At 44.0% G+C, this 72089-nt stretch overlaps 2 protein-coding genes across 4 annotated transcripts in view; both read left to right on the top strand.

The window, feature by feature from the left end:
• The first annotated feature begins 14294 nt into the window (after nt 1-14294).
• EI24 (EI24 autophagy associated transmembrane protein) lies at nt 14295-46025 on the top strand. 3 transcript variants are annotated; one of them, XM_073603561.1, is made up of 11 exons: nt 14295-14435; nt 19648-19804; nt 27246-27391; nt 30341-30401; nt 35280-35346; nt 36744-36868; nt 36980-37099; nt 38606-38717; nt 38814-38925; nt 43486-43560; nt 44746-46025. In XM_073603561.1, the coding sequence occupies exons 2-11, from the start codon at nt 19763-19765 to the stop codon at nt 44888-44890; spliced, it is 1005 nt and encodes a 334-aa protein (XP_073459662.1). In that variant the 5' UTR covers nt 14295-14435; nt 19648-19762; the 3' UTR covers nt 44891-46025. The 3 variants fall into 3 exon arrangements, with proteins under 3 accessions (XP_073459662.1, XP_073459663.1, XP_073459664.1); XM_073603562.1 differs by having other exon boundaries at nt 14421-14528; XM_073603563.1 differs by lacking the exon at nt 14295-14435 and adding an exon at nt 14514-14651.
• Nucleotides 46026-59932: 13907 nt separating this feature from the next.
• The window catches only part of STT3A (STT3 oligosaccharyltransferase complex catalytic subunit A), a 44239-nt gene continuing 32082 nt past the window's right edge, over nt 59933-72089 (top strand). The window contains exon 1 of the mRNA XM_073603560.1: nt 59933-60087. The gene's annotated coding sequence lies outside the window, so the exon portion shown is untranslated. The remainder of the gene's footprint in view (nt 60088-72089) is intronic.

Here is a 72089-nt window from a genome sequence, read left to right as displayed (position 1 = left end):
GTCTTTGGCATGCTTCGCAGACTTGGTGGTTTCTTTGAGTGACAACACTCTTTTCTTTACTTGCCACTCTTGACAATTCATTGACATAAATTCTTGTCCACGTGCTAAAATTTAAGTACATGAAGACAACAAAAGATGAATACAGATGCCACATCTCAAATCTGCCACACGTGATTTGCATAGTGCCACTGAACATAGTCCTAATGTAATCTTTAGGAAAAACTAAACCCGGTCAGCGAAAGCTAAAGTATGAAAAAAAATTAAAAAAGTATTCTTCTTAAAGAGGAACTAAAGGCAGAAATACTTACCTCTGCTCCGTCAGTGTGACGCCTGTGAGGTCCCTCACTGGCAACTTCTATATGTGTACAGTATATATACTGGCGGTGTCAGTAGGGCAGAGATTGGTGTGAGTAGTTTTTATTTTTATTTTAGTTTTTATTATTTTTTTACAATTTTTTTTCTTTTATTTTTTTCTTACTATTTTTTAATGTTTCCCATATTTTTATTGAAAATATTGAATACAAAAAGAAGAAACGTTAACAGCAAATCAAGGTTTTAGGTTATCACCAGCATAACATAGGAAATAATTTTTTTTTTTTTTTAGGAGATCCATTAGGGGGCTTTGGTGAAATATCAGGGGTCTAAACGGGGAATCTGCGCCACACAGGGTGATTAGGGTGTGCCCAGGCATACCTGGCACACCCTGTGCGCACGCCTATGGATTTACCAAAACAATGTAATAGAACACATCTGAACAATCCATTCAATTTATTTCAAATCAGGCAGGATCTTGCAGTCCATAGTTGATGGTAGATTTAAAAGAGTTTGTACTTTCTCAAGTCACCATGCTGCTTATGCTTTGATGGTGTACTGCTGTAGACATGCTGTAAACTTGACATCTAAGGCCGGGTTCACACCAGCTGCAGCTGCGGTTCGCAGCAGGGGGTCCGGTGCGTCCCTGTTCTCCTTTTCAGGCAAATTTTTGGCCTGAATTCGGACCTGAAGCTGAGCCAAAGACGCACAGGACCCTTTTCGGGTGCGGACCGCGTGTGAACCGGCTCCATTGAGTCACACTCTCCTGTCATGCGATTTGGATGCGGAAGAAATCACCATCCAATTCAAACTGTGAACTCAGCCTAAATGTTTGCAGTTGGAACTCTCATTTAATATGATGTGACCTCATTTTACAAATATAAGGAATCACAAAAAAAAAAGAGATTGCGCAATTAAATTGTATAGTGTATGGCAACCTTACAGTGGAACTTCAGTCCTTTTTTCATCTTTCCATCTATTAAATTTTCTGCCCTTGTTGTTGTTTTTACTTTGGATAGTAAAACATTTTTTTTTCTGCCAGTAAATACCTTATACAGCCCACTTCCTGTTTCCTGTCTGGTCATTAGCCTAGGATTATGACATCATACACAGCTCTCTCGCTCGTGAGAGTTTGCCAGGAGGGATGAGTCATAAGAGGGTCAATGAGAGCTGCAGAGCTGGAGGTGTGCCTCTGTGTGTCTGTGTAAATCTAGGAAGTGAACAGGCAGCAGCTTCAGCTGCCCACAGTTAAAATGAATGCAGCCAGACTCAGTGGAGGGAGATTTCTGCAGCATATTTGGCAAGTACAGAATCACAGTAAAGGAAATGATATGCAAAATGGTTGGAGGGAAGCTTCAGAATGGCAAAGATGTTTTTATTACAAATTATATGAACAGACTGCAGTTCCTCTTTAAGGCCTTGTTATTACGTGCTGTGGTTCTAAACCACGTAGTGGATCGCTTTTCATAGGTGGTTTAGAGCCAGTTTACAGATACGCCCTCCTCCAGAATGTTTTTTTTTTTTTTTTTTCACTAAAGCCCCACACACACTATTAGATTTTCTGATGATTTTTGTCTTCAGATTTACCAAAACCATGTAGTACAGGGGCCTGCCTGATTGCATACAAATTGAAACTCTTAAGGTTTGACCTCATATTACATGGTTTTGGTAAATCTAAAGACAAAAATATGCAGAAAATTTAATAGTGTGTGTGGGGGGTCTAAACGTGTTGTTTATTATTGGCCTTGGAGTTATTGCTTTAACCCAAGTCCAGTCCAGGAACAGGAAGAGGAGGAGTTCTTGGACCAAAAATTGGTTGCTTTATTATTCGTGACCAAGTATGTCATATGCCTTTGCTGCGGGAGCTCCAGGAGAATAATCCGGATGATTTTCGGAGTTATCTCCGGATGACGGACCCCTGCTTTCACCAACTCTTGGCATTGTTGACCCCTCTATATTAAGAAACAGGACACATGCATGAGGCTTTGTGATGTCACCTGGCAGCGGGCTTCAGGCCGCTGTCTGCTGAGAACGAACTACACTCCTGTGATCCACAGGAGAAGTACAGCCAAACGAGCTTTGGCTGTACTTCTCCTTTAAATCACAAACAAAGGACAGTTATTGGTGGATCCTGATAGGATTGTATCTGAAAATCTGTCACGGACAGCTCTACTCGGGGAAGAAGAGATAGGGATTGATTTCCTACATTGAAACAGAACAATACAACACTGTTCCTGGAAAGCAGAGATGGGCGCTGGTCACCATAAGATCTATATAATTCTCTCTTTGTATAGTAATTCATCAGCGGAAAAGAAACCCACATACGGGACTTGTTGAGGTTTACTCTCTTCATCTCTATACATCTCTATATATCGGGGTATTATAACACATACAGTACACAGGATGAGATTTTGTATGATTCTAATGCTATTTGACACAAATAGTTATGCCGCGTACACACGATCGGATTTTCCGACGGGAAATGTTGGGTGTGAGCTTGTTGGCGGAAAGTCCGACCGTGTGTATGCTCCATCGGACGTTTGTTGTCGGACTTTCCGCCAACAAATGTCGGCTAGCAGGTTCTCAAATTTTCCGCCATTCCGATCGTGTGTACACAAGTCCGTCGCACAAAAGTTCACGCAGGCTCAGAATCAGGTACGAGCTGGAAGCGCTCGGTCTTGTAAAACTAGCGTTCATAATGGAGAGATATCGCGTGACTATTGAACTTCCTTTTTCTCGGCTCGCCGTAGGTCTTGTACGGCACTACGTTCGTAATTGTTGGCCAACATTTGTGTGACCGTGTGTGTGTGCAAGACAAGTTGGAGCCAACAACCTTCGAACAAAAATTCCACGGTTTTGTTGTCGGAAAGTCCGATCGTGTGTACGGGGCATAACAGTAGCAAAATGTTTTCCATGACAGACAACATTTTTGCAAGCAGTGGAAACGAGAGGTATCGATCAATATTATTTTCCCACAGGATCTAAAATTATTGTTTAAGATATTATCAATGTGGTCATGTGCTGATTGTATGGATACACATTGGGGTTGATTTACTAAAGGCAAATTGACTGTGCACTTTGCAAAGTGCAGTTGCCCTCTACAAGAGCAGCTGCTCCAGAGCTTAGAAAATGAGCAGAAGCTCCGCTGACTTCCATCAACCAATCACGTGCAAGCAAATATGCTTTTTTTTTTTTTTTTTTTTTTTTTTCCTTCGCATGTGATTGGGTGTACTTTGCAAAGTGAAGCTTTACATCATTTACTAAGCTCTGGAGCAATTGCACCTGCAGAGTGCAACTGCACTTTGCAAAGTGCTCAGTCTAGTTGCCTTTAGTAAATCCACCCCATTGAGTATCTATAACAAAAATATATATTAGCCCAGGTTCACACTGCTGCGGGATTGAAATTGTGTGAGCTCAGCTGAACTCGCACGATTTCCTACCCTTATGTCAGTCCGACTTCGGGGGCGAGGTTCCTGCACAGATGCCTATTGAAATCGCACCCCAAAGTCGCCAAAAGTAGTGCAGAAACTAGTTTCTGGAATCGGTGCGGCGCCGCAAAGTCGGCGTCGCACCAGTTCAGACGGTGCAATAGCTGCTGATTTGGCATGCGATTTGACATGTCAAATCGCATGCCAAATAGCATCAATGTGAACCTAGGCTTAAAGGGCAATGATGACTATAAACAGTCATGTGCAAAAGTAAGTGCACCCCATGGAAACTGTTGACTTTTCAACATATTTGTACAGGGAAACAGGCGATCTTCGTTCAAACAGTCCCTACGGATAACAAATACAGTAATACCTTGGATTACAAGCATAATTTGTTGCAGAAGAATGCTTGTTATCCAAGGCACTCGTATATCAAAGCGAGTTTCCCCATAGGAATCAATGGAAACTCAGATAATTCATTCCACAGCCACTGCTTGTCTATGTCCTTTACGTCTATCGGTACCTTTGTTCAATAAATGATGCAAAAGGCAAATTTTTCTTCTATTATTATTCCAGTATACGGGGGAACCTTGGATTGCGAATAATGCAGTTTACGAGCGCTTCGCAATACAAGCTATGTTTTTGTAGAAAATCCTGACTCGCTTAGCTAGACTTGTCTCGCAAGATGAGCAGGATTCAAGCTGCTGGGGTGTGCAGTACCGCATGTGGCCAGAGGTGCGGGGGGCGCCGGAGAAACTCTGGAACGAGTGACTTTGGATGTTTCCGAGCGTCTCCGAGCGTCTCTGAGTGTCACCGGCACTCCCGCACCACTGGCCAAATGCGGTACTGCATGCCCCAGGAAGAGGAAGTGGGGGGGGGGGCGGGTCTAAGTCCCACTGTGTAAGTCTATGGAGCGCGGCTTCATAGACACACAGGTTGGGAGCCAGCATGCATCGTGTCCCCATAGCAAACAGCTTGCTATGGGGACACACAAAGAAGAGGAGGAGTCAAGATCGCTGCCGGGAACCCGAAAAAAGGGTGATCTGGGCCACTCTGCGCATTACCACTGTACAGAGCAGGTGAGTATAACATGTTTGTGATTTTAATGTAAAAAAAATTCAGACTTTAGTAACACTTTAAAGTGGTTGTAAACCCTCACATATACTCAGTGAAGTGACTGGCCTCAGATTAAACAAATCCTCCTACATAAGTTGTATCTGTTTATCTGCAGTCCTCTCTTCTCTACATCTTTCAAAGTCCAGAATTTATAAAGCTTGTATAAACTGTCAGAAACAGGGGGCTGGAACTGAAATTTCACTCTGCAGAGCTCAGTAAGGAGAGCTGATTGGGGGGTAGGGAAGGGACACCCCCCCCCCCCCCCCCCTTCACTCACAAGCAAACAGGAGCAGAGCTAAGGCTCTCAGTCACAGGCTGTGTGCTGGAGACCCCTGCCCTGTCACCTTTTTTCTCTTGATCTAGGGAAAACTTTTCAGAAGTGAATCGTGTAGATAGCAGAGGAATGAAGCAGCAGACAGAAATGACACTTAGTGCTCTGGATTGAGATAAGTACACACTATAAAGGGATATGCTTTGTTCATATTTCATGTCTGAGGTTTACAGCCACTTTAAAGCTGATCTTCATGTTTTAGTGAAGTTTAAATAGATTTTTTGGACCAAGCAGAAATCAAAAATAAATTTAAGCTTTACTTTTTTTTTTTTTTTAATTAAAATAATAAATATGTTAAAAATCACCTGCTCTGTGTAATGGTTTTGCACAGAGCATCCCCGGACCTCCTCTTCTCCGGTCCCCTGCCACCGATCTTGGCTCCTCCTGTTCCTCGTGTGTCCCCAAAGCAAGCCGCTCGCTGTGGGGGGCACACAGTGCATACTCACTCCCAAGCTGTGTGTGTCTATGGAACTGCACTCCATAGACACACAGAGCGGGGCTTAGCTCCGCCCCCCCACTTCCTCCTCACTGCATTTGATTGACAGCAGCAGGAGCCAATGTGTGAAGAGGAATAGATGCAGCCGTGCACAGCGCTGGATCTCTTCTCTCCTCTCTTCCCCTTCACACAGGGAAGGGGGAGGACAGAAAGCTATAAAAAAAAATTTTGCATTAACGCAGGAAATGCATTAGGGTGAAAAACGTTTTGATTTTAATATGCTGAATACTTCAATTGCATACAGTACAAATACAATATTTTTTGCAACTGTTCTTTAACCCTTTCGCCGTCGCTGCAAATAAGAGTTTGCCTAGCTTTTCTCTGCAGTCTGTTGGCTTTCTTGTAGACAGGATTTAAAGCTGCCCAATTATTTTAAATTGCTGCTAATCTAAAACAGAAACCCAGAATAACAGTCAGAGGGAGGCATGCTGTGTCTGCGCCCGCCCTCTCCATCAACAGCCATTAAACTGAACTGAGATTATAGTATGTTGTCAGTTTAGATTTCAGCGATGCTTAGCAGAGTTTGTCTTGGGGAAAAGGCATGAAAAATGATATGCAAAATGAGACAAACACGATGTACGGAAATAAGTTACCTCTTCTCATTCACACCAATAGTGATTAGGATTGCACCAATACCTGAAACCGATACTTTCAGGTTCAGTTCTTTCAGCTGTCAGCGGGTTTCCCCCACTGAAAGCTGAAATATGAAAAAAAAAAAAAAAAAAAAGCCAATTATTGGTTGTTAACCACCTCCCGCTCGCCGTATACAGACATCCCAAGTCCCCCACGAGGTGCGGGAGTCTCCCGCATTTCTGCGGCGGCCCCCGCACACCCGCAAGTTCCTCCCGATATCCCAGTCATGATCAGTGCGACGGGAACAGCTGTGGACACCGATCTCCCCATATAGATTTTTAGCTGACAGCCGCTTCTCCTTCTCTCCCTTCAGCGGCTGTCAGCTAAAAATCTATACAGGGAGATCGGTGTTCACAGCTGTCCCTCCCGCCGCACCAATCATTCCCTGCTGTTCCCTATGTGCTGCTCCCCTGCTCCTCTGGTCCCCTGTCCTTCTCTGCTCCCCCCCGTTCTCCTCCACCCCCCCCTCCATGTCCTCCTCCGCCCCCCCTCGTCCCCCTCAGCCAATGTTCTATCGCAGTGGTCATCAACCCTGTCCTCAGGGCCCATAACAGGCCAGGTTTTATGTATTACCTTGGGGGAGATGCAGACTGGAATACTGAAATCACTGAGCAGAAAATGATATCACCTGTGATGTATTTCAGTTATCTTGCAAACCTGGCCTGTTGGTGGGTCCTGAGGACAGGGTTGATGACCACTGGTCTATCGGATAGTGCCCAGGACGAACGATGCCTGCGCAGCACAACAGCTGATTTTACGATGGGCTGTTGTGACGGCGAGGCGGCGCACATGTCAGAAACCATGAAATCACATCGAGACAGAAGTACAGTTAAATCACACTTGTTTAATAATAAAAGTAAATAGAACAAACATAGTCAAAACATAGCCAGAGTACAGGAACCGGAACGGATAGTCAGACAAGCCAAACGTCAGGGAGCCAGAGATGAGCGTAGCAAAACAGCAAGCAGGATCTGGAGCCAGAAGGGATGTCAGCCAAGCAAGTCTTTTAACAGGAATGCAGGAGATAGTCTCTGTGATGTTGACCAAGGCGAAGGCAGAGATCCTATGGACTGGACGGCTTAAGTAGGCAGGACTGACGAGCAGGATATCATCAACAGGTGAGTCACTGTGGAGAGATAGGAGCTGGCAATTAGCCGACAGCTGAGCAGCCAGCTCAGAGAAGGAAGGGCTGAGCCCAGCCCTGACAGCACAATAGCTGACGGAAGATATTTTTGTGTCAGATAGTGCCCCGCGCTGGCGAGGCGCGTTCTTGTCGGTGAGGGGCGGATTTGTACATGTTGGGGGCGGATTATTAAATGATGGGCGGTGCTGCAAAACACATATTTTTCTGCTATTCTTCCTGGACTCTTGCAGGGCGTGTTTAGCCAACTGAAGGGGCGGGTTTTTCTGAAGAGAAAAAAATGTGTTTAGCAGCACTGCCCATCATTTAATAATCCGCCCCCATCATGTACAAATCCGCCCCTCGCCGACATGAACACGCCTCGCCAGCGCGGGGCACAATCTGACACAAAAATTTCTTCCGCTGGCTGTTGTGCGCAGGCGCCGTCTCAACGGCTGATCGTGAAATCAGCTGTTGTGCTGCTCCCTACGGCGCATGCGCCGTTCGTCCCGGGCACTTCTCGATAGCGGGCACTATCCGATAGAACAACGGCTTCCTTCCTCTCCTCTCCCGCCAGCTGAGGGGGACCTGTCAGGATGGAGAGCGGAGGAAGGGGCTGAGTAAATAAGTTCTTAACCGACCCCTTTCTTTTCTGCATTGGACACAGTGAGTGAGATCGCTCCTGTGATTACTATGTTTACTTCAGTTTATGAATGGAGAGGAGCCTCTGTCTCCTCTCTATTCATCTTCAGTGCAGCTGAGGCTGCTGAGAAAGGGACTGAGGAATCTGTGTCCTCAGTTCTTTCTCTGTCTCAATGGGGAGATGTCAGGGGTCTGTTTAGACCCCTGAAATCTCACCAAAGCCCCCCAAAAAAATAAAAAAAAATAAAATTGTAAAAAAATTCTAAATAAATTAAAATGTAAAAAAATTTAAAAAAAATTAAAATGTAAAAAAAAAAAAAAAAATTTAAAAAACTACTGGCACCACTCCCCCCTGCCCTACCAACACTGTCCACAGCCTCAACACCTTCTCCCCAAAAATTGTGAAAAAAAAATGAAAAACAAATAAAATTGTACAAAAAAAATCAATACTTAAAAATAAAAAAAACTACTGACATCATCCACTGCCACATACCCCCCACGCTGCAACCCCGATCTTGGTAAAGAGACAATGACTCGGCTCTTTACCCATGTGATCAGCTGTGTCCAGTCACGTGGAAACAAGGAAATGCCGTTTATGGCCTCTCCTCGCCTCACACCGACAAAGTGTGAGAAGAGGAGAGCCAATCAGCAGCATCTCCTCACAGGGGAGTCCTGTACAGATCATCAGGGCTCTGATCATCAGTGCAGCCCCAACAGTGCCCAGCAATGATGCTAGTCAGTGTCCATCGCTGATGCTAATCTGTGCCCATCAGTGATGACAATCTGTGCCCATCAGTAATGCCAGTCAGTGCTGCCTTTCAGTGCCACCCATCAGTGCCACCCATCAGTGTCCTTTAGTGCTGCCTATCCGTGCTGTCTATCAGTGCCAGCTATCAGTGCCCATCAGTGCCACCTATCAGTAATCATCAGTGCTGCATATTACTGCCTCCTCATCAGTGCCCTTCAGTGCCCTCTCATCAGTGCCCATTAGTGCAGCCTATCAGTGCCCATCGGTGCAGCAGTTTATCACATAAGTGAAGGAGAAAAAAAATTATTTTTGCAAATCTTTCGGTCTTTTTTCGACTTTTTAGCAAAAAATAAAAAACCCAGTCAATAAAAACCCAAAAGAAATCTCTATGTGAAAAAATGATACAAATTTTCATATGGGTACAGTGTTGCATGACTGCGCAATTTTTTCTTTTTCTTTTTTCTTTTTTATTAAATGTTCCTCTTTTTAACCCCTTGTTAACCCTTACTCTAATCAGCTTTAATTAACTCCTTATTCTCCTCCATTTAATTAATATTTGCCTGCTGATTTTTTTTTTTTTTTTTTTGTTTACTTATATTTTATAAACTTTTAATAATTAAAATGTGTTTTTTCTTTGCTTTGTTTGTTAATATTTTTACACCTTTAACATATATTTACACGTTTCACATTGAAAAAAGCGCAAAATGTAAAAAAAAAAAAAAAAACTAATAAAAAATGGTTTAACCACTTCAGCCCCGGAAGGATTTACCCCCTTCCTGACCAGAGCACTTTTTGCGATTCGGCACTGCGTTGCTTTAACTGACAATTGCGCGGTCGTGCGACGTTGCACCGAAACAAAATTGACGTCCTTTTTTTCTCACAAATAGAGCTTTCTTTTGGTGGTATTTAATCACCTCTGCGATTTTTTTTTTTTGCGCTATAAACAAAAAAATAGCGACAATTTTGAAAAAAAAAGCAATATTTTTTACTTTTTGCTATAATAAATATCCCCAAAAAATATATGAAAACAACAATTTTTTTCCTCACTTTAGGCCGATATGTATTCTTCTACATATTTGTGCTAAAAAAAAAAAAAAAAGAATCGCAATAAGCGTATATTGATTGGTTTGCGCAAAAGTTATAGCGTCTACAAAATAGAGATAGATTTATGGCATTTTATTATTAATTTTTTTTTTATTAGTAATGGCGGCGATCTGCGATTTTTTTTTTTATCGTGACTGCGACATTATGGCGGACACATCGGACACTTTTGATACTATTTTGGAAACCATTGTCATTTATACAGCGATCAGTGCTATAAAAATGCACTGATTACTGTGTAAATGACACTGGCAGGGAAGGGGTTAAACACTAGGGGGGCGATCAAGGGGTTAAGTGTGTCCTAGGGAGTGATTCTATCTGTGAGGGGGATGGGCTACCTAGGACATCACAGCGATCACTGCTCCTGATCGCAGGTAGCAGTAGATCTCTGTCCTGTCATGTCATTAGGCAGAACGGGGAAATGCCTGGTTTACATAGGTTCCGTATCCGTATCCGTTCTTCCGCTCCGTGACACGATCACGGGACACCGGCGGACAATCGAGTCCACGGGTCCGGCGGGCATGGTAACGGAGCGCGCGGCGGGTGCGCACGCGCGTGCCCACAATGCCGCGTCTTAAAGGTGACGTACCTGTATGCCCTTTTGCCCGCTCGTGCCTTTCTGCCCACGTAGATCGCCGTGCGGCGGTCGGGAAGGGGTTGTTTCGTAAATAACTTTTCAGTGCTTTGTACCATTGCTGACAGCTGAAGTGTAAACAAAACAGTTGGGTTAGGTATTGGTAGTTGGTATCGGCGGGTATTGAAAAAAAAAAAAAAAGTATCAGTACTCGTTGTAAAAGAAATGGTATTAGTGCATCCCTAAGATTACTTTCAGACTGGGGCGGGTGGGCGTCGGCGGTAAAGCGGCGCTATTTTTAGTGCTGTTTTAACAGCGTTATTCGGCCGCTAGCGGGGTGGTTTCGGTAATTGGTATCGGAGGGTATTGAAAAAAAAAAAAAAAAGTATCAGTACTCGGTGCATCCCTAAGATTACTTTCAGACTGGGGCGGGTGGGCGTCGGCGGTAAAGCGGCGTTATTTTTAGTGCCGTTTTAGCGGCACTATTTTTAGTGCCGTTTTAACAGCGTTTTAACCCCCGCTAGCGGCCGAAAAAGGGTTAAAACCGCCGGGAAAGCGTGCTGACGGTTTGGCGGCGCTGCCCCATGGATTTCAATCTGCACGTGTTGCTCCTTTCAGACCTCAACAGTTATTATTTCTTTCTTTATGTGGATCTCAAATTTGGCTGCAATCTGGCGCCCCCTGTAGTCCAATGATCATAACAACCAAATTCTGTGTGTTAACATTGGAGGAGCAATCGCTCTCCAGTGGCAAATAAATTGTGTTTTACTCAAAGCAAGCACTGCTTTGTATCATTATATACCATTTTGCATAACAGACCTTCGTTTTTAGCCAGATCACATTATATCTATAGGAAAAAAAAGAAAAAATGAGCTCACACGCTGCACCATCTGGTAGATTTGTTCAATCCACATCCATGAAGACGCACTGGAAATGACATTAGTGACAATACTATTTCTACCTCCCTCTAATGCATGTTATTATTATGGGCTTTTCCCACAATGCACTCTGCTCTCCCATTCACAGACCTTGCGCTGGTTGCGCAGGTTCTTGCAGTTTCCATAGTGACACAGATCCAGCATTCCCCCCCGGGTGTGAAATGGTCTTGAGTGGAAGGAGAAATGTAAAAATGCTTTAAAATGATTTATAAATAGAACCATCAAAAGAAAAAAAAAAGAAAAATAACAGGAAAATAGACTCTTACATGTTGGAGGGAATATCAGGAGCAGGATGGCGGTAGCGGAGGGGTGGAGTAGCGGAGTAGCGGAGGGGAGGAATGAAGCGTTCTGTGCTTGTTAATTAATCATCAGCTCCTGATAATTAGGTGTTCTATTGGCTGACGTACGCTCACATATCATTGCATACACCACCTGTTTGTAATGCAATACAGTGCCTTGAAAAAGTATTCATACCCCGTGAAATTTTCCACATTTTGTCATGTTACAACCAAAAACGTAAATGTATTTTATTGGGATTTTATGTGATAGACCAACACAAAGTGGCACATAATTGTGAAGTGGAAGGAAAATTTAAAATGGTTTTCCAATTTTTTTTTTTACAAATAAATATGTGAAAAGTGTGGGGTGCATTTGTATTCAGCCCCCTTTACTCTGATACCCCCAACTAAAATCTAGTGGAACCAATTATCTTCAGAAGTCACCTAATTAGTAAATAGAGTCCACCTGTGTGTAATGTAATCTCAGTATAAATACAGCTGTTCTGTGAAGCCCTCAGGCGTTTGTTAGAGAACCTTAGTGAACAAACCGCATCATCAAGGCCAAGGAACTAAGACCCCTTTCACACTGGGGCGGGAGGTGCGTCGGCGGTAAAGGGCCGCTATTATTAGCGGCCCTTTACCGTCGTTTTAGCGGTGGCATTCGGCCGCTTTTCCTCACAGTTAACCCCTTGATCGCCCACTAGTGTTAACCTCTTCCCTGCCAGTGTCATCTATACAGTAATCGATGCATTTTTATAGCACTGATCAATGTAATAATGTCACTGGTCCCCAAAAAGTATCATTGCCAGGAGGGCGTCCATGGACGTCCTCCCGAGCAAGCACTGTCTGCGCGTTCCTGCTGGTCGGGCGCGGAGCGCTCTGTGATCACTGAGTCTATGAGACTCGACTGATCACAGATCGTAGTAAGGAGTCGATCCTGACCCCTCACCACATGATCAGCTGTCAGCCAATGACAGCGTGAGGGGATCACCGGCTTCTGTTAGAGGGACATCGGTCCCTCACACAAAAAGCTGCGGCTGCATTTTCTGTGCCCACCAGTGTAAGCTGCCAGTGCCCACTGTGCCACATATCAGAACCCACCAGTGCCACCCATTAATGCCCACCAGTACTGCCAATCAATGCCCATCATTGTCTAATAATCAGTGCCACAGATCAGTGCTGCCTATCAGTGTCACCTACCAGTGCCCATCAGTGCCACCCATCAGTGATCATCAGTGCCCATCAGTGCCATCTATCGGTGCCGCTTATCAGTGCCACCCATCAGTGATCATCAGTGCCCTTCAGTGCCACCTATCAATGCCACCCATCAGTACCACCTCTCAGTGCCGCCTCATCAGTGCTTATCAGTGCCCATTAGTGCTGCCTTATCAGTGCCTATCAGTGCCCATCAATGCCATCTATCAGTGCCGCTTATCAGTGCCACCCATCAGTGATCATCAGTGCCACCTATCAGTGCCCTTCAGTTCCACCTATCAATGCCACCCATCAGTAGCACCTCTCAGTGCCGCCTCATCAGTGCCGCTTATCAGTGCCACCTATCAGTGCCCTTCAGTGCCACCTATCAGTGCCAACCATCAGTACCACCTATCAGTGCCACCTTATCAGTGCCGCCTATCAGTGCCCATTAGTGCCGCCTTATCAGTGCCGCCTCATCAGTGTACATCAATGAAGGAGAAAAATTACCTGCTTGCAAAATTTTATAACAAACTTTGAAACAGTTTTGTTTTTTTTTCAAAATTTTCTGTCCTTCTTTGTTTTATTTAACAAAAAATAAACATCCCAGCAGCGATTAAATTCCACCAAAAGAAAGCTTTATCTGTGTGACGAAAATGATAAAAATGTCATATGTGTACAGTGTTGTATGACCGCGCAATCGTCATTCAAAGTGCGACAGCGCTGAAAGCTGATAATTGTCCTGGGCAGGAAGGGGGTGAAAGTGCCCGGTATTGAAGCGGTTAACTGGGAAAATCTTTGGGTCCTTAAGTGGTTGAAGTGTATTCTCTCCAAAGAAAATTGCGTTTGAAAAACCACTGCGCAATTACCGTGTGACATAAGAAATTGCAACGACCGCCATTTTATTCCCTGGGGTCTCTGCTAAAAATAATTATAATGTTTGGGGTTCTAAGTAATTTTCTAGCAAAAAAAATAGGAATTTAAACTTGTAAACAAGAAGTGTGAGAGAAAATACCTGTCCTAAGAGGTTTTACAAAACAAAACAAAAAAAAAGGTTTTTGCCTTCAGTAGTACATAAAATGTTTCTGATTGACTTGACATTGCTTTAGAATTTTGAAATAAAAAAAAAAGAAACGACAAATATCGTCTGAAACTACGAATGACCGTCACCATAGGTAACCCTCCGTCACAATAAGTAACCCTCCGTCACCATGGAAACCACAGGAGTAAAACTGGGGGGGTGGGGCTTAACACCTCCACCTTTTGAGTCAGCGAGCAGGTAAAACTGGAGGGGCGGGGCTTAGCGTCTCCTCCTTCCCCGCCAGTAAGCCACCTCCAGAGGTAGAACGAAGTGGGAGGAGCTCAGTGTGACCCCTCCCCTCCTCGCTCGCACAGACTTCGTTGCCCGACCTGCCCCGCGCGCCCCCAGGACTCCAACTCCCGGCATGCCCTGCGCTCTCGGACATGCGCAGTGCGGGCGGGGCCCGGCTGTTGTGTTAGGATTGGAGCCGGAGGTTACTGCAGGTGAGCTGTGTTGTTGTTGATGGTGTTCGGTTTCCTCCAGCTGTCCTGGTGGGCGAATGCCGGGGAAGGGGGAACAGCCTTCGGGCTGGGAAGGTTCGTCCCCGGTGATCTGGGAGGCCCAGCAGCACCATGTCAGCCCAGCCTTCCCAATAATTGTCCATAATAATGTGTATCTATAGAGGGCTGACCTCAGCTGGGTGTCCCCGGAAGTGACATGTAAACAATGTGTGCTTTGGGGTCGTGGTCTGGTTTCTGTTGTTTTTGGGTTTGATTTTAGTTGTTTTTGTGTGTCTTTAATTGTGTTTGTTTTGTGTTTACAGTTTTTTTTTCTGCCATTGTGTTGGTATGTTAGTCTTGTTGTATTATGTGTGTGTTCTACTTTTTTATTGTTTGTTTTCAGTGTTGTGGTATTTCTGTCATTGTGTGTTATCGTATTGTGTGTGTTTGTGTTGTCGTATTGTGTGTATTGTCGTATTTTGTGTGTGTTTGTTATCGTATTATGTGTGTGTGTGTTTGTCGTATTGTGTGTTGTTGTATTTTTAGGTGTGTGTATTGTCGTATTGTGTGTGTGTGTTTTGTATTGTGTGTGTGTGTGTGTGTGTGTGTTAGAGCTGCACGATTCTGGCCAAAATGAGAATCACGATTTTTTTGCTTAGGATAAAAAGATCACTATTCTCGCGACGTAAAATCTTTCACATTATACAAAAAAAAAAAAAAAAATTGGCTAACTTTACTGGTTAGATTTTTTTTTTTTTTTATTATTCATTAAAGTAATTTTTTCCCAAAAAATTGCATTTGAAAGACCGCTGCGCAAATACAGCGTGACATAAAATATTGCAACAACCACCATTTTATTCTCTAGGGTGTCTACTAAAAAAATATATATGTTTGGGGGTTCTAAGTAATATTTTCTAGCAAAAAAAAAAAAAAAAAATGATTTTAACTTGAAACCAACAAATGTCAGAAAAAGGTTTAGTGTTTAAGTGGTTAAACTTTTTTCACTTACACAGGAAGTCCATTGACAAATTGTTACAATGTTTATACTTAAGTTCAACTGATAAAGAATGTTGTGATTCTTGGCGGACTGCCCGGGTTTTTCTCTTCCTTTCTTGAGGGCTGTTGGCTTCAGAAGAGCAGAGAGAATTTTTTGCATAGAAAGAATTGTGAAACACTTTAGTCAAGATCACGATAATGATTCTTGACGATTAATTGTGCAGCATTAGTGTGTGTGTGTTCTTATTATGTGTGTGTTATCGTAGTGTGTGTGTGTGTGTCGTATTATGTGTTTTTGTGTTGTCGTATTATGTATATTTGTTGTATTTTAGGTGTTTGTCGTATTATGTGTATTTGTCGTATTGTGTGTTGTCGTATTGTGTGTTGTCGTATTGTGTTTTCATATTATTTGTGTGTATTTGTTGTCGTATTGTGTGTGTTTGTGTTGTAGTATTATGTGTGTAAAGTTGCTCCCTGTTTTTTGTTGTGTGTATTCACTTTGTTTTTTATTCTCTTGAAGCTCTGTGGTATTGGACGTGTTGTGTACTTTGTGTGTTTTTTGTTTGTTTTTCTGGTTATCTCCTGGACATGTGTTGTGTTGGCTGTATAAATTATGATGTTTTATGCTGGTGTTTTTTTATTTTTTTTATCTGTGTATCTCCCCCCCCCCCCCCCCCCCCCCCGCAGCTCACCTCTTTGTTTAGATTAGCGGTCAGCCACATCATCCTCACCCTGCAGCCTTCCTCTTTCTTTATTCCAGTGAGCTGTGGATCGGGTCTTTCCCGCCCCACTCAGTCCATCTCTTTGTTTACATGCACTGCAGGCCAGCGTATTCCTTCCTCTTTGTTTTATGTAAGCTGCAGGCCAGGTCATTCCCGCCCACTCCGCGTCTTTGTTTACATGTGCTACGTGCCGCTTCATTCCCGCCCACTCCGCCTCTTTGTTTACATGTGCTACGTGCCGCTTCATTCCCTCCCACTCCGCCTCTTTGTTTACATGTGCTACGTGCCGCTTCATTCCCTCCCACTCCGCCTCTTTGTTTACATGTGCTACGTGCCACTTCATTCCCGCCCACTCCGCCTCTTTGTTTACATGTGCCATGTGCCGCTTCATTCCCGCCCACTCCGCCTCTTTGTTTACATGTGCCATGTGCCGCTTCATTCCCTCCCACTCCGCCTCTTTGTTTACATGTGCTATGTGCCGCTTCATTCCCGCCCACTCCGCCTCTTTGTTTACATGTTCCATGTGCCGCTTCATTCCCGCCCTGCAGCCCACCAAGTTTATTACTCCAGTGAGATGTCATTTCCACCCCAGTGCTCACCTCTTTGTTTAGATTAGCGGCCAGACAATAATTGTCACCCCCACAGCCTTCCTCTTTATTTTAATGGGCCGCAACCTAGGTCATTCCTGCCCCATGGTCCACCTCTTTGTTTACATTTGCTACATACTGGTTCATTCCCACCCTGCAGCCCAATTGCTCTAATGACTTGTGGAATGGCTTATTCCCAGCCCACCGCTCACCTCTTTGTTTACATTAGCTGCCAGCCAATCTTTCTCGCCCCGCAGCCTTCCTCTTTTATTCCAGAAAGCTGTGGGCCGGGTCATTCCTGACCCACAGTCCACCTCTTTGTTTACGTGTGCTACGTGCTGGTTCATTCCCTCCCTGTAGACCAATTACTCCAATGACTTGTGAGATGGATTATTCCCACCCCACCACTCACATTTGTTTACATTAGTGGCCAGCCAATCATTCTTGTCCCGCAGCTGTCCTCTTTATTCCAGTGAGCTACAGGCCAAGGAACTCCAGTCTCGCAATCTGCCCCTTTGTTTACATGCACTGCGAGCTAAGTCATTCCCGCCTCTTTGCTTATGTGAGCTACTGGCTGGGTCGATTCCATCCCACAGTCTGCCTCTTTGTTTGTGTGCTATGTGCCCGTTCATTTTTGTCCTGCAGCCCGCCTCCCCCTTTTTTTTTTTTTTTTTTTTGTTACTCAAGTGAGCTGCATGCCGCTGCTGCATGGGTCCTACCCGCCCCGTAGCAGAAAACCAGAAACGGGCTGCAAGGTGAGAGTGACCCTGCCAGTAGTACATGCAAACAAAGAGGCAGACTGTGAGACGGGAATGACCCAGTACTCAACACACGTAAACAAAGGGGCACACATGGGAGGAAAATGACCTGTTTTTCAGGACACATAAACAGAGGCACCCTGTGGGACAGTAACTACCCAGTACTCGGCACACGTAAACAAAGAGGCAAACGGTGGGGTGGTAATGACCCAGTACTCGGCACACCGTGGGAGGGAAACGACCCAGTACTCAACACACGTGAACAAAGAGGCACACTGGAAGAGGGAAATGACCCGTTATTCGGCACACGTAAACAGAGAGGCAGACTGTGAGATGGTAATGACCCAGTAGTCTGCACCCGTAAACAAAGAGGCAGACTGAGACTGCAGTGACCCAGTACTCAACAAACTTAAACAAAGGGGCACACCGTGGGAGGAAAGTGACCTGTTTTTCGGCACAAGTAAACAGAGGCACCCTGTGGGACAGTAATTACCCAGTACTCGGCACACGTAAACAAAGAGGCAAACAGTGGGACGGTAATGACCCAGTACTCGGCACACGTAAACAAAGGGGCGCACCGTGGGAGGGAAACGACCGTTATTCGGCACACGTAAACAGAGAGGCAGACTGTGGGATGGTAATGACCCAGTACTCAACACACATAAACAAAGAGGCACACCATGGGAGGAAAAGGCCCCGTTATTTGGCACACGTAAACAAAGAGGCAAAGTTTGGGACGGTAATGACCCAGTACTTGGCACACGTAAACAAAGAGGCAAGCGGTGGGAGGGTAATGACCCAGTACTCGGCACATGTAAACAAAGGGACCCATTGCGGGAGGGAAATGACCCAGTACTCAACACACGTAAACAAAGAGGCACACCATGGGAGGAAAATGACCCTTTATTCGGCACACGTAAACAGAGGAAGACTGTGGGATGGTAATGACCCAGTACTCGGCACCCGTAAACAAAGAGGCACACTGTGGGAGGGGAATGACCCGTTATTCGGCACCCGTAAACAAAGAGGCACACTGTGGGAGGGAAATTACCCGTTATTCGGTACACGTAAACAAAGAGGCACACTGTGGGAGGGAAATGACCCAGTACTCGGCACCCATAAACAAAGAGGCAAACAGTGGGACGGTAATGACTGTTATTCGGCACACGTAAACAGAGAGGCAGACTGTGGGATGGTAATGACCCAGTAGTCTGCACTAGTAAACAAAGAGGCACACTGTGGGAGGGAAATGACCCAGTACTCGGCACCCGTAAACAAAGAGGCACACTGTGGGACAGGAATGATCTGTAAAATGAGAGCGTGAGTTCAGAATTTGGCTAAAGATGAATTCAGAGGATGCCCAACCTCACCTCCTAGTTGCATCAGAATGCAATTTAATGGAGTTGTAATAGAATATTTGGGCGCACACTTTGGTAACCCGAACAGATGTCAGATTGGGAGCAGCAGCTGTGCCTGTGCAGCCGCTGAGTTTAAATTGACCTGTAGGGAACACCTATCCTGTAGACCTAAACAAGCATTAAAATCCCTGCAGCACAGGAGCAGCCAACCTACAAGGGAGGATTTCTCCTTTCCCTGGAGATTTAAAAACACGAGGCCGCTGGAAAGGTAGGTATAGAGCAGGGATATGCGATTAGCAACTAAAAGTCCCATCATGCCTCTGGGTGTCATGCTCGTGGCTGTCGGAGTCTTGCTATGCCTCATGGGAATTGTAGTTCTGCGACAGCTGGAGGTCCTCTATTTGCATATCCTTGGTATAGAGCATCTATTGACACAACAGTGGGACTCGGCTCCAACCTCCTCACTGGCTGTGACTGACAGCAGCAGGAGCCAATGGCTTCTGCTGTTGTCTCTAAGACAATGAGGAGAGAGAGAGCCTTTGCTCTAGCGCACATTGCTGGATCGAGATCAGGCTCAGGTATGTATAAATGGGGGGGGGAGCTGCACCCAGAAATACATAGACTACTTTAGGGTAAAAAACCTTCTGCCTTTAGAACCACTTATCATTTTCTTTTAAATAATGAATACCGTTTTTTTAGGGGCATTTCTCCTTTTTTGTTTTGAATTTCTGTAAATAAATGATCTTGGATCTTGATGCTCTAATACTTTTCTTATTCCTTTCTCTCTTCTCCAGGCCCAGGGGTGTGCAAGCTTCCCCCTCCCCCCCAGGATGATCTCTTGTGGGCCTCTAAGTTTCCTTTATCCCTTCAGCTGATAGTCAAGCAACAGATGTGGTACATAGGTGGAAAATGGCCGACAGCTTGAAAATCTTCCTCCAGGACCTCGTCCGGGTACGCTAAACATCTGCATGACAGAGAATGAGCTTTGATTGTGGATATTTGTCTGTGCTGTTGATATGTGTAGGATGAACTAGTTACACCAGTATGGACAGATGCAAACATTCCTGATTGTAGGCGGAGTCTATTGCCGCGGTGTTCGCTCAGTCTTGGCACTCTGATATTCCCCAGGAGTTAATGGACTTGTCACGGTAGAATTGTTAACCCCTAGACCGCCATAAATCTGTTTTCACTTTGTTGTCATGTGATCTTCAGCCAATGGCTTGGGACCTACAGTCCCGTGAAAAAGTATTCATATCTCTTGAAATTTTCCACATTTTGTCATGTTGCAACCAAAAACAGAAATGTCTTTTATTGGGTTTTCATGTGATAGACCAACACAAAGTGGCACATAATTGTGAAGTGGAAGGAAAAAGATAAATGGTTTTCAAAATTTTTTAAAAACAAATATGTGAAAAGTGTGGGGGGTACATTTGTATTCAGCCCCCTTTACTCCGATACCCCTAACTAAAATCTAGTGGAACCAATTGCCTTCAGAAGTCACCTAATTAGCAAATAGGAGGTGAGTGTATAGGAGCGCCCAATGTACAATAGATGTGAATATAAAAAACGCTTTATTTGAGAGTACAGATGATAGAAATAAAGCTAACGCATTTTGGGGGCCAGAGCACTCCCCCTTCCGCAGGGCTGCTGCTAAATATTATTGGAAAAGATCCCGATGGTTTGTCTGTATCAGATCTATGATTTTCCGGATGTCAGCTGGAGCTTGGGAGGCAGCACTGAGGGAAACTGATGCCCAGAGTTAGTTAATAAATAGAGTCCACCTGTGTGTAATTTAATCTCTGTATAAATACAGATTTTTTGTAAAGCCCTCAGAGGTTTGTTAGAGAACCTTAGTGAACAAACAGCATCATGAAGGCCAAGGAACACACCAGACAGGTCAGGGATAAAGTTGTGGAGAAGTTTAAAGCAGGGTTAGGTTATAAAAAAAAATCCCAAGCTTTGAACATCTCACGGAGCTCTGTTCAATCCATCATCCGAAAATGGAAAGAGTATGGCACAACTGCAAATCTACCAAGACATGGCCGTCCACCTAAACTGACCGGCCGGGCAAGGAGAACATTCATCAGAGAAGAGCCAAGAGGTCCATGGTAACTCTGGAGGAGCTGCAGAGATCCACAGCTCAGGTGGGAGAATCTGTCCACAGGACAACTATTAGTCGTGTTCTCCACAAATCTGTCCTTTATGGAAGAGTGGCAAGAAGAAAGACATTGTTGAAAGAAAGCCATAAGAAGTCCTGTTTGCAGTTTGCGATAAGCCATGTGGAGGACACAGCAAACATGTGGAAGAAGGTGCTCTGGTCAGATGAGACCAAAATTGAACTTTTTGGCCCTAAATGCAAAACGCTGTGTGGGGGGAAACTAACACTGCACATCACCCTGAAAACACCATCCACACTGTGAAACATGGTGGTGGCAGCATCATGTGGTGGGGATGCTTTTCTTCAGCAGGGACAGTGAAGCTGGTCAGAGTTGATGAAAAGATGGATGGAGCCAAATACAGGACAATCTTAGAAGAAAACCTGTTAGAGTCTGCAAAAGACTGGAGACTGGGGCGGAGGTTCACCTTCCAGCAGGACAACGACCCTAAACATACAGCCAGAGCTACAATGGAATGGTTTACATCAAAGCATATTCATGTGTTAGAATGGCCCAGTCACAGTCCAGACCTAAATCCGATTGAGAATCTGTGGCAAGACTTGAAAATTGCTGTTCACAGACGCTCTCCATCCAATCTGACAGAGCTTGAGATATTTACAAAGAAGAATGGGCAAAAATGTCCTCTCTAGATGTGCAAAGCTGGTAGAGACATCCCCAAAAAGACTTGCAGCTGTAATTGCAGTGAAAGGCGGTTCTACAAAGTATTGACTCCGGGGGGACACTATACAAATGCCCCCCCACACTTTTCACATATTTATTTGTAAAAAAATTTGAAAACCCTTTATTTTCCTTCCACTTCACAATTATGTGCCACTTTGTGTTGGTCTATCACATAAAATCCCAATTAAATACATTTCCGTTTTTGGTTGTAACATGACCAAATGTGGAACATTTCAAGGCGCTGTACATGTGACTTTTGATAAGCTCAGCTACCATCCCTGGTAGTTTCATTGGTGTGAAAAGGTCCCCAAGACTGAACCCCTTGCATTGCATATATAATATAATATTTTTAAATCTGGACACCACTGGGTTTAACTAGTTCTCTGCTTTGGACGTGTCTGTTATGTCCAAAGAATGTTCAGGTTAAAACCTGCTCAGTAGCAGCTGTGAGTTTGCTTTAATTTTTATCTGTGGGCTCTCTGATTTAAAATGTTTGTAAAGCGTTTTTTTTTTCTTGTTTGTTCTTTCAGTTTGATAATTTTTGGTATCGCCATTTAACGGGCACACGCAGTTTGTTATGTATTTACTCTACAACACTTTTATTTTGTACAAATAATGGGGAGTAAATTGCAGTTGTGTGCAATGAAGTAGTATTCCCCAAAAATATAGGTTGCGCAAATTGTGGAACATAAAATGTTTTTGTAATGCAGGAGAAGTGTTCCCAAACACAATCCATTGCAGCTTCATTCTATGATTTTCATACTGACGCAGTAGTACCTTGGATTACGAGCATAATTTGTTTGGGAAGAATGCTTGTCATCCAAAGCACTCGTATATCAAAGCGAGTTTCCCCAAAGAAGTCAGTGGAAACTCAGATAATTCGTTCCACAGTGACTTCTATTGTATGTAGTACCGTATGTCGCCAGATGTCAGTGGCGCTAGAGACACTCAGAGCCACTCAGATGCACTCAGAAACACTCGGAGAGGCTCAGGTACGGGGTGTTTCCGAGTGTCACCGGCGCCCCCACTCCTCTGGCCAAATGCGGTACTGCACACCGCAGAGGCTTGAATCCTGCTTGTTTTGGGAGACAACGCTCGCAAACCAAATCAGGATTTTTAATAAATAGCTTGCATTACGAAACGCTCATTAATCGTGTTACTCGCAATCCGAGGTATTACTGTAGTATGTTTTTTTTTTTTTTTTTTTTTTTTTTTTTTTTTTTTTTTTTTTTTACAACTACCAATCCAATTCAGACCTGCTTTGGCAGTTTGAATCTGGTTGTTGCAGAACACAAGGAGAAGCGCACACACCCATCTCACCATGTGAGGAGCTCTGTGAAATGTTGCTGGAGTGCATTACAGAGGGAAAATGGTAAACTGAATGGACTTTCTAACTTCACCGCAGTTGTAGGGGTTGCTGGATTAGCCATTTCACTTGCCATGAAAAATAAACACCACCACTAAAAAAAAATTGAATAATACTTTTTTATATCACCATTGTTTCCTGACCACTTTTTGTGCAGCTTTTACAGGATAATCAGCCCCGAAGGTCTTTTCTGCCTATAGGGTGCCTCAATTGCGTTGCAGGGTCTCCCTGGAGCCACCGTAAAGTGTGCGCTCCTTGCCAGGACTGAATATACACATGACATTTGGTGCCATGCTAGGCTGAAACATTCACAGTAGGGGCAGAGCTCTGGTGTGGTGGTCGCCTGACACATGAACAGTACAGGCCGCTAGCGTTCTTTTGCTGTGTTCAGCCCATGCATGCGCAGTACAAGCCTAAGTCCATCCTACACCCTCTTGCTGTATTTGATGAATGTGTCCGCAGTATTGGCTGCTGCCCGAACTATGCATCCATCAGTAGAACACGGCATCAGAATGTAGAGCAGGCAACGGTCTTTACTGCACATGCGTTAGTCAAACGCAGCGAAAGAGCACTAGTGGTCTATGCTAGAGAGTCTTCACCGCACAGGTATAGATTCAAACCAGGTGTAAACCAAATGATTGTCCCTGAGAGTAAAGAGCCCTAGGTGCTGGCTAATGCTGAATCATGCTGAAGGTATACAAGAAAGTCCGGACAGCCGCACACCGGGAAAAATTTCCAAAAATCTTTATTGTAAAATTAGGATCATACAGTATACAGGACACCGTGGCAAAAAAAAGTACAGGCAATCAGCTAATTACTTGATTGCCTGTACTTTTTTTTGCCACGGTGTCCTGTATACTGTATGATCCTAATTTTACAATAAAGACTTTTGGAAATTTTTCCCGGTGTGCCGCTGTCAGGACTTTCTCGTATGCCTTCAGCATAGTGGTCCATGCTGTATGTGTCTGAAAGCTGTGCACAAGGAGCCATGGGACATGTAGTCCTGTGGATTTCTGGTGTGCTCAGGGTACAATTTCCCAATCGGAAGTTTGGGGAACACTGAATAGAGGCACTCAGGAAAGGTAAAATCGTAAAGTAGGAATTCTTTCTTTTTTATTTTTTTTATGAAATAACAAACAGGTCATACCTGCTCTGTGTAATGGTTTTGCACAGAGCAGCCCCGTTCCTCCTCCTCTTTTGGTTCCCCCACCGCAGCTCCAAGCTCCTTCTCTTTTGGCAAGTGCCCCCATGGAAAGCCACATTCCATTGGGGGCACCTGTGCATGGTCAGTCCCGAGCCGCTCTGTCTGCTTCTATTGACACAGACCGAGAAACTCAGACCCAACCCACCCCCACCCCACCCCCCCCCGGTTCCTTCGTACCGCTGCTATCAATCTGCCCAGGGTGGACGTCACTGGATCGGGCTCAGGTAGGAATGAGGGGGGCTGGGGAGAAATCTGCAGCACAGAAGTTTTTTCATCTTAAGGCTTTAGAACCACTTTAAAGGCACAGTAACAGAAAGTATGTGTTTTTTCTACTATTTGAGTTGTTTTTAAAGTAAACCTATAGGCAAAACGTCTTTTTTTTTTTTTTTTTTTTTTTTCATTTTGGATAGGGCTAGAGCTGCGCGATTCTGGACAAAATGAGAATCACGATTTTTTTGCTTAGAATAAAAAGATCACGATTCTCACGAACTTTGCTAACGATTCTCACGAACTGGGCTGACTTTACTGGTTAGTTTTTTTGTGTTTTTTTTGTTGTTTTTTTTTATTCATTAAAGTAATTTTTTTTTTTAAATTGCATTTGAAAGACTTGCATTTGAAAGATTTGCAAATACAGTGTGACATAAAATTTTGCAACAACCACCATTTTATTCTCTAGGGTCTCTACTAAAAATATATATATAATATTTGGGGGTTCTAAGTAATTTTTCTAGCAAAAAAAAAAAAAAGATTTTAACTTGAAACCAACAAATGTCAGAAAAAGGTTTAGTGTTTAAGTGGTTAAACTTTTTTTTCACTTACACACAAAGTCTATTCCATTGACAAATTGTTACAATGTTTATACTTAAGTTCAACTGATAAAGAATGTTTTGATTCTTGGCAGACTGCCCAGTTTTTCTCTTCCTTTCTTTTGAGGGCTGTTTGGCTTCAGAAGAGCAGAGAGAATTCTTTGCATAGAAAGAATTGTTAAAACACTTTAGTCAAGATCGCGATAACAATTCTTGACGATTAATTGTGCAGCTCTAGATAGGGACGATTATAACCCGTCAGTTGGACACACAACTCACTCTGGATACAGCATGTTGTCTTTTTACATGTAAATCACTTTTTTCCTATAAAAAAATATAAGAACTCTGTCACGCCGCCTTTTAAAAATGCTGCCAAGGCATTAATATCGCTATCCTGGAAAATGAGAAACACACCTTCAGTAAAAAAAAGACTGGCTACTAAAAATCAACACCATTTACCAAATGGAAGAAACAATTGCCATAAAAAAAAGAAAATACGACACAATTCCACAAAACGTGGAGACCCTGGAACATGTTCACACCGTCGGAGACCCTACAGGAATCTGATAGGAAATATAAATATCTAATAAATCCACCTAATAACAACAAGGTGAGGGCTTTGTCCGGATTTTCAGTGTCACCCCCAAGAATAGGAATCAAATAGTAATATTTATACCTTTTCCTGGAGTACCATCCACTCCTTTTCCTAGGTATTAATATAAAAAAAATTCCTGGTCCATAAATAAATTATTCAAACTTTAGCTAAAACAACATCACATGTTATTTTATTTGCCTAACCTGTCATTTCTGTTTTTCTTTTTCTATATTTCTGTATGATATACTGTATTTATTGGCGTATAACACGCACTTTTTCACCTTGAAAATCATGTGCAAATAGTGTGTGCGTGTTATACGCTGATACTGCAATTTGGGCTGCCTAGGAGGGAACAGGGAGAGGGGCGGGACGAGCGCCGTCAGATTACATACAGCGAGAATCTCCTGTTTACCCAACGGCCTCTGTAATAGGAAGTCCCGTCTCCTGGGCCGCCATTGGACCAACGTTCTGTTTATCATAGAAGCCAGTCCAGGAGGCGGGCGAGTAAACAGGAGATTCACACTTGTATGTAATCTGACAGCGCTCGTCCTGCCCCCCTCCCTGTCCCCTCCAAGGCAGCAGTAATCTGAGGTGAGGCTGCAGATGGGCATTGATCAAGCTGCATTGATTGGCAATTGTGAGGCTGTAGATGGGCATTCATCAAGTTGCATTAATTGGCAACTGTGAGGCTGTAGATGGGCATTGATCAGGCTGCAGATGGGCAATGGTGAGGATGCATTGATGGGCACTGACCCTTATTTTGCTTCAAAGTTCTTTATTTCAAATTTGATTTTTTTTTTCTTGAAACTTCCTAAAATGAAGGTGCGTGTTATACGCCTGTGTGTGTGTTCTATGCCGATAAATACAGTATTTGACTACACATGATAAAGAGACTTATAACGCATTATTTGGCCGCGATCATACCTACCATTGTTTATTCATACGGTTTTTTATTATACCTGTGATACAATTTAAAAAATTTTAATATTGTTTGATTTTTTGCCTTCATAAAATAAAACTTTTTATTGTGAAAATAACCCATCAGTTGTGTGTTTTGTTTTTGCTTTTTTTTTTGTGTTTTTTGTTTTGTTTTTTTGTTTTGTTTTGTTTTTGTTTTCTTGCCATCTGTGTCCCATTGGTTAGATTTACTGTCACTTCCTGTCTTGTAGCCAAAACAGGAAGTGAGAGGAAATCCCTGCAAATTAGGGGAATCCCTTGAGACCCCCCCCAGGTTTCCATTGGAAGATTTCCCCTCTCTTCCTGTTCTGATAAGAACACAAAATTTGGGATTTTTTTTTTTTTCTTTTCATAATGATAAACAGGACAAATAGAGCGGGTGAATGACCTTACCGGGGACACAGACAGCGATTAAAAACCTGGCAGGTGTTCTAATCCTTCTCTGCTCTGTCCAAAATTAAAGTGTAAAGAGCACCGTTCTACTATGGGTTTAATACTACTTTTAAATGTTTAATATTCGTTTTTTCTTATATGCCGTCTTTCCCATCTGCTTCATCTTTTAAATGCAAGGGCTGTGCTTAATGGCGATTGACATTAATAATAAAAAGGCGTTTTTATATTGTGCAGGGTATTAAAGATTCCATTTGGGGAATTTGTACGATCTCTAAGCTCGATGCCCGGATCCAGCAGAGAAGAGAAGAGCAGAGAAGGAGACGGGCAAGTAGTGCCCTGGCACAGCGGAGGGCTCAGAGTGAGGAGAGGAAGCCGGAGAAGTGAGTTCTTCTGATCTGCAGTTTGAAGTGCTCTCCAAAATAAACAATTCCTTCCAGGATAACTTCCCAGAATCTCTCTCATTACATACTGTACTTCGCTTCTGTATGTGTGGTTGCCAAAACCTAGGCTGTTTATTGTTATAACTTAAAGCTGAACTCTGGGCCAAACAAAAATCTTTTTTTATTTATTGATTTTTATTTTTTTTTGTTGTAAATTTTCTGTTTTTTATTAATTTTCTATAAAACATAAGTAAACAATAGAAAACAGTTACCAGTACAAAAATTGAAGTAGCCTCGCGGGACCAGCAACTAAATGTTTGTACAAGCAAAGGAAAAATATAAAAAAAAAAAAACAACAACAATTTCCCGTTCTCCATCTCCCCTATTCCAGGGATGCCCATCCGGGTGAGATCCCACCATGCAGGAGTCTTGGTGGTGGGTAGTCAAGTCATCACTGACTTGAAAAAAAAAAATTAAAAATCATTTAAATATATTCCTCCATAGCCGTAAAGAATATAAATTCACTTTTGTGTGGACCTAATGTCTTTGCAAACCTAGATAATACCTAGTAAAAATAGCGATGACCTAAACACTGTGCTGTACATAGCCTGAGTAGAGCTGTGGGAGGGACCCAGCAGGTCCCACCCACTACAGGCTGCCTGCAGAAAACTACAGAAGGGGGCGGAGACAAGACCAGTCACCCTGCACAAGGGGAGAGAGCAGCAGTGAGCGGTCTTTATTAAAGGGAAAGTCTCACACTGGATTACTGCACAGATCTGGAAGAAACACACAAAGCACACCGAGATTAAGCCTAGGTTCACATATGTGCGATCTCAGACATCGCATGTGATTCGCACCTGGTGCTGATCACATGCGATGTCTGTGCAGTGCGAGTTCAGCCATACAGCCGTATGGCTGAACTCGCATTGGATTTGCACAAAAATAGTGCAGGGACTTTTTTTTTTTTTTTTTCCCCCCGCACTAGAATTGGATCGTATGGGTGTTCTCCGATGCGATCCGATTCATGTGCGAGTTCACAGTTCGCACTGCGATCTGTGACCCGATCTGGGGGTGTCATTAACCACTAGGATACCGGGCACTTTCACCCCCTTTCCTGCCCAGGCCAATTTTCAGCTTTCAACGCTTTAACCTTTTGAATGACAATTGCGTGATCGTGCAGCACTGCACCCAAATGAATTTTGATAATTTTTTCCCCACAAATAGAGCTTTCTTTTGGTGGTATTTGATCGCCTCTGCGGCTTTTTTTTTTTTTACGCTATAAACAAAAAAAAAAAAACACTATTCTTTACTTTTTGCTATAAAAAAAAACAAATTTAAAAAAACAAAAATAAAATTTTTTCCTCAGTTTAGGCCGATATGTGTTCTACATATTTTTGATACAAAAATCGCAATAAGCGTATATTGATTGGTTTGCGCAAAAGCTATAGTGCCTACAAAATAGGTTATTGATTTATGACATTTTTTTTAATATAATTTTTTTTTTTTTTTACTAGTAATGGCGGTGATCTGCAATCTTTATCGTGATTGCGGCGGACAGATCGGACACTTTTGACACTATTTTGGGACCATTGACATTTTATACAGCGATCAGTGCTATAAATAGCCACTGATTACTGTATAAATGTCACTGGCAGGGAAGAAGTTAACACTAGGGGGCGATCAAGGGGTTAAATGTGTTACCTAGGGAGTGATTCTTAGGCTGCTTTCACACTGGGGTGGTAGGGGGCGTCAGCGGTAAAACAGCGCTATTTTTAGCGCTGTTTTACCGCGGTATTCGGCCGCTAGCGGTGCGGTTTTAACCCCCCGCTGTTGGCCGAAAAAGGGTTAAAACCACTCGTATAGCGCGGCTATAGTCGCGCTGTCCCATTGATTTCAATGGGCAGGAGCGGTTTAGGAGCGGTGAATACACACCGCTCCTTCACCGCTCCAAAGATGCGGCTTGCAGGAGATTTTTTCTTCTCCTGCCAGCGTACCGCTTCAGTGTGAAAGCCCTCGGGCTTTCACACTAAACAAACAGCAGAGGCTGTTTTGGGTCGGTTTGCAGGCGCTATTTTTAGCGCAATAACGCCTGCAAACCACCCCAGTGTGAAAGGGGTCTAACTGTGGGGAGGAAGGGACTGACTGGGGGAGGAGACCGATCGGTGTTCCTATATACTAGGAACAACACGATCTGTCTCCTCTCCCCTGGCAGGACGTGGATGTGTGTGTTTAAACAAACAGATCCATGTTCCTGCTCTGTCACGAGCGATCGTGGGTGCCCAGCGGACATCGCGGCCGCTGGCGCAAGCGCAACGGCTCCTAGGTGACGCACTTGTGCCCCCTAGAAAGCCGAGGACATTACATGACGCCCGCCCAGGATGGGAGATCCCATCTGCAGACGTCATATTACTATAGGCGGGTAATGAAGTGGTTAACAATGTATTGACACCCGCAGCGGTTTGCAGAGGGCAGTGTGGGCTGCCTGTGGGAGAGATGCGATGCAGGAACCGGCGCTGTAATCACGCTGGTTCCCGCATTGCACATATGTGAACCTAGGCTCAAGGAAGAATACCCATGACCCTTGTATTTAGACAATATTTGCTTAACCCAGAGTTCAGCTTTAAAGCAGACCTACTACAAAAACCTGTTTTTCTTGGGGGTATTTTTGAGTATTGCAGGGAAATAAAAACCCTCAATAGAAAAAAACTGCTTCCGTTTTTTTTATGCATTGCGTTGTTTGTCACAATGTAGACATTGGCAGATACTATACCATTTCTGTACCCTGTGCAGCCCGGCCCACATACTTCATTGTTGACCTCCTTCTGTCTTTTGTGTTTATTGCAGGATACAGTAGATGGGATATAGACTGCAAAAATGTAAAACCTGAATGGAACCTGAACCTGATTTACTGTAATACCACATTAACCAAATTTTCCCTTGCCTCCTCAGTGAACCGCGTATTGTCACCCGAATATTTCAGTGTTGTGCATGGAACGGTGGTGTATTCTGGGTATGGCGTTCCTTTTTCTTTTTAGATTCAAATGTTTTTTTTTTTAGTGTTCTGTAATAGTTCATGTGGAATTTCAGCTTACACCTAACTAGCCTTAAAGTGTTCCTAAACCCACAAGAGTAAAATCGGTGTGTATATGCAGTAAAGCATGCTTGTTATACTCACTAAGGGCTTAATCCTCTGTATTGTGTAAAAAAAAAAAAAAAAAAGTTTGTGTGATCCTGTCTTCTCCGATCCTCCCCATTTTCCACTGTCCCCAATCCATCTCCTGATAGTACAGAGCTCGGGGACACTCTGCACATGCTCAGTTTGGTGTGTATTGCTAGAGAGTGTTTGTTTTTTTTTTTGTTTTTTTTTTGTTTTTTTTTTTTGTTTTTTTTTTTTTTTGTTTTGGTTTTTTTCTTGGGAGAGTGCATGTGATCAGCACTGTCCAGACAGAGGGTCAGGGGTCCTGCAGCCTCATAGGACAGTCAGGGGAGAATGAAAACTCCTCCTACAAGCTTTCACCAGACACTGATAGAAGTCACAAGTCTTCTATATACCGCTGGTGAGAAAAGGTTTTTATTTACTAAAATAATTGCATTTCTGAGTACTGTGGGAGACCATATATAGTGAATGCAGAGTCCTGGGTTTAGTAACACTTTAAAGCAGGGATATGCAATTAGCGGACCTACAGCTGTTGCACAACTACAAGTCCCATCATGCCTCTGCCTCTGGGTGTCACGCTTGTGGCTGTCAGAGTCTTGCTATGCCTCATGGGACTTGTAGTTCTGCAACAGCTGGAGGTCCGCTAATTGCATATCTCTGCTTTTAAAGGGTAAGTTCACCTTTAATAACCTGTCACATGTTGAATCCTGCTGCCGTTCAGTAACTCCCTGCCTGTTGGAGGGGACTAATGCTCGCCATACACTATACGAAAAATCGGCCGAAAAATCGTTCGTATAGACACTTCGTTCATTTTTCGGCAAGTTAATGGGCACAAATCGATAATCGTTTGTGACGTTTTTGTGGAAAAAAAACGAACGGGAAGTTTGGAAAATTTCTGCCGAACGTACGATAAATTGCAAGGTTAATGTGTTTCCCGTCCGAACTGTCTGCACTAGGTATATGTAAAAAAACGAACAAAAAATTATTTATTCATGTCCACTAAACAATTTATCGGTCATTACATGATGGCACGATCGTTTGCGGTCACGGTCGAACGTTCGTTTTTCGAAAATGTGTTCGGCCGATTTTCTGTATAATGTATGGCCAGCATTACAGTCTGCAGGAGATTGCACCCATGATCTGCTTTCCAGGCGCCTAATAAAAATAAATAAATAAATGCACATTTGTTGATGTGCATCTATTTAACCACTTCAGCCCCGGAAGATTTGGCTGCTCAATGACCAGGCCATTTTTTGTGATTCGGCACTGCGTCGCTTTAACTGACAATTGCGCGGTCCTGAGACGTTGCACCCAAACAAAATCGACGTCCTTTTTTTCCCACAAATAGAGCTTTCTTTTGGTGGTATTTGATCACCTCCTGTGGTTTTTTTATTTTTTACACTATAAACAAAATAATAGTGACAATTTTGAAAAAAAACAAAACAAAACAATATTTTGTACTTTTTGCTGTAATAAGTATCCCCATTTTTTGTTTTTTTTTTAAAGAAAAGCTAATTTTTTTTATCACTTTAGGCCGATATGTGTTCTTCTACATATTTTTGGTAAAAAAACGCAATAAGCGTATATTGATTGGTTTGCGCAAAAGTTATAGCGTCTACAAAATAGGAGATAGATTTATAGCATTTTAATTTTTTTTTTTTTACTAGTAATGGCGACGATCTGCGTTTTTTTTTTTTTTTTTAATTTTTTTTTAATTGTGACTGCGACATTATGGTGGACACATCGGACAATTTTGACACATTTTTGGGACCATTGGCATTTATACAGCGATCAGTGCTATAAAAATGCATTGATTACTGTAAAAATGTCACTTGCAGTGAAGGGGTTAACACTAGGGGGCGATCAAGGGGTTAATGTGTTCCCTGGGAGGTGATTCTAACTGGAGGGGGAGGGGACTGACTAGAGGAAGTGACAGATCATGGTTCCTAGCTAATAGGAACACACGATCTGTCATTCCTCTCAGAGCAGAACAGGGATTTGTGCGTTTACACACACACTTCCGTCTTCTGTCTCTGGTGCTCGTGATCGCTTATGGCTGGCGACCGTCGGCCACGAGCATCGGCACCCCCGCTGTGCGTCGTATAGCTATGACGGTTCGCGGGATCGTGCCGACCTGCCGGAGTGTAATGACGACGGCTGGTCGGCAAGCGGTTAAAAAAAAAAAAAAGTGAACTTTAAAACTGTCCCTTCCTCCATCCTAACACTATGCTAACTAACTAACCTGTGTAAGAAAGATGCATAGACTTGCCTATTTTCAGCCTGTTCTGGTCCAGTCACATGATCTCCCCTATGTCAGCCTGTTCTGGTCCAGTCACAGCCAGCTTCAGTTGCAGGGAGAGTAGAGAGTGCTCCAATGATGACTGGTAAAGCTTGGCGCAGTGACGTCAGCCATAGGCTTCAATGGCTTATCCATTGCTGGCACTCACTCCGCTCCCCTGCAGCCATGCTGGCTGACACAGGGGAGCCAGATCACATAACTGGTCCAGAAAATGAAAATAGGCAAGTATAGACCTCTTTCCTATAGAGGTTAGTTAGCATAGGTGTTAGGAGGTGGGAGGGGACAGTTTTTTTTTTTTTTTTTAACATGATATTAAAGGCAGGTTTAAGATAAATAACAAACACTCTTCCCTATGGATGAATGGCGCTATAGAGAGCTCCAACACTTTGCAGCCTACCCCAGGCTATTCGCTCGCCCACCATGGCATCCCCCTTTGAGTGGCTCTGTATGTCCACTTCTGCTACTCCCCCATGCTATATATGTGTTGTGTAAGATGCTGCAGTCGATGGAGAGCGAGGGAAAGACTATCTATAAGGGAGTGGGAGAGGGACATTCAGCATGTCGACACTGTTGGACCATCTCTACCGACTCACACATTCGAGTTCGGTGGACACAAAAATGCAGGAGAACAGTTTTAAGATACTTACCCGGTGGTATAGAGTCCCCTCTAAGCTTGCCAGGATTTACCCGTCTGTGTCCGACACTTGTTGGAGGGAATGTGGCCTCAGGGGTACGTTCCTACACATTTGGTGGGAGTGTCCTAAGATACAGCCCTACTGGCAAGATGTATAAGTTCCCAAATTTAAAGCTGTTCTAGACATTGAGGTTCCAGATTCCCCACTGGAGTTTTTGCTGCATGTCCCTTCCATTCCTCTCAGCCATTACCGCAAGTCCGTACTGCCTCATTTACTCAATGCGGCCAGAAGGTTAATTCCGATATATTGAAAGAGACCACAAATTCCTACACGCGCTGAATGGATCCTCTAGGTGAATAACATAATGGCTGCAGAGGAATGAATGGTGACATGTAAAGATTGGTATGACAAGTTCTATAGTATATGGGCCACTTGGGTACATTACACGGACATGGCCTCTCAGGGGTCCCCATACGTGGCAGTCCCTTCCGTTGATGGGGATGTAGAGGCTCCTGCTTCTGAGTCGCATCAGATTGGCCATTATGCCCACATACCTGAAACAGACCTGAATGTTTCACGGAGTGCAGTTATACTATGTTTTGTTTTATTTTATTTTGCTTCTTAGTCCTACGTAGTTTGCTATCCACGTTATTGGGTCTAAGTCACCAGTAGCATCATGCCGGGGGGGGGGGGTGGGTCATTTGAGGCCACACATTTATGCTTATGTTCATTAGATAAAATATGGGTATGATGCTCAATGTGCCTTATTTTCCCCCTTGTTTTACTATTCATTACATTGCGTAATATGCCTGACACTACCGAGGATTCTTTTTCTATGTTTTTTATTCTTTTACACTGTGTTTTGTTTTATGCCTTTTGTATGTTACCTGAAAAATTTTCAAATAAACATTACATAAAGAAAAAAAAAGAGGATAAATAACAAACATGTTATACTTGTCTGTTCTGTGTAGTGGTTTTGCACAGAGTAACCCTGATCCTCCTTCTTGGGTGCCCCACCGGCGCTCCTGGGCCCCTCACTCCTGCCAAGTGCCCCCAAAGCAAACCGATACAGAGCCGCAGCCCGGCCCCACCCATCCCCTCTCTCTTCTCATTGGCTCACTGGCCGTGATTGACAGCAGCGGGAGCCAATGTCTCAGCCAATGTGGAGGGAGAGCCAAGTCTCTCGTGCAAATTGCTGGAGTGCGATGGGGTGCTGCACACTAAGGCCCCTTTCACACTTATACGACTTGTCCCACGATTTTTGTACTGCAAAAATCGTATGACAAGTCATTCTCCATGATTTTCAATGACTACCATTCATATTGGCACGACTTTAAGTCGTGCCGTCTTCAAAGTAGTCCCTGCACTACTTTGGTCCGACTTCTATGCGAGTTGTACTCCATAGACCTCAATGTTAAACCCTCAAGTAGTATGCAAATCGTACCTGAATAATATAGACACGATTTCAGCACTACTTTGTAAGCACAAGCTGAGAATGGTTAATGCCAAAGTTGTGGCAAAGTCGTACAAAGTGGTACTGCTCCCAAATCGCGGTAAAATAGCGGCTGCGAAATTGCGGTAAAATCGCGCGACTTTGAAGTCGTATAAGTGTGAAAGGGGCCTTAAAGTTTTTTTTTACCTTCATGCATAGAATACATGAAGGTAATAAACCTTGAAACTTTACAGCCACTTTAAGGCTAAATTAGATGTAAGCTGGAGTTCCACTTTAATATGCAGTTTGGTGATTGCACTGTGTGACCTACAATGGCATCAACTGCTCTGCATTTTGTTTTGCAGTTGAGTCTGTTTTTGTTCTACCGAATGTTCATCCCGTTGCTGCAGTCTGTCACTGCGCGCATTATTGGTAAGTTCCATTTGGCACTGTTCTTTGAGATTGGCTTTATCTTCCACTTAACTTTGATCTTTCGGTAAACACAGGCCACCATGACATGAAACAGAGAGCTGCCTCTGTGTAAGTCTTCTCTACAGAGGTTCAGAAGCTAAGCAGATAGACTTTGTTAGGCTGCATGAAACACGAGTTCAGAACAGTAAATTACAGCTTGACTGCCATTCTAAGTACAATCTGGAGTCTCTCATATGAAAGTCTAGGCTTAGCTAAAAATAACAAAATCGGCACAAGGGACAATGACCGTCAATGTGATGTGTTGCTGGTTACTGTTTTTGTTGAAATCCTCCTCCTCTGACCACCAAACTGGTGATTGCACGGTCATGCAACACTATCCAAATTAAATTTTATATTTTTTTTTTCACGTAAATACAGCTTTCTTTTGGAGGTATTTGATCACTTTTTTTTTTTTTTTTTTTTGTGTTATATACCGGTAAATGAAAAAATTCGAAAAAAACAAATTTTTTTTATCTTCTGCTATAAAACATATTCAATAATAATAAAAAAAAAAAATCAAATTTCTTCATGAATTTTGGTTAAAATGTATTCTGTTTTACATATATACCTTTTTGATTAAAAAAAAAAAATCTCAATAAGTGTATATTGATTGATTGGTTTGTGTGAAGTGTCTATAAACTATGGTGTGTGTGTGTACAGTTGTGCTCATAAGTTTACATACCCTGGCAGAATTTATGACGACTTGGCCATTTTTCAGAGAATATGAATGATAACACAAAAACATTTCTTTCACTCGTGTTTAGTGTTTGGCTGAAGCCATTTATTATCAATCAACTGTGTTTACTCTTTTTAAATCATAATGGCAACAGAAACTACCCAAATGACCCTGATCAAAAGTTTACATACCCCAGTTCTTAATACCGTGTTTTGCCCCCTTTATTAAAAGCTTGAAGTCTTTTTGATCATAGATTTTTATCCACCCTGGCGCTGAAGTAGCGGGATTTCAAAGCTGCACTGGTGTGAACCAGGGCTGACAGAACTGTGACTGAATGACGCAGCTGTGTGGGTGGAGCCCCGCATGGCCATGCTGTTTCTAAATTTGTGAAGATCCCCCTCCCGCTTACTGTCACATCGAAGGGGGGAGAGGAGGCAGGAGCTGGAACATGTTGCGTGTTCTACCCTAAATAATGGGTGTAACATGTTCCAAAGGATAACTTATCCTTTATTGGAAAAGAATAGGGGCCACATTGGAGGAAATCTGTGTCTGTAGTCAGGACTTGTAGGATCTTTGGCTACTCTTTTATGTTAACGCTTGGGTCATGTATTTGCCATCTACTACTATAGTATATTCCTTTGCAGCTGATCTCTGTGCTCCTGACTGTATTGTGTCTTTGCAGGCGATCCATCCTTACATGGCGATGTCTGGTCGTGGTTGGAATTCATCCTCACGTCGGTGTTTAGTGCCCTCTGGGTTCTGCCACTCTTTGTCCTAAGTAAAGTGGTCAATGCTATTTGGTTTCAGGTGAGCATTCTAATCTGTGTGCAATATTTATTTCTAAAACCTTAGAAAAGACCTCTAATCACAGGCGAGGCTCATTTTGAAAATTCACGCTCTTGTTTTTTTGACTTTCAGGACATAGCAGATTTGGCATTTGAGATGTCCGGCAGAAAAGCACAGCCTTTCCCCAGCGTCAGTAAAATTATTGCCGACATGTTGTTTAATCTCCTGCTTCAGGCTCTCTTCCTCATCCAGGTATTGTTGTTTTTTGGTATTTGTTTCTTCCAAGTGATCTTGTAGCTTTGGCTTTCTGACATAAATCCAGTGTAGGGACTTTCTGTGTTTTGTGATTTGCACATAACTGTTTATGTGCTTACAGCCAATCACAAGCATTCCCTCGCCAAGATGTGGTTGAAGTTGTAAATGAAAACCTACATTTCAATCTATGCCATAGGAAATAACACAGATCTGAAAATGGGTATTGATTGTTGAAGGATAAGTTCACCTTCGGGACCATGTTACTTGTTGCACCCGTTTTTAGGGTGCAACAAGTAACATGTTCCCACTCCTGCAGCCACTCGGTGATCCGCCACCTCCCTGTGACAGCAGCATGGGGAGAAGTCGTGTCCCCAGCCCCCCGGACCAGCTTTTTTTTTTTTTTTTCAAAAGAGTGCAGCCATGCTGGCTCCACCCACATGGCCACGTCATTGAATGAATGAACTACAAGTACTGACATCCTTTGCAGCTGTTGGGTTGTAGTTCTCAGTGGCAGCCATTGGTAATTTTTTTTGGGGGGGAGACATACACCTCTCCCCCAACCAACCCCTGTCCAACAAGTAAGTCCCACAAGTCCCACTCCTGCAGCCGCTCGGTGATCCGCCGCCTCCCTGTGGCAGCAACATGGGGAGAAGGGCCCCCCCCCCAGCTTTATCTTTTTGAAAAGAGTGCAGCCATGCTGGGCTCCACCCACATGGCCACGTCATTGAATAAATGAATGAATTACAAGTACTGATATCCTTTGCAGCTGTTGGGTTGTAGTTCTCAGTGGCAGCCATTGGTAATCTTTTTTTGGGGGAGGCAAACACCTCTCCCCCAACCGACCCCTGTCCAACCAGCCCCCGGACCCCAAAAAAATTAAAATAGTAAATGCACATTTTTATTTATTTTTTACCTGCAAAAAAATGTGCATTTATTTATTTTTTAAAAGGTGAACTTTTTCTTACCTGCTCTGTGCAGTGTTTTTTCACAGAGCAGATCCAATCCTCTTCTTCTAGCGCACCATTGTATTATTATTAATAATAATCATAATAATAATAATATTATTATTATTATTGTTATGATAAAAAAACCTACCTTCAGAACCATTTTAAGGCAGCAATCTTGCCCTCGGCTGGATTTCCCTCAAACTTGCATTTTTTTTTTTTTTGATCTTTCTACATCTACACAGTCCAAACATTTATTTGACTATCTGCTGATAGTGTAACACAGATGAACATCAGAGTTCAGAATACCTAAGGGCTCGTTCACATGTGAGGTGGGGCAGTAAAACCCCATGGTTGAGCCAAGCTTTTACCAACCCCCCCATCTGCTAATCCCTTTTAGTTGCAGATGCTTATGTGAACGAACCCTAACATTCAGAAAAGCTGCAACAGTGTGCATAAATTGTTCAGGTTACACTTTTGTCTACCTTTTGCAGATGTTTGGCATCTGCTGTGGCATCCTGTATCATGTCTTATGGTTTCCTGTCTTTGCCCCTCATAGGGAATGTTTGTCAGCCTGTTCCCGATCGATGTGATTGGACAGATTATTAGTCTTCTGCACATGTCTCTGCTCTACTCCTTATACTGTTTTGAGTATCGTTGGTTCAACAAAGGTAATTTTCCACTATTGGTATGGTGAGGGGGAAAAAAAGGCAAGATGTGGTTCACGTTCACTCACATGTGATTACCCATTGCTCTCCCTCCTGTAGGAATCGAGATGCACCAACGGTTATCCAACATCGAACGCAACTGGCCCTATTACTTTGGATTCGGTTTACCCTTGGCCTCCTTGACAGCCATGCAGTCATCTTATATCATCAGGTGAAGGTTTATGCTTTATACTAACCGTTAACCTAAACTAACCGTACCCTTAATTTTGCATCTAGCACCCCCATCCCTGCTAATCCAGTTGTCATTCATAATACAGACTTTAGATGCATGAATCACTCTTTTACTGCCCTGCCTGCTGTTGGGCTGTTTATTACATTCCACCTGCGGCTGCCTGTGAAATGGATGTACATACATGCATGGCCATAGATAATGGCCTATAGCTTGGTGACTACACATTTTTGATATTGTTCTGAATTATTATGCACTGCTTCTTTATCCTAATTACAGGCCTCTATGGCTGCAGAGCAGAAAATTTGCTGCTTGGCAATAGCAGCTGTGAGCTTGTTTTTAAAATTTAACACAAGGCTCTGAGCCTTTCTAGAGATGTAATCCGGGTGGCTGTAAAGCAGCCTGATCAATTATGCATGCTTTAGGAGTGCGCCTATAGCCCACTATAGTGATAGCAATGGCCACCTTTTAGGTGATCCCTGAAAACTCATCTCTTTAGGGAAGCTTATCCCACCTCCACCTAACAACTGGACTTTAAATTCTTCCATCAGCTCATTCTTCGCAGTTATTATCTTTTGTACCACTTGCCCCAGTTCTTATGAGCTGAACCCTCCTAACCCTCTTGTATTATATTGTATTGTGACTGTACCATCTCCCTTTATATTGAAAAGCGTTGCGCAAAAGGTTGGCTCTAAATAAATCCTGTATAATGAAGTTCTGTAAAGAAAAAAGTTAAAGGGAGAAAAAAAATTAATAAAAGGGTAAAAAAAAAAAAAAAAGGAAATAACTGAAAAAATTCCCACCCATGCACATACCTTAAAAAAATAGGACGTGTTTGTGTATATCGGGGGTGCTCAACCGCTGACACATGTGGCCCACAATGCCCTCTGATGTGGCCTGCCACCTCCTGCTCTAGGATGGCAGGTCGGCAAGCCTAGAATGCGGGTTCACAACCCGCCATCCCTTAGCGTCAGCATGAAGAACGGAGCCGGCGCTAAAGGAAGCAGAGCTGAATGCTTCCTGTATAGAGCAGGCTCCTGCCACAGGCAGAGTGATACCAAATGTACTCCGCCTGTGACGAGAGCGATAGAGGAAGCATCAGCTCTGTTCTCCACTGCAGCCGCATGCTTCCTCCGGCGCCGGCTCCTGTCACACTTATGCTCAGGGATGGTGGGTTGGGAACCAGCCCAGCAGGACCCACCAGCAGTACCAGTTCTGGAGGACCCCCAGCAACAGTCACCAGCCATACCCGCCTGGGGGACAGCCAGCAGCCCGCCATACCTGCAGGAATCCTGAGGAAGAAGTGAAGATTGAGGTCAGTTGAGGTGCAGGTACCGCAGTGCATCAGTGTGAAAGCGGCCCTATGCCCCTTTCACACGAATGGTCCGATCGGGTCCGCCTGTCTTGTTTTGCAGGTGGACGGAATTGGACCCTCCATTCACCTCTGTAGAGTGGCAGATGTAAACAGACTTGTGTCTGTTTACACCCACCTATCTCCAGTCTGATCCGCTTAAAAAAACAGAAGGGGATCTGTTCCCTTCTGTCTGATCGGAGAGCCCATAGAGTAGAGCAGGCTGTGTCCGTGTCTGCTGTGCATATGCAGAGTGGACAATGGACCTGTCATCCGCCTGCTCCACTCATTGTGACCGGTTACCAAGTCGCTAAAGTGGCCCTCGCTTTTCAAAAGGGTGGGCACCCTTGGTGTACATAAACGATGATTGCATAAAGCGTACTCGGTATCACTCTGCATACCAAGCTCTGCTAGGACCATTATTTACAATGAACTCTAAATTGATAAACCACTGTTTCGCAGGTACAAGTTTGACACAGTAGTAAACTCCTTTATTAGGAAAACCCTGGGTGGTTTAAGCCATAATGTGCTAGTATGCACCGCCGCATTCTAGCACATTTTTACAAATTTCCCTTACAGGATAAATTGACCTTTTTGTAACATGTTACAAATCCACCGGTCTTCCTTCCGGGTTCACGCTCTCCGGTCATTCGAATGGCCGGGCTGAGATGACGTCACTCCTGCGCATGCACACGGAAGTCACGCTCACAGCACACACTCAGTGGGAGTCACGGTGTGCATGCGCTGGTGATGTCACCGGTATCTAAAGCGTGAATATTTCCTAAGCACTGCAAGTTTAGCAGACAATCACTTATTATAGGCTTACCTGTGGGTACAAGTCAAAAAGCAGAGTTTACTACTTCTTTAAGGCTTGACATATTTGGTATTTATTTGCCAACACCATTTCACCTATATTTTTACCATAAAAATGGGGATTTCATTGTGTGTGTGTTTACACTAAAATTCATTTCAGTGTATTTTACTGAAAATATAGGTTGCATGAATATTGGGCGATATACAGATTTTCAACTGAAAGAAACAATGAATGGCGCCCTGTGAAATCATTGAACAAGCATAATTAAACTGCCCCTTTAACCACTTCAGCCCCGGAAGGATTTACCCCCTTCCTGACCAGAGCACTTTTTGCGATTTGACACTGCGTCGCTTTAACTGACAATTGTGCGGTCATGCAATGTCACACCAAAACAAAATTGATGTCTTTTTTTTCTCACAAATAGAGCTTTCTTTTGGCGGTATTTGATCACCTCTGCGGTTTTTATTTTTTGAACTATAAACAAAAAAGAGTGACAATTTTGAAAAAAAGCAATATGTTTTACTTTTTTGCTATAATAAATATCCACAAAAAAATATAAAAAAAAAAAAACTTTTTCGTCAGTTTAGGCCGATATGTATTCTTCTACATATTTTTGGTAAAAAAAAAAAATCGCAATAAGGATATATTGCTTTGCGCAAAAGTTATAGCGTCTACAAAATAGGGTATAGATTTATGGCATTTTTATTATTTTTTTTTTTTATTATTAGTAATGGCGTCGATCTGCGATTTCTATCATGACTGCAACATTGCGACGGACACATTGGACATTTTTGACACTATTTTGGGACCATTGTCATTTTTAAAGCGATCGGCGCTATAAAAATGCACTGATTACTGTAAAAATGACACTGGCAGGGAAGGGGTTAAACACTAGGGGGCGATCAAGGGGTTAAGTGTGTCCTAGGGAGTGATTCTAACTGTAGTGGGGAAGGGTTCACTACAACATGACAGATCATTGCTCCCGATGACAGGGAGCAGTAGATCCCAGTCATGTTGCTAGGCAGAACAGGGAAATGCCTTGTTTACATAGGCATCTCCCTGTTCTGCCGCTCCGTGACATGATCGCGGGACACCGGCGGACATCGAGTCCGCGGGACCCGCGGTCTCGCGGTATGCGGTGGGCGCACGCGTGTCCACTAGCCCCACATATTAATTCGGACGTACAGGTACACCCATTTGCCCACCGTTGCCATTGTGCCGACGTATATCGGCGTGTGGCGGTCGGCAAGTGGTTAAAAGTGAACAAGTCACCAAAATCTGCAGAAAAAATATATTAAAGGATGAAGCGCTAGTAATGTCCAGTGAACCATAAAAATATTTAAAATATAGCAAGCCTAAAAGTCCATATGTGATGAATCCCAATACCAAAATGTAATGCTCAAAAATAGATTTCTAGTTCTTCACCACGAGTGCTCAATAGATGGGTGGCCACTCACCAGAAAATGATGGCCCCATTTTACAGGAAGGTCAAACAGCGCTTCTGGAATATCAATTGATTCCACTGACAGCACAGTTCCACTCCACTGGCCCCTCAAGATGAAACTAGGATGGGGAAAAATGACTCCTCAAGAGACATAGAGGAAGGTCTTATAGTGTAGTAATTTTAATAAGTAAAAAAGTTTGACAACAAATGACGATTACACTCACACGTTGGAGTGCCGATCCGGGCACCAGGTGTAATCGGCATGTGCAAGTCGGCTAGTCCTTGAAGGATGGCGTGTAGTCTGCGTCTCTCCTAAGGGCAAAGCCTAAATGGGATGTGGGATCAGGACCTGATCTCTTGTGGAGTTTCATCTCGAGGGGCCAAAGGAGTGGAACTGTGCTGTCAGTGGAATAAATTGATATTCCAGAAGCGCTGTTTGACCTTCCTGTAAAAAGGGGTCATCATTTTCTGGTGAGTGGCCACCCATCTATTGTGCACTCCTGTTGAAGAACTAGTTTTTTTGTTTTTTATTTGAGCATCACATTTTGGTGTTGGGATTCATCACATTTGGACTCTTGCTATATTTTGAATATTTGTATTTTTCTGATTTACTGGACATCACTAGTGCCTCATCCTTTAAAACAGATTTTTAACTGCCACCTTTTTGAAAGCAGTATGTGTTAATTCCTTTCTTCTCTGTCTGTGCATGGAATTCAGTTTTTAGATCATTGTAACTAGTTGGACTTGATAATTAGAGCTGAACCTGCTGATCAAGAAGGGTAGTCATTAGCTGGACCAGCATAGTGATCAAGCATGACAACATGATGATGATTAGTGAGTTGCATGGATTTTCCGAGGGAAGCCAGCTGTACTGCCTTGCTTTTAGGGTTTTGTTTTTTGCCTAATGATTAAAATTATTTTGTTCTCTTGCAGCGGCTGCCTGTTCTCCATCCTCTTCCCTCTCTTCATTATCAGTGCTAACGAAGCAAAAACGCCTATCAAAGCTTAGTAAGTATTTATGAGCCTAAGTGCTCTTCATTTTTCCACTACACAGAAGGGAAAACGCCAGAAGTTTTTCTCCAGACCTTTCCAGAGGTTTTCTCCAGAGTTTGTATGCCTTTCTGAGACTGCATTTTTAAAAAAAATTTATTTAGTGGAGACTGACAATTTTAAACCCCACTGTGTATATACCCCAGACTGTATATACTTACCTATTTTCAGGACGCTGCGCTTCCTTCACATGATCCAGCCTCCTTGGGTCGGCCAGCGGGGTCTGCAGGGGAGAAGATGGGGTGCCGACAACAGATGAGCTATAGGAGCCTATGGGTGGAAACCACAGTGCCTACGCCAAGGCTGCTCTACATACTGCAGTCCTACCTCCCTATATTTTTGAGTCTCCAAGTTGAAGTAAATATAGCAGAAGATAAGTTAAGGGCAGGTTTGCCTGGAGGGAGTCCACTTCTCCTTGAAAGCACAGGGACACATTGGACACCCAGCAAGAGCAAACCGTTGCGGAGCCTCTCAGCCCGTCATTGATTTGCACAGGCTGATTGGCCACATCTGAGCGTAAATACCTGGCCATACCCAGCGCAGAAATACACTGCTCTGGGTGGTGAACGGCCATGTGAATGAGCCCTATAGATGCTTTTATTATACAGTAAATTTTTTGGCATGCTATATATTTTTATTTATTTTATTTTTATTAATTTCAGGAACTTGTATAGCGCCGTCAATTTACGCAGCGCTTTACATATGCATTGTACATTCACATCAGTACCTACCCTTAGGGACCTTAGAGTGTAAGCTCCTTATCTCACATTCATACATGCACATACTAGGGACAATTTAGACAGGATTCAATTAACCTACCAGCATGTCTTTTGGAGTGTGGGAGGAAACTGGGAGTACCCGGAGGAAACCCACGCAGGCACAGGAGAACATGCAAACTCCAGTCAGGTAGTGATATTTAAATCTGTATGGTGAATGTGAGGAGTATGTACTACCTGTAGTTTTTTTTTTTTTTTTTTTTTTTCTCTTATCATAAGTTGTAAAATTAGGACAACGGGTAGGAGTGATAGAGCAGGAATAAGGAAACATGTATACATAGATAACCAATGCAGCATTACAGAATCATTCTTCTTGAAATGCTACGAGTATACAGTCTAATTTATCTTAATTTTACTCTGTTCACAGTCACTTCCAGCTCCGCCTCTTCTCGCTGGTGGTCTTCCTCAGTAACCGGCTTTTTCACAAGACCGTCTACCTGCAGTCCACACTCAGCACCTCCACCAGCCCACACCCATCACCTGCCAAACACAAGGCCTCATTAGGGCATTAATTCAAGTTGAGGGGAAAAAAAAAAAAAGGAGTCCGTCCCCTGCTGCCATGTTTTTAACTCTGACTGACGGGTGTTGTGCCACGTTGGTTAATCTTGTGTTTTTTTTTTTTTTTCGTTTTTTTGTTGTTTTTTCTTCCTTGTTGCTGAGCCCTTTAGTCCTGGAGCCGTTGTATTTTTCAAAAACTCATGTGTGTGTGTGTCGTACTTGTGCATCAAACGCTGGCATTGGCCCCCGGATTGCCCACTTTTTACACTTTGTAGTTTGAAAACCTTCCCCAACGTTGGCAAACAAAACCTTTGTGCATTTTTTTTAAAAAACGCACAGCGCCATTTATGGATGTCGGCGCATAGTTATGTTTTCCTGTTTGATGATAGCACATAAAAATATTTGTAAGGCTGAAGGAATCGTCCAGCTACAGGCAAAGATTTATTGGGATTCCCTGTTAATGAGTTTCACATCTGTGCAAAATTTTGTCTGTGCCAGGTTTGGAAGTCTTTCGTAGCGGGCGTAAAATACAGTTTATTTCAAAGGTTTCCAGAAGTTACTGAGCACTGCGGCTTCAGCACTCAGGGAAGGAGGGGTTAATTACCTACTTACAATATTTTTTTTTTAATACCTTCATGTTAATTATTTGTGTGTAATTGAGCTATGGACAAAACAGATCTTTGTCTGACTGACCATTTTTGTGATTTTAAAAAGCAGCAAATGAACAATTTCTATGTGACTGGTGTCTTCTGCGTGTGATATTTGGAGGTATTCTAATAGATGGCGTCTTTTCAACATGTTTTGCAGTATTTCCTAATTGGTAGTTTCAACTCTTTCTTGGTTCACAGCGCTCTATAACCTGCCTGGATTTTATTAATGGAGAGTTATATGAAAGAATTTATCAAGTTCAGAGGTACAGGGAGGAGTGGTTGTCTGTAATAATGATAGGGTGGAGTCTGTAATGCCTGGTGCAACACAAAAGGCATGAAGAAATAAATAAAAACACCCTGGGGATAAGAAAGGGGTCCCATTTGTTTTCTGTAGAATGTACTGGAGGCAGGCCTGGGTTGTGGGAGGTACTTGTAAAGCTGAACTCCATGCAAAACGGATATTGTCCAAATACAAGAGCCATGTGTCTTCTTACTTCAATTGTCTCCTTTGTGTATTTCTTTCAGGTCGGTGCTGTAATTCAGTGTAGGCACTTCCTATAATAAAGACCAGTCACTGCTGCTCCCTTTCCTTGTGCAGGTTGACTGGTCTGGTCTCTGCCCCCTGAAGTAATTGGTGCAAATAAATATTATTCAGGGGTGAATATTCCCTATATCTATTGCACCTATGTATTAATTTGTCTATTCCCCTAGTTAGCTAGTATATTATAACTCTGATCACATGTTACTGTTGATATCACAATAATACAAGGTTAGCGATGAAACCAAGTACACGGCTTAATAAAACAAAGTCTTATTTATTTCCCAAGAAAATAGGAAAACGCTAACATAAAATACTAAGGGAAGATATTACAAACATATACCAACAGAACGCCTAATATAAGAATAGCAAAGATACTTATCACAATGAGGCCTTGTGTCATCAAGCTGGGCCCAGATGGCAAAGAAATGCCAATGTGGCTCAGGCAGCCACCAGGCTTGAGCCAAGAGCGAAAAGGGTAGAGACAGACCCATGTGGCTCAGAGGGCCACCAGCGAAAAGGGATGAATTCCTTCCTGTGTGCCCTCTTTTATACTTCAATCATACACCACCCAGACCCATCCCTATTGCCATCCCATCTAGACTTTTGACGTATCACAGTACTTATGGGGATTATATTACTGTCAGTCCTACTGTATTGGCCTCTAGGGGCAGCATTGTCCATGTCTATGTACCCTGGTCAATCTTCAATGCCTTTGATCTTCTGTAGCAGGACATTCATCAATCATCTTGTCAGTTATGGTCCCTTTCAAGTTTGCAATATAGCAACAGACGGTCCGGAGCCTTGATGGAGGCGTGATCTCTACAAAGCTTTGATGTGCAATTTGTTACATTTCAAACCTGGTATCAACCAGGAAGAACTTCAGACCTTTACCCTTTAAAGCCATGGATTTTCAACACCCCCTCCTGTAGTTTTCTGCAGGCAACCTGCTGGGTCTCTACTCTGTGCACAAGCTATGTACAGCACAGTGATGAATGTAACACTACAGTTACAAGATATTTACTGGGTTTGCAAAGGCATTTTGTGCCTGCAAAGTGGATTTATATGCTTTTGAGGCTATTGAGCAATATATTAAAAGTTTGTTTTTTTTTTTTTTTTAGCCTCAGCTACATACAGTATACAGCACTGTGTTCTGTCAGTAGGATGGAGACTTCCCATCCCTCACCCGTAACAAAACTAAGTAGGTGTCCTGTACCTGGTCTGAGGCTTATTTGACAAGAAGGCTTTCCTTGCGGCTAAGTGCCTAGCACCCCTGAAGTTGAGAACAGGGAGTGCTATGCTCAAAGAAGCACGGGTGCTGTTTAGGTAGATCTGCTGAGAAGCTGCTTGCAGCAACACAGAACTGGATAGCTGTCAGCTGGTCTGTCAGGACAGATGGCATGACTTCTGTTGCCCCTGGAGATGTAGAAGGACTAAGGCAGTGACCACAGGCAAGGTGGCACCTGAGGAAGAAACTGGATCAGGCTGGCAGGATCTGACTGAAGAAGTGTAGTGGGGATGGTAGCCGAAGTCATACACAGGAAGGCAAGCCAGGGAGTAGGCAGGAGCGTGGTCAAGAACAGAGCCAAGGTCATTCACAGGGATCGAGTGGAGCAAGCAGAAGAGTAGTCAAGAGCAAGACTGAGTCATGCATGGTAGAACAAGAGAAGCAAAATTGTTAGATCAAGCCAGGATCAACCATGGATCGGGCAGCAGGGAAGTCAAGAGGCAAGCTGGTTTGGTAACAAGTAATCCAAGGAATACAGGAAACACAGCAGCAAGGAGTACGAGTAGCTGAAGATCATCAAAAGCAGCCACTGTCCTCATATAGGGCGTTCGGCGCCAATTCTGCCAGCAGATGTGCATGAACTCAGCCTGACTCAATTTTGTTCTTGGTGTGCAAAGGGAAGTCTCCATCCCACTGCCAGAACACAGCACTGTATGTAGCTGAGGCTTTGAACAGTTCATACAGCACTGAGAACTGCTACACGTCTTAAGGAAGTAAATGGTTTACTTGGACCAGCTTGCTCCAAATTGACTATTTAAACTTCACTAAAAGCTGGAGATTTGCTTTGCTTTATAGTCTTACCTTTTTGTGATCACCATACATCAAACGATAATGCTCCCGCTCTACAAGACTCTGGTCCGGCCACACCTGGAGTATGCTGTCCAGTTCTGGGCACCGGTCCTCAGGAAGGATGTACTGGAAATGGAGCGAGTACAAAGAAGGGCAACAAAGCTAATAAAGGGTCTGGAATATCTTAGTTATGAGGAAAGGTTGCGAGCACTAAACTTATTCTCTCTGGAGAAGAGACACTTGAGAAGGGATATGAGTTCAATTTATAAACACTGTACTGGTGACCCCACAATAGGGATACAACTTTTTTGCGGAGGGGAGTTTAACAAGACACGCAACCACTGATTAAAATTAGAAGAAAAGAGGTTTAACCTTAAACTATGTAGAAGGTTCTTTACTGTAAGAGCGGCAAGGATGTGTAATTCCCTTCCACAGGCGGTGGTCATCGATAGTTTCAAAAAACTATTAGTTAAGCACCTGAATGACCACAACATACAGGGATATACAATGTAATACTGACATATAAGCACACACATAGGTTGGACTTGATGGACTTGTGTCTTTTTTCGACCTCACCTACTATGTATCTCTTGATAGATACAAGGGAGAAATGAGAGTAGACACCAAAACTAAGGACTGGTAAGCTAAAATCTATTGGGTTTAGATACTGTATGTGTTCAAAAGAGCGAGTGACATTTTCATGCCCCTGTGCTATACACATCACCTTGTACACAGGGGGTAGAGCCCACTCGGTTTTTTCTGCCACTTTGGGTATAGAGGGTTGGGTTAAAAAAAAAAAACCCTGTCTGCATATATCCCAGTGAGGTGGATATCAGAAGAGTTTCCTCTGTCCTGGTTCCGGGACTGTGTGAGCCCAGTGTGTTTTTGACGGCGCTGTGCTTTGAGCAGTATGAAGATTCCTACACCCAAAATACAGCCTCCTACGCATATATGGCTTTGGGACTGTACAGCCCCACATACTGAGCATGGATGGAACATGAGGATAGATATACCTCAGCACCACTAGGTGTTGTATATTTCAAAAAGTTAAAGAGAACCTGTTCAGTTCTGTTTTTTAAAGGGAACTAGTACTGAGAAAAATAAAGGTGGCCTTTGCTGACCTTTCAATTTTCTGGCTTGCTGAAGACGTGCCTTCAACACTGAGACACAGACTTGGTTTTGGTGTATAGAGCAGCCTTGCTCAATCCTTTTTTTTTTTTTAACCCAGAGGAACCCCTAAAATAGTTTGCAGGTTTTGGGGAACCCTTACCGAAACAAACTCATCGGCGGGTAAATAGGAAAAATGCCCCTTTATGTTGGTCAATAGGAGGTTTTGGTAACCACCTTCAGTGGTGGTCAAAATGCCAACCTTACAGGCAGCTCAAAAGATCATTGGTGTCATGCTGCTGGCTCTACCAAATGGCATTGACCCTGGAACTATGCAGGCACCATGAATTAGGAGGTTAAACCGTAAAAGCTCAAGGAACCCCTAGCAAAGGCTGGAGGAACCCTGGTTGAGAATGACTGTCTCTCTGCAGACTTTTTCTAGGTCTGTGAGCACTGAAGTAAGAGGAAGTTGTGAGACACCCAGACAATTGGCATTTTCAAAAGTTGGTCAGAGACAGGAACATCCATATCTCTTTTACTGTGGGGTTTTACAGCAAGCAGCATGCAATGGTGTGACCACAAAGGGAAATGAACACCGCCAACCACTAGAAAATTCCAGTTTCTACACATCTTGGTGCTTGGGCTGCCTTGGTCCTCTAAGATGTAAGGAAGAAAATTGCCTCAATCGAGATAAATACATATAGATAGGGGCGGGTACCATCATCCTTAATTGACAATGATATAAAGAAGGGTTGTCTGGAGCTACTCCAATAAATGCCCCAAGACAAAAATGGGAATGGACTATCTCGGAACCCGGGATGAAACGATTGAATGTAAAAAATTACATTTTATTTTACATAGGCAGTTTTTACACATAGGTACAAAAAGTGACCTAAAAACATTGTTGCATACAGAAACAGAAAAAATTATTTTATACAGACTTTACAAGGCAAGAACCGCACAGTGTAGTGGAACTTCTGAAGATGCAGGTCCAATTTGGATTCCTCTACGTGTTTCGCAAATAAATTCGCTTCCTCAGGAGGAATTGGCCTAATACATCTAGAGAGAAATACAATTCCTTGTTGATATTGTCACAAGATATACAAATTAATATTTAGCAAAAAGGGGGAGAAAAAAAGTAGACATTCTCATACAATGATTACAAGATACTTGGAGTAAGTTAATAAAGCTGAGTCTGGCTTGCAGATCAAGACCCAGATGGGGTCAAGGGTGGTAATGTGTGTGGCACCCAAAGAATTGGGTAATTCCCCCCCCCGCGGCGGACACGGGGGACACTGTATAGGGTGCAACTGCTGAAAAATATCATAGGCATAGAAGTGACCACAAAGGGAAATGAACACCACCAACCACTAGAAAATTCCAGTTTCTACACATCTTGGTGCTTGGGCCGCCTCGGCCCTCTAAGATGTAAGGGAGAAAGGCAATGTACCCTATACCTTTTAGCACATGAATGAAGTATCTAGTAATTGAGCTTTAAAGTGGGCCTTGCACACAAAAAGAAATGTCTGCTTTTTAGGTGTGTCTCCTTGACTCTCCTCCTTTCTTATCTTTTCCCTGCTTCTGCCCACAGGGCCTAGGTGAGGGTGATTTTTTTTCCTCCTCCTTGGCAAGATCTCCAAGAATGTTGAGTAGTCCCAGCGCTGTGCTTCAGTGTGTTCACGTAAGATTTAGTTGCCCCCATTCTCTGGGATCTTGTCAGCAGGAGGACACCCCCTGCCCTATGGAATCCAGAGGAAAGGTGAGTATATTCAACATTTTCCCCTTACAGATGTCGTCTTTTTTTTTTTTTTTTTTTGTTACGTTTATTCCAGCATTTTAGGAAGGGTGGGGTAAGGGTGTTATACAATTAATTGATTTAGTTATTCTGAAGATAAAGTGATATTAAAGGCAAGGTGTTTATTTTTTTTTTTTATAAATAACAAACATATACTTGCCTGCTCTGTGTAATGTTTTTTCACAAAGCAGCCCAGATCCTCCTCTTCTAGGATCCCCTGCTAGCGCTCCTGGCCCCTCCTTCCTGCCAAGTTCCACCCCAGAGCAAACAACTTGCTGTGGGGGCACCCGAGCAGGCTTGCTCCCGAGCCACTGTTCTGCGTGTCTATTCAGACACAGAGCCACGGCTTGGCCCGCCCCCTCTTTCTTCTCATTGGCTGAATGGATGTTATTGCCATTAGCTCCCGCTGCTGTCTCAGCCAATGAGGAGGGGAGAGTCCCCGGAGAGCAGCTGCTCTCGTGCACTTTGCTGGATGGGGATTAGGTAAGTATTAGGGGGGCTGCTGCACACAAAGTTTTTTTTTTACTTTCATGCATAGAATGCCTTTACAACCACTTTAAATCTACTCTTGTATTGCACTACCCCCCACACTGCAAGGGGTAAATGCTCCTTTAATCTAGGGGTTACAGGGAAAAGGTGTATTACCCGATCTCTTGGTCTGGTAGGTTCTGGTGCTGTTATGTTGTTTTCGAAGCTTCAGTCTGGCGGTGGTCCCTCTGCGTCATCATGTACAATACAGTGCCTGTACATGGAGGAGGCAGCAGTGACCGTGAGTGCAAGTGTCATAGGGAGGCAGCAGCACTTGGACCAGTTGCATGCAGTAAGGGAGCCTGCCAGAACCAACAATGAAGAATTACAAGGGCAGGGACTGATGTGAATGTATAATAAAAAAAGAAATAAAGCACTGCATAAATTGATGGCCCTAGATAAGTACCTGTAATAAATAAATAAATCCCTGCAGACCTTTTCACCCTCTGGATCTATGTACATTGCAGGGATTTTAACAAACTTTGTTTTCAGATTTTGACCTTTTGTTATTCTGATAATATAGCTGTCTGTTTCACTCTGCAGATGGGACACAGAGAATCTAATGGAAGTGATTTTATAATTATCAATCAGCTGCTGCACTTCCAGGATTCCAAGGAGGAATGTGGCAGGGTCTGCATCATTCTTTTTTTTTTTTTTTATGTGATTTCCCTTTTTGAAGCATCTTGCCAAAAATGATGCTTTTGTTGCAGGGGATGCCCAAAATCTGACTTGTATCTTCGTGCAGACATCTGGGAACATCAGTGAGCCAATCACACAAGCAGGAAATGACATTTCTAGGGGGCGTTCTGTATACCATCTGTGTACAGAACGCCTCCAGGTTGCCATATTGCACTTTACAGAAAAGTACAGCACTTCAGATTATATAAGGAAAGGCCATTTTTAAAAACGATCAATTACAATGTGACTTGTGTGGCAATTTATTTAATTTTTTTTCCCCCCCATGAAAGTGGAATAACCCTTTAACCCTTGCAGTACAGGGAAGACCCCAATGTAAGGGTAGATTTTGTCTAATGACTTAAATCCAGCTTTAAAGTGTAAGTAAACCCCCCCCCCCCTATTGTTTTCAGCCATGGAAGCTGCCGTCTTTACCTCTGTTTAACCACTTAAGCCCTGGACCATTTGGCTGGCCAAAGACCGGAGCACTTTTTGCGATTCGGCACTGCGTCGCTTTAACTGACAATTGCGCGGTCGTGCGACGTGGCTCCCAAACAAAATTGACGTCCTTTTTTCCCCACAAATAGAGCTTTCTTTTGGTGGTATTTGATCACCTCTGCGGTTTTTATTTTTTTGCGCTATAAACAAAAAAAGAGCAACAATTTTGAAAAAAAAATGCATTATTTTTTACTTTTTGCTATAATAAATATCCCAAAAAAATATATAAAAAAAACATTTTTTTTCCTCAGTTTAGGCCGATATATATTCTTCTACATATTGTTGGTAAAAAAAAATTGCAATAAGCATTTATTGATTGGTTTGCGCAAAAGTTATAGCGTTTACAAAATAGGGCATAGTTTTATGGCATTTTTATTAATAATTTTTTTTTTTTTATTAGTAATGGCGGCGATCTTCGATTTTTATCATGACTGCGACATTATGGCGGACAGGTCGGACACTTTTGCAGCGATTTTGGGACCATTCACATTTATATCAGTGCAATTAAAAATGCATTGATTACTGTGTAAATGTGACAGGCAGTGGCTTCTTTGCCCACCTGCCAGTGCACAACAGTGTCGCCTACCAGTGCCCACCAGCTCCACCTATCAGTGCCCACCGTGCCACCTATAAATGTCACTAATCAGTGCCTCATCACCAGTGCTGCCTATCAATGCCACCTACCAGTGCCCATCAGTGACATCTATTAGTGTCGCCTTATCTGTGCCCATCAGTGCAGCCTCATCAGCGAATATCAATGAAGGAGAAAAATGATGCATTCCATTTGCAACATTTTATAACAAACTATGAAACGTTTTTTTTTTATTTTTTATTTCTGTCTTTTTTGTTTGTTTAGCAAAAAATAAAAACCCAGATGGTGATTAAATACCACCAAAAGAAAGCTCCATTTGTCTGAAAAAAAATGATAAAAATTTAATTTGAGTACAGTGTAGCATGACGGCGTAATTGTCATTCAAAGTGTGACAGCGCTGAAAGCTGAAAATTGGTCTGGGCAGGAGGGGGGGTTTAAGTGCCCGGTGAGAAAGTGGTTAAGGATGGGTTTACTTCCGCTTTCAAAGCAGACCTCTTGCATGGAGTGCAGCCGCCTTTTTCAGCCCTTGTGGTGGATGTAAATGGATATGTTGCTTCTTAATATATTTATGGCAGGTGGCGCTCTCTGCAATAAGACTACATTAAAATATTTGATACTTTATTATAAGAGAACAAAGTTTCTGAAGCAGATTTATTCAGATATATCTCTGAAATCTCAGCTTTGACCGAAGCCCTATATATGGGACATAGTAATGTACAGTGAGTATACAGCAATACTGTACGCTATACAGAAAATATTGGGCAGTGTGAGCTGGAATATCACATGATGGGAATATTGGGGCAGAATGATATTAAATGTAGCAGCCACATTGACTCCTACGGAAATTTCTATATGTGTGTGTTCTGTATTGTTCTCCATAGCAGATTGTGAGGGGGATGAGAGAGCAAGAGAACAAAAATCAAAAGAAGTAGGAGTTTAAAAAAAAAGATACATTGTTTATGTGGTGGTATAATGTATTGATATATATCAACTGATACTTGTGAGCTAAAAAAAAAAAGAGAGGAATTTCCTTCACAGAGAAGCGGAGGGGTTCTTTATCACTGATGTGGATGTTGGAGCCATGATGTTTGGGGCAGCCACAATTTTCTGCTTGATGATATAGGACAGTGATGGTGAACCTTGGCACCCCAGATGTTTTGGAACTACATTTCCCATGATGCTCATGCACTCTGCAGTGTAGTTGGGCATCATGGGAAATGTAGTTCCAAAACATCTGGGGTGCCAAGGTTCGCCATCACTGATATAGGACATGCTCTATAGTAACGGGCAGCAATGTCTCTCAGCAGTCATTGATAAGAGACCCGGAGGGCCCTCTCTATGTGTAGTACGTTACATATTTATTAGGGTCGAGGACAAATAGCAACTCACATGAAAACTGTTAAACCTGGCTCATCAACATAGAGAGGGTCTCTGGTGAATAGCTTCAGCACAGCAGGGTACCTCAGTTTAGGATGAACACACTGGGTGGTATGCATGATGAGAAGAAAAAATTGTGGCGTATCTAGGCTGGAAGTCCACGGTGACATTGAGCATATTTATGGGGGAGCATGTCCCAAAAATGTTCAGCCTGGAGTGTCCTGAGGTATGGCCTGTGGTTGGCTCGGATCGAGGAAAGGTCCCTGTGGAACACAGAGTGGACCGGAAGTGACTTCAGGGGACAGAGCTACGCGTTTCAAGGGCAGCCAAGCCTCTTTCTCAAGCTCTTACACATCCCCCATCAATATGCTCGATGCCACCGTGGACGCACTGGACCCCTGCTGTGAGTCACATGTGGCGATAGTGTGAACCCAGCCTAAAGCATCCTGAGACCATTCATGGGTGGGATTGCTTCTCAGCCAAGGGAGTGGGCTCACTCACAATTTTGCCTAAGAACCCCGCCATAAATAAAGAATGGTACAATAACATCCTCCAAGAGCAACTTCTCCCAACCATCCAAGAACAGTTTGGTGAGGAACAATGCCTTTTCCAGCATGATGGAGTACCTTGCCATAAGACAAAAGAGATAACTAAGTGGCTTGGGGAACAAAACATCAAAATTTTGGGTCCAAGGCCAGGAAACTCCCCAGACCTTAATCCCATTGAGAACTTGTGCTAAATCCTCAAGAGGCGGATGAACAAAAACCCAACAAATTCTGACAAACTCCAAGCATTGATTATGCAAGAATGAATGGGCTGCCATCAGTCAGGATGTGGCCCAGAAGTTGATTGACAGCATGCCAGGGAGAATTACAGAGGTCTTGAGAAAGAAGGGTCAACACTGCAAATATTGACTCTTCGCATAAACTTCATGTCATTGTCAATAAAAGCCTTTGACACATGAAATGTTTGTAATTATACTTCAGTATAGTATAGTAACATCCGACAAAAAGATCTAAAAACACTGAAGCAGCAGACTTTGTGAAAATGAATATTTGTGTCATTCTCAAAACTTTGGGCCACGGCTGTGTATATTTGTGATTTCAATAAATTGTTTATATTTTACATAGGTCCAGTTTTTCGTGCCAATAAAGTCATCTCTTTACATCAGCCTGCCTATAGACCTGGAAAAACATCCATCCCACACCTTCACCTGTTCACACCTTGGGAAGGATCAGTGGCGGCTGGTGCTCAAAATTTTTGGGGTGGCGCAAACTGACAAAAAAAAAAATCAAACGCAGCTACTGTGACCTTCAAGCTCAGCCACTGTGCCCATCAAACGCAAGCCACTGTACCCATCAAACGCAGCCACTGTGCTCATCAAACGCAGCCACTGTGCTCATCAAACGCAGCCACTGTGCCCCATCACATGCAGCCACTGTGTCATTAAACGCAGCCACTGTGTCATTAAACGCAGCCAATGCGCCCATCAAACGCAGCCACTGTGCCCATCAAACATAGCCACTGTGTCCATCAACGCAGCCACTGTGCCCATCAAACGCAGCCACTGTGCCCATCAAACGCAGCCAATGCGCCCATCAAACGCAGCCACTGTGCCATCAAACGCAGCCACTGTCCCCATCAAACGTAGCCACTGTGTCCATCAACGCAGCCACTGTGCCCATCAAACGCAGCCACTGTGCCATCAAACGCAGCCACTGTACCCATCAAACGTAGCCACTGTGTCCATCAACGCAGCCACTGTGCCCATCAAACGCAGCCACTGTGCCATCAAACGCAGCCACTGTACCCATCAAACGCAGCCACTGTGCCCATCAAACGCAGCCACTGTGCCATCAAACGCAGCCAATGCGCCCATCAAACGCAGCCACTGTGCCATCAAACGCAGCCACTGTCCCCATCAAACGTAGCCACTGTGTCCATCAACGCAGCCACTGTGCCCATCAAACGCAGCCACTGTGCCATCAAACGCAGCCACTGTACCCATCAAACGCAGCCACTGTGCCCATCAAACGCAGCCACTGTGCCATCAAACGCAGCCAATGCGCCCATCAAACGCAGCCACTGTGCCATCAAACGCAGCCACTGTCCCCATCAAACGTAGCCACTGTGTCCATCAACGCAGCCACTGTGCCCATCAAACGCAGCCACTGTGCCATCAAACGCAGCCACTGTGCCCATCAAACGCTGCCACTGTCCCCATCAAACGTAGCCACTGTGTCCATCAACGCAGCCACTGTGCCCATCAAACGCAGCCACTGTGCCATCAAACGCAGCCAATGCGCCCATCAAACGCAGCCACTGTGCCATCAAACGCAGCCACTGTCCCCATCAAACGTAGCCACTGTGTCCATCAACGCAGCCACTGTGCCCATCAAACGCAGCCACTGTGCCATCAAACGCAGCCACTGTCCCCATCAAACGTAGCCACTGTGTCCATCAACGCAGCCACTGTACCCATCAAACGCAGCCACTGTGCCCATCAAACGCTGCCACTGTCCCCATCAAACGCAGCCACTGTGTCATTAAACACAGCCAATGCGCCCATCAAAAGCAGCCACTGTGCCCATCAAGTGCAGCAACTGTGCCATCAAACGCAGCTACTGTACCCATCAAATGCTGCCAGTGTGCCCATCAATTGCCACTACTGTGCCCCATCAAATGCTGCCAGTGTGCATCACCCGGCACTTGCCTGTCTCGCAGCGGGTCAGCAGCGGTGTCCTGCACGCTCCTCGATGTCTTCTTCCATCCTCTCTATCAGGCGTCCAATTACAGCGCCTGATGTTTCAGCCAATCAGGTGACAGGTAACAGACCCAAGCACCTGATTGGCTGAGAGGCGGTTAAGTGTTAGCAAAGCGAATTCTTTCGCTTTGCTAACACAGCTGAGTGAACAGCGAACGCACAGCATTGCGCCCGTTGTTCACCTTTTTGGACGCTCATTAGAGCCTACGGCTCTAATCAGGTGCTTCCAAAAAACACCCCCACCGGACACCTGAATAGGGGGTGTCAGCGGCGACCATAGATAGATTCATGCAATGTATGAATCTATCTATGGTGATACAGCGGTGCCAGGAGAGAGAGGGCGCACCGCCACTGGGAAGGATGCATGGCATCCGAGACAATGAACTGTAGACAAAGGCAGTGGCGGCCGGTGGTAATTTTTTTTTGGGGGGGGGGGGGGCGGCGAACAGTATCACCGCGAGCGGCTCTGGTGCACTTAACCCATCTATGCAGCACTTCACCGTGGCGGCTTCCCTTGCTCAGTGGCGGTGGCGACAGCTTTCCCTTCCCCTGCTCTCCACGGGCATCAGCGGCTTCCGTTTCCTCTCTCCTCCTCAGCGGCTAATCGGGAGTCTTCTCTTTTCAGCTAATTGGAAAACGGGTCTCATACCTACTTCTGATTGGCCGGATTGAGGATCAGCGTTACAACAGCGAATATTCATTCGCTGTTGTAACACCTGGGTGGGCTCATGGCGCAATGCTAGAGTCCACAGAGTTCCCCTTTTACATCTGAACTCGCAGGATTCCCTTTCACTGTTAAGGGGGGACTCTACAGACTCTAATGTAAAGGGAGAACTCTGAGGACTCTAACATAAGGGATACTCTGGGAACCCTGATTTAAAGGGGAACACTGAGTACTCTGATGTACGGAGAGGACTCTGATGTAAGGGGGAACACTGTGGCCTCTGGTGTAAAGGGAAACTCTGATGTAAGGGGTGCTCTGAGAACCCCGACTTACCTCCGTGTACTCACTCAGAGGCAGGAGAGAGAAGGGGGGAGACTTCAGTCCTAGACAGGGATGGATGGTGAGCTCACTCCCCCCTTGGCAGTCAGCACCTCTCATCCAGATGAATAATTTCCGGCCCCCACTTTCCTTTTTCTGAGGCACAGCACAGGGATTGGAGTGTGGGCAGACACAGAGGGGTAGGGGCGGAAGGAAGAGGTGCAGATCGAGCCCTCTCTCCTCTCCCGTCTGTGTTTGGTGGGGGGAGAAAAGGAAAAGGAAAAGAAACTCTGAGCTTAGACAACTGCAGCCAGCAACCCTGCTAGGAAGCCATAGTCCAGTCTGAATAATGTGTCCGGGTTTCAGTCAGTGTGAGTCCCGGACAGGTGAATCCCGGACAGGTAGCAACCCTAATATGTATACTGTGTGTGTGTTTTTGTGTATATATATATATATATATACATACCTCCCAACTTTTTGAGATGGGAATGAGGCACACCTATTAGCAAAAGTATGCAGGCATAGGACATGCCACCCTGCCACGCCCCCCTTAAAGGAGAATTGTACTAAAAAACAATATTGGTTAAATCCACAAGTGTTTTTTTACCACTACTATCCCTTTATTTTGGTATTTGAAATTTACAAATGCAGCAATTTAGAAATCAGATGAAAGGTTTAGCACCGGGAAACACTTTTTGATAGATAAAAAGTGCATTTTATATACAATTATATAGATCAGACCAAAATGAGGGACAAATGAGGAGGAAAGAGGGACAGAGGGACATTGCTCCAAATCAGGGACAGTTAGGAGCTATATATATATATATGTAAAAATATATAAAAATGTATTATATAATACATATTATACAGCATATGTGTTTATACAGCTTGTGTTTCTATTCATATTATTGTTATTAATAATAATGTATTGATATATACTATGTGTGTAATATTATATGGGTTATAATAATAATATTATGATTATTATTAATAATAATAATCATAATTTTAATTCCTTATATACTATATATGTATTTATATATAATGTGTTTATATTATTATTAATTCCTCATATACTATACATGTGTTTATATTATTAGTAGTAGTCAATTATATTCCCTGTGTATTTATAGCACGCTGCCTCTAGGTGTCGCCCTTTCCCCCCATTATTGCTGTGCAGTGATTATTAGCACAGCGTCATCGTTTTGTGCTTACAGTACCATTATAACATGTCCATAATTCCTCCTAGACACCAGGTGGCGCTCCCCGACCTCCAGCCCTCCTCCCCAGCTTAGCGCGCCTTGCTGGAATGGACACGTCACTCCTCCCGCCTCAACCTAACTCGGCCTTGGCTTTTCAAGCTTTCCTCCCTGTGACAGTACACGAGCGGAGCCCCGCCCCCACGTGCTTGACGTCTTTTTTGCCGTCGCCCAATGGCCAGCTGCCCCTTCGCCTTCCGTCGGCCGGCCTCGTTTCCGCCCGCCAACCGGTGACGGGGAGGAAGTGCCGGCGGCCAATCGGCGGCTGAGGCCGGGGTCGGAGGCGGGGCGGTCTAGCTGTCAGGTTAGGCTGAGAAAGTGTGGGGAGTTTGATGGGGAGAGTGAGGAGAGAGGAGCGGCTGCAGGCAGGTGAGTGCGATCCGGGATCGGGGTGTGCGCCCCAATCTGTACTGCAATCACAGTCCCCCTCCCGTGTGTTCTTATCCCGGGGACTATGGGGGGGATCACACAGGATGTCCATAACATACAATGTATCCTATTTATTACATATCTTATTTATACATTGTATCCTAGTTATTACATTGTATCTTTTACACAATTATTTATTACAACTGTTATTTATACATTGTATCACATTTATTCCATTCATCTTTTATACAATGTATCATTTTATTACATTTCTCTTTTACATATTGTATACTTAAATGTATTTCCACCATTGCAGCCAGTTTAGATACCCCCTTCCCCTCCCCCCCCCCACACTATATATATATATATATATATATATATATATATATATATAGTGTTCTGTGCTCCCACACACACACACCATACCTAGAGATGTCTTACCCTTGTGGCGGCTTCATACATAGGGGACCCCTTGTGGTCACAGTCGCTCCCAGTGTGCAGTTAGGGGACAGATGAGAGGATATTAAGCCCCGGTTCCCATTTATTTGAATGGTGGGGCGGCACTGATGGGCTGGCACTGGTGGGGCTGGCACTGGTGGGGCTGGCACTGGTGGGGCGGCACTGATTGGGCTGGCACTGGTGGGGCGGCACTGATTGGGCTGGCACTGATTGGGCTGGCACTGGTGGGGCGGCACTGGTGGGGTGCCACTGATGGGCTGGCACTGGTGGGGCGCCACTGATGGGCTGGCACTGGTGGGGCGCCACTGATGGGCTGGCACTGGTGGGGCTGGCACTGGTGGGGCGCCACTGGTAATCAGGACACTGATCATCAGTGTCGATGTCCCTTTAACAAAAGACGGTTAGCTTCTCTCAGTGCGAGGAAAGAAAAGCTGATAACCGTCTCGTGTTGACATCCATGATCGTCTGTCATTGGACTCAGCCGATCATGTGGTAAAGAGCCGCTGTGATTGGCCCTTTACCCCGATCTGTGATCAGCTGAGTCCGAAGGATTCGGAGATCACAGGGCGCACAGGAAGTGCGATCGTGGGAGGACGTCAATAGACGCTCTCCCAGCAAAGTAATCCCGCACTGTAGCCGTCACTCAGCTATAGTGTGGGCGGGAAGGGGTTAAAAACACACTGCATGGAACTCCAAAAGCCGGTGTGGATGCCAATGTGTGGAGGTACCATTGTTTTATTTTTGCCTTCATCTGGATCAACTGTGAGTATAGGATTGTGTGTCTATATATAGGCTTGTATACATTTCTCCCCCCCCCCCCTTCTATTGGTTAAACTGGGTGGGCTTGTGTCTTTTTTTTGTTTTTTTCAACCAGAGTAGCTACACTGTGTGCACAATTATTAGGCAAGTTGTATTTTTAAGGATTCATTTCATTATTGAACTATTACAGTTCTCGCAGTCAATCCGAAATGTTAATAAACCTCAAAATCTGAATATTTCAGAAAGTAAAAGTGAGGTGTTGGTTTTCTTAGTTGAATATCTGTGTGCACAATTATTGGGCAACTATTAGTGTGCAGAATTATTGTGCAACTAAATGAAATTTTTTTTTTTTTTCCCCATCTCACTTGTTTATTTTTTAATCTGTTAAAGCGGAGTTCCACCCAAAAATGGAACTTCCGCTTTAAGGGAAGGTGACCCCCTGACATGCCACATTTGGCATGTAATTTTTTTGGAGCGGAGCGGAAACTCTCTTTTTGGAGGGTTCCAGCTCCCACTTCCTCCCGGGGCTCTGTGGTTCCGGAAGTCAGTTCCTCTCCCCCCCCCTCGGCAATCATCTGGGACAGGTCCCAGATGATTGCCCGGCCAGTCACAGCACGCCTCGCACATACGCAGTGCGTGCCCAGCTGTGAAGCCACAGCCGGGCGCCCACACTGACAATGCCGGCGCCCCGCAGAGAGGAGGGGGAGACGAGCGGGGCTTCATTCCCCCCGCATCACTGGACGCTGAGCCAGGTAAGTGTCCGACTATTAAAAGTCAGCAGCTGCAGTATTTGTAGCTGCTGACTTTTAAATTTTTTGAGACTAATAAACAAACGATTCATAATTTACAAATAAATATTTCTGACATTCAAAAAAAAAAAAAAAAAATCAGCGACCAATATATGACTGCTTTTTTCAGCAACAGCCCTAAGCCTTCCATTCGTGGAGTCTGTCAGTTTCTTGATCTGTTAACGATCAACTTTTTGTGCCGCAGCAACCGCAGCCTCCCAGACACAGTTCAGAGAGGTGAATGGATAAAGGAGAATCCGCAACTCCATACATGCTCTTTAAATCAGTTGTCGTGAACAAGGCCGATGCGGCTGGAACACGTCTACCTCTGCTGTACTTTTATCTTTATGGAGATGTAATAAAATTGGACTGATTTAAAGAGCATGTATGGGGTTGCGGATTCTCCTTTTATCCATTCATCACTTTGGCAGCTGAGCAACTGCACATCCTTCACCCGACAGCTCAGGAGGAGTTTACATTCATCTGGGGTAGTAGCACCTTTCGTTGTTGTTTATGGACTGTTCAGAGAGGTTTTCTGTTTTCCTTCACTGTAAATCTCCCATTTAAGAAGGGCCCACGAGTTCTCAGTAGGGTTTAGGTCAGGGCAGGAAGGGGCCTTCTACTGGATAGCCACGCAGTGGTGTTCTGTACTTTGATGCATGCGATGGAGCAATGTCCTGCATAAATATCCTGGTCTTCTTGAAAGATGCAGACTTTTTCCTGTACCACTGCTTGAAGAAAGTGTCTTCTAAAAACTGGCAGTAGGTTTTGGAGTTGATTTTGAGTCCATCTTCAACCCAGAAAGGTCCACCTAGCTCATCTTTAATACTTCCAGCCCCATACCAGTACCCCACCTCCTTACTGATTCAGCCACAGGCCCATCCATCTGGTCCGTCAAGAGTCACTCTCATCTCATCAGTCCATAAAACCTTTGAAGAATCTTTCTTCAGATATTTCTTGGCCCAGTCTTGGCGTTTCATCTTATGTGTCTTGTTCAGTGGTGGTCGGGTTTCAGCCGTCCTTAACTTGGCCACGTCTCTGAGCACTGAACACCTTGTACTTCTGGGCACTCCAGGTAGGTTACAGTTCTGGAATAGGACAGCGCTGGAGGATAATGGGTTCCTGGTAGCTTCACGTTTGATTCTTCTCAAATCTTTGGCAGTGGTTTTGCATCTTTTTCTCTCAACGCGTTTCTTGCGACCCTGTTGACTATTTGCAGCAAAATAGGGGGGGGGGGGGTACCTGGTTTGACAGGTACCCGCTCCCACTTCCTGCTGAGTTTTCCACGGTGAACTCAGCCGAAAGTTCAGCCCTCGCCGCAGCCAGGCCATCGAGAAAGCACAGCGCGATTTGCGATTGCGTAGTAGGAGATCGGCTGTGAAGCCGCAAGGCGTAACTGCTGGTTTCCCTTACCCAAGGTGGCGGCGCCAGCCCCCCCGAGAGCCGATTCAAGAATCTGCTTGGGAGAGGATACCACGGGATCCCTGGACAGGTAAGTGCCCTAATAGTAAGGTTGCAACCACACACAATCGTGGGCGGAATAGCTGCAAATTTATGCCCTGCGGTTTCAAATGGCTGCAAAGCTCGGGCCGCGTTTGCAATGCTATTATTTTTATTGGCACCCCAAATGTGCCGCAATTTTTTGCCGTGTGGTAATTCGTGCTGCAATCGAGGCAAATCGCAACACTTGTCGCTCAAAAAGGAAATGAGCTACTTTTGGGCGACAACGTCCCGCATTTCATTCTGCCGCGATTGCAGCGAGATTTACCGTGCAAAACTCGCGGTGCAATCATGTGTGAATGCGGCCTAAAAGTCAGCAGCTACAGTATTTATAGTATTTAGAGCCCTTGCACACTGGGACGGGGGGCGGCGTCGGCGGTAAAACGCCGCTATTATTAGCGGCGTTTTACCGTCGGTATGCGGCCGCTAGCGGGGCGGTTTTACCCCCCGCTAGCGGCCGAGAAAGGGTTAAATACCACCGCAAAGCGCCTCTGCAGAGGCGCTTTGCCGGCGGTATAGCCGCGCCGTCCCATTGATTTCAATGGGCAGGAGCGGTAAGGGAGCGGTATACACACCGCTCCTTCACCGATCCGAAGATGCTGCTGGCAGGACTTTTTTTCCCGTCCTGCCAGCGCATCGCTCCAGTGTGCAAGCCCTCGGGGCTTGCACACTGGATACACAGCAGCGGCACTTTCGGGGCGGTTTGCAGGCGCTATTATTAGCGCAATAGCGCCTGCAAACCGCCCCAGTGTGCAAGGGCTCTTAGCAATAAGGAGACCCCCCCCATATCAGGCAGGACGTTCATGGCAGATGCACCAGATGTTATTCTATTGAAAGCTGTAGTTTTAAAAATATTGTAAGAGCCCTTGCACACTGGGGCGGTTTGCAGGCGCTATTGCGCTAATAATAGCGCCTGCAAACCGCCCCGAAAGTGCCGCTGCTGTCATCCCAGTGTGAAAGGCCCGAGGGCTTGCACACTGGAGCGATGCGCTGGCAGGACGGGAAAAAAAGTCCTGCCAGCAGCATCTTCGGAGCGGTGAAGGAGCGGTGTGTATACCGCTCCCTTACCGCTCCTACCCATTGAAATCAATGGGACGGTGCTGCAATACCGCCGGCAATGCGCCTCTGCAGAGGCGCTTTGCGGTGGTATTTAACCCTTTCTCGGCCGCTAGCGGGGGGTAAAACCGCCCCGCTAGCGGCCGCATACCGACGGTAAAACACCGCTAATAATAGCGGCGTTTTACCGCCGACGCCGCCCCCTGCCCCAGTGTGCAAGGGCTCTAAGTGGCACTACCTGCTTCCAGTGCCGGCCGATTCAAACACCCCTCCCCTACATGTAAAATCAGCTTTTTTTTTTTTTTTTTTTTTTTTTTTCATTTTTTTGCTAGAAAATTACTTAGAACACCCAAACATTATGTTTGTTTTAACCTCTTCAGCACCAAAGGTTTGTCTCCCTTTATGACCAGGCCATTTTTTGGGATACGGCACTGCGTTTCTTTAACAGACAATTGCGCGGTCATGCGACGCTGTACACAAATAAATACACAATTAGAGCTTTCTTTTGCTGGTGTTTAATCACCTCTGTGGTTTTTATTTTTTGCACTATAAACAAAAAAGACAATTTTGAAAAAAAAAAAAAAAAAAATAATATATATATATATATATATATATATATATATATATATATATATATATATATATATATATATATATATATATATATATATATATATATATATATATATATATATATATATATATATATATATATATATATATATATAATTCTACCTCTCCTGAGAATGATCGCAGGTTGCCGGCAAGTATCGGGTCCGCCGGACCTGCTGAATGGCTCTTGCTGTGTCCAATCCGAGCGGATCTCCGGTGACGTGCGTGCGCCCCAGACCCAGTGCACAAAGTCACGTACAGGTATATGATTTTGCGCAGGAGGGCCGCCCTGCCACAGTATATCTGTGTGGGGTGGTCCAGAAAGGGGTTAACAGCTCGTCAACTGTGCACTGTAGCTTTAGGTACGTGATTCTCCTTTTCTGGTTAGGGGGCGCACTCCCATTGGCCCAGCTGTGCTGTGATTCGTCACAGCACATGACGGTCACCGGGTACCAGCCAATGTCAATCTAGGAAAAAAAAAAAATTTGAAAGCGCCCGTGTGCTCGCTCGCAGTAGCAAACACATACGTAAGTCCCACCCACATATGAAAACGATGTTCAAACCACACTTGTGATATATCACCAGAAACGTTAGAGCGAGAGCAATAATTCTAGCCCTGAACCCCCTCTGTAACTCAAAACATGTAAGCAGTAAAAATGTTTAAAGCGTTGCCTATGGGGATTTTTAAGCACTGAAGTTTGGTGCCATTCCACGAGCGTGCGCAGTTTTGAAGCATGACATGTTAGGTATCTGTTTACTCGGCGTAACTTCACCTTTCAAATTATGCAGAAAAATTGGGCTAGCTTTACTGTTTTTTTTTTTTTGTGTTTTTTTTGTTTTGTTTTTTAAAGCACAAAACTGTTTGTCCCCCCCCCCCCCCCAAAAAAAAAACGCGTTCGAAAAATTGCTTAGCAAATACCGTGCGAGATAGGTTGCAATGACCGCAATTGTATCCTCTAGGGTCTTTGCTAAAGAAACATATACCGTATTTATCGGCGTATAACACGCACTTTTTTCCCCTTTTAAAATCAGGGGAAAATCGTGGGTGCTCCGAACCCCGCTGGTCTCTACTGATTGTGAGCGGAGCGAGCGCCAGCGATATACACATAGCCGCGTGTACTTGGCTATTCTTGGCTCTACTCAGTCAGGGGCGGGACTGCCAGAGGAGCGGAAACTAGCCGAGTACACTCGGCTTTGTGTATCTTGCCGGCGCTCACTTCTCTCCGCTCACAGTCAGCGGAGATCAGCGTCAATTTTAAAGGGGTTGTATAGTTAATTTTTTTTTTTTTTTTTTTTAAATAACAAACATGTTATACTTACCTTCACTGTGCAGCTCGTTCTGCACAGAGTGGCCCCGAACCTGGTCTTCTGGGGTCCCTCGGCGGCTGTTTCAGCTCCTCCCCGCAAGCATTCACCACCTTAATGCGAGCTCCCTCGCACGGTGGTGAGTGCTTGCGGGCGCGCTCCCGTGATACAGCCGGCGGCTATAGCCGCTCGCTGTATCACTCGGCCCCGCCCCCCGGCACGCCGCGTCATCGGATGTGATTGACAGCAGCGCGAGCCAATGGCTGCGCTGCTTTCAATCCATCCACTGCAGCCAATCAGCGACCAGGCTGAGCTGCAATGAAGATGACGAGGACGAGCAGCGAAGATTCGAGGCGTCAGGTAAGTAAAATGGGGGGCTGGGGGCGGCGGTACTGTCAAAAGTTTTTTCACCTTAATGCATAGAATGCATTAAGGTGAAAAAATTTTTACCTTTACAACCCCTTTAAATAATCACCTGCAGAGGGGCACTGGGCAAGGTTGCAATGATGGACAAGGCTGCAGATGGACACTGATGAGGCTGCATCGATGGGCATTTAAATGTAAGTTTTTTTACCTTAAAATTCCCTCCTAAACTTGGGGTGCGTGTTATACGCCGATAAATACGGTATTATGTTTGGGGGTTCTATGTAATTATGTAAAATGTCAGAATTGGCCTGGGTGGCAAGTGGTTAAATCACATTGCTTATTGCATATTGTACTTATTTGTAGCCTAAATACTGGAATTTGCACTTGAAACTATTTTTTTTTTTTTTAACTTTTGGAACGGCCAGTAAAAACTTGGCTGTGCCAGTAAACTTTGAGCGTTGTGTCAGTAAATTTCAATCTGATAGGTTCCATAGGTAGAGTGACACAAAGCTGTGAGCGGTCAGGCTGGCTGATGATGGTCAAGCAATAGACCGGCGGGGTCCAGGAAGTGTGCTTTGGGGTCTTCTCTACGGCATTCTTCATTCTTGTTCCTAATCGCCATATTCCCCGTCCTCTACAATGACTGAGAATTCACAGATGAAAGGCAGAGGAGGCCTCCCAAGACAGTGATGAATGATCCGACATCCCTCCATTCTAGTCCTCATTACATTTGTCCAGGCTGAGTTCAGACCTTTTACCTTGAATGGTTCTCCTAATCGGAGATCATGGAAACATTGGCGGAGGTGCCAGGAGATCTCTGCAACTGACGCTAAAGATTTTTGTGCCATAATGGACTTCACTGTTTGTTAACCACTTCACTTCATCTCCGGGAAGGTTTTACCCCTTTCATGACCAGGCCCTTTTTTTGCTCTTTACCACTGCGCTATTTTAACCGATTATTGTGCGGTCATGCACACCAACGGAAACAACCCAAAAAATGTACCCAAGTGAAATTTAATATAATTTTTTCACACAAATTAGGGCTTTCTTTTGGTGGTATTTTGATCAAAACTGGGTTTTTTATTTTTTTAAAAATACCGTATATATTGTGGGGGAAAAAAACAATATTTTTTTTACTTTCTGCTATAAAACATATCCAAAAAAATTCTTCAAAAGTTTAGGCCAAAGTGTATTCTGCTGCTTATCGTGTGTGTGTGTGTGTGTGTGTGTGTGTGTGTGTGTGTGTGTGTGTGTGTGTTTTTATTTTGATTTAAAAAAAAAAAAAATCAGAATTTTTTTTTTATTATTATTTTTTTTTTTTTTTTAAATCCTTGATTTATATCCACCTTGGTTTTAGGTGCTATAACTTTCACACAAACCAATGAATGTACACTTATTGGGATTTGTTTTACCAAGGACATGTAGCAGCATTGTTTATTGTACTGTTAAAAGTTGTTTTTAATAAACTTTTTTTTTTTTTTTTTTTAAATCCGAATACAGTTTATTAACAACTTTTAACAGTACAATAAACAATGCTGCTACATGTCCTTGGTAGAACAAATCCCAATAAGTGTACATTCATTGGTTTGCATGAAAGTTATAGCACCTACAAACCAGGGTGAATATAAATCAATGATTTTTCCTTTTTTTTGATTTAAAAAAAAAAAAAAAGAGAAAAATCATTGATTTATATCCACCCTGGTTTGTAGGTGCCTATAACTTTCATGCAAACCAATGAATGTACACTTATTGGGATTTGTTCTACCAAGGACATGTAGCAGCATTGTTTATTGTACTGTTAAAAGTTGTTAATAAACTGTATTCTGATTTAAAAAAAAAAAAATATATATGCTTTGAGATGATAAAAAAAAAAAAAAAAAATCATTGATTTTATATCCACCTTGGTTTGTAGGTGCTATAACTTTCACGCAAACCAATGAATGTACACTTATTGGGATTTTTTTTTACCAAAGATATGTAGCAGCATTGTTTTTTTTTTTTTTTGTACTGTTAAAAGTTGTTAATAAACTTAAAAAAAAAATAAAAAATTTAATAAAATGCTTTTGGAGTAAAAAATCTATCCAAAGATAGTTTTCTATTGAAGATTCATTAATAATTTTGTTTATTCAGCATGAAATGGAGCTTAGTTCTGTAGCATGAGGTTTTATATTCTGCAAAATTTACATTTTTGGTAAACTCATTCAATGAATACAAGCTGAGATAACATGCACTGCATTGACTCATTCACACAATTTCACAGTAACTATGAGATAAAACAAAGTTCAGGAATATTCCTTTTATCCCATTGCTGTGCAAATCTATGTACACTACAAACTGTATGATTGAATAGGCTCTGATATCGCTGGTTTACTAACCCGACAGCTTATTATCCTAAATAGGAAACCTTCATTTTGTTTGCAAATATATTAAAGATTCTAACTACCAGCAAGAATAAGTCCTTACATTTAAAGAGCACCTGTCATATCAGATCCATCATGGCAGCGCCTGTTAGCGGGCATCCACTCACCCGCTGCCGCCACGTCCCTCTCCTTGTGGTGTCACTGCCGCATCACCAGCCGTCCCATTAAAGTGAATGGGACTGTCGGCGAGTCAACAGCGGGTCAGAGGAGGAGCCTCTGTGGGTCAGAGGACAGTTACTCTTTAAAAATTGTGATTTAAATTGACTTGATTTAAATCAAATCCTCCTTGCTACAAACTGGTATAAATACTGGAATTCTCCTCCCCTTTTTTTTTTTTTTTTTTTTTTTTTTTCTTTTCATGTGTGTAAAAAGGCAGGTGTTCCAATACTTTTGGCAATATAGTGTACACACACACACACACACACACACACACACACACACACACACACACACACACACACATTGGGGTTTATTTACTAAAGCTGGAAAGTGCAAAATCAGGCTCACTTCTGCATAGAAACCAATGAGCTTCCAGGTTTTATTACCAAACCTTAATTAAACAAGCCGAGGTTAGAAGCTCATTGGTTTCTATGCAGAAGTGAGCCTGATTTTGCACTTTCCAGCTTTAGTAAATAAACCCCACTGTGTACTTAAAAGGTGGGGTATGCCTGTATCTAGGTAGGCCACACTTGCATGTATCCTGACCTAGTTAAAGTAATATTAAAGGCAGACTTTTTTTTTTTCTTTTTTTTTTGTATTAAAAAAATAAATGTGTGTATATGTGTAAAATATATATATATATATATATATATATATATATATATATATATATATATATATATATATATATTATACTGAGGGGGCAAATAAAAATTATATATATATATATATATATATATATATATAAAATTTTATTTGCCCCCTCAGTTAGTTTGGCACAGAGCAGCCCAGGTCCCCCTCTTCTCGGGTCCCATGTTGGCGCTCCTGCCGAGTGCCCCCATATTGAGCAGCTTGCGATGGGGGCAGCACCCAAGCTGCTATGTGTGTCCATTCACACACAGAGCACTGCTCGGCCCTGCCCCCGCTCTCTCCTCATTGGCTCACTGGCTATGATTGACAATGGCTCCCACTGCTGTCTCAGCCAATGAGGAGGAATGGACCTGGGAGAGCAGCTGCTCTCGTGCACATCGCTGGATCGTGATAGGGCTCAGGTAAGTATTGGGGCTGCTGCATACAGAAGGCTTTTTACCTTCATACTTAGAATGCATGAAGGTAAAAAAACCTTCAGCTTTTACAACCACTTTAATGACCACATGTGATGCTGGGCCTGCAGGACTGAATGAACAGACCGGGCTAGGGACTGGCAGGCTAGGGAGGAAAGGGCTAGATAATCATAGAAATTGTTCAACTGGGAACTGAGATGGGCTCTATCTGACTTACTAATGCACATTGTGAGAAGCTCACAGTGTGCAGAGAAATCAGAATGGACCATTTCTGTACAGAAAAGGAGCCGGTACAACTGTGCAAGACTTAAAAGTAAGGCTGGATCCAATTACCTGGCCCTGGTGTCATTGCATTTTCCTAGCAAGGTCAGTGAATGACGACGACACAAATCGATACAAGTCATCCGAATTTATCTCCTGACCACATTGCCAGGATTCCTCCTTGCCAAGAGATTACTGGACCTCGTGGGGTTTTTTTTTTTCCATCCACAAGCTGTAATTTTTGGCCTGCAGCCCGTTATTGCAGAGTGCCGGCTCAGGACAAGAGCTTTGTGTTTCCTCGAAGGCTTTTGAAAGATGAATTCTCTGGAGGTAGAAAACTCCTGTAGTAATGTGGGATGCAAAGCACTGAATATTAAATGTTTGACGTGTACTTCCAGTGCAACACAGCAGAATGTTTTAGGCTGAAGACCACGGAGCAGGTTAAAGCCTCCTTTTTTTTTTTTTTTTTTTTTTTTTTTTTGCTTAAATTTTGTCTAGAACAGTGGTCTCTTAACTGTGGCTCTTTGCTTGCTTTTATCTGACCCTTGGTGCACAATTCCTCCCAAAGACGCCAATGTTGGGGCACCTGTCCTCTCGGGAGCGCCAATGTTGGAGCACCTGTCCTGTCGGGGGCGCCAATGTTGGGGCACCTGTCCTCTGTCGGGGGCGCCAATGTTGGGGCACCTGTCCTCTGTCGGGGGCGCCAATGTTGGGGCACCTGTCCTCTGTCGGGGGCGCCAATGTTGGGGCACCTGTCCTCTGTCGGGGGCGCCAATGTTGGGGCACCTGTCCTCTGTCGGGGGCGCCAATGTTGGGGCACCTGTCCTCTGTCGGGGGCGCCAATGTTGGGGCACCTGTCCTCTGTCGGGGGCGCCAATGTTGGGGCACCTGTCCTCTGTCGGGGGCGCCAATGTTGGGGCACCTGTCCTCTGTCTTAGGCGCCAACGCTGGGGCACCTGTCCTCTCTCGGGGGCGCCAACGCTGGGGCACCTGTCCTCTCTCGGGGGCGCCAACGCTGGGGCACCTGTCCTCTCTCGGGGGCGCCAACGCTGGGGCACCTGTCCTCTCTCGGGGGGCGCCAACGCTGGGGCACTGTTTACTCCTGCTGCCCCCCCTAAAGTTTGGGGGGCAGCCAACTGGCCCTTTTGTTTAGAATGTTTGGAGACACCTCCCCCCCCCCCCCGGTTTAGGGGAACAATAAGGCTCCATTCACGCTAATGCGTTTTTTGATGCATTTTGCAGAAATGCATGGG

The sequence above is a fragment of the Aquarana catesbeiana genome, linkage group LG10 (assembly GCF_042186555.1).
Source record: "Aquarana catesbeiana isolate 2022-GZ linkage group LG10, ASM4218655v1, whole genome shotgun sequence".
Taxonomy (NCBI): domain Eukaryota; kingdom Metazoa; phylum Chordata; class Amphibia; order Anura; family Ranidae; genus Aquarana; species Aquarana catesbeiana.
Note: the sequence above shows the minus strand (reverse complement) of the source record. Positions and strands in the feature narration are given on the sequence as shown.

Excerpts from the sequence above, each read along its gene's own strand:
- EI24 (XM_073603561.1), top strand. The coding sequence starts at position 19,763 with ATGGCCGACAGCTTGAAAATCTTCCTCCAGGACCTCGTCCGG. Across the intron at positions 36,869-36,979 it reads TCAATGCTATTTGGTTTCAG|GACATAGCAGATTTGGCATT; the intron begins GTGAGCATTCTA and ends TTTGACTTTCAG. Across the intron at positions 37,100-38,605 it reads AGGCTCTCTTCCTCATCCAG|GGAATGTTTGTCAGCCTGTT; the intron begins GTATTGTTGTTT and ends TGCCCCTCATAG.